Raw genomic sequence first — 72,089 nt, forward strand, 5'->3', positions numbered from 1 at the left:
AACATTTGTTTTATTATTATTATTATATTATATTATTTATAACGTCACCGAAATCAACTATCTGATTAATCATGACATTCCCTCTTTTGAGCATAACATGCTCAATTAATATTACAATGATTACCCTATTATAAATAGGACCTGGAAAACCCATAACTTTGTATTGAATAAATATAAATTCTCCGTGTACTCACAAGGCGTACAAAAATGTTGTGTGATATCGGGACCCCCTTGAAAACGAGACGGTGCATCTCAAGGGATTTATCCCAATAAATAACATTTATATATATGTATCATCTTCCGATGGTATAAATGCATATTTACTCAACTCTGCCATTAGCACAAAGAGTACTTTACATGTTGTTAGTTCAATAATGGCTTTTGTCATGTCATTATTTGTCATTGTTGCTGCGAAAAACAACACCCTTGGTGTTGCTAATGCGTCTAGCACTAGGACTAGAGGCTTGCTGACACTGCTGAGTGCAGCTGAACAAACATATCATGACAAAATAATATTTCTCTAAACTAGTGGGAAAATGCCAACTATTCTCACAGAGGGTTACATACAGAAGAACATGAAGGGCTGGTGCCCCTCACTTAAAATGAGATATATTGCCTTATTCACTACATCAGGGGTGCCCAAACGGAGATTCCCAGTCGATCGCGAGATGTGTCTAAAAATAGAACAACAATATTCTGTTTTATCGTTAATGTCCTATAACATAATCTTCCTGTGCCAGAATGTTACGTCCCCACAAGGGATGAGGAAGTGCAACACACACCAGTTGGAATTGGTAATAGTTATAAGGATTTATTATAGTTAAATAGTGGTGACAAAATAAAACTCGTGCCTCCTGGCATAAACAAAGTGCTAAAACTGATCGCTAACAATCAACAAAAGGAGGACACCAAAAGGGAGTTTGACAGATCGTACAGAGTAATAATTAGTACACAAAAAGGGAAACAAAACATCACGTTAAACGTGGTACATGTAACTGAAAAGGCTGTGCAAAAACACAGCTGCTGCTGATCGACAGGTGCTAACCGTTAAGCTACCCTGGAACCTATTTACACATGTACACGGTAATCTCTTATCACACACAGAAGCACTGGGTTTAACACGCTGCTAAACAGTAGAGCTTTAACACATAGAAGTCACTAAATCATCAAACAAACGAGTAAGTACAGCAAGAGGCTAGAAGCGTCTGTCCCACATCACATAGCCTCTAGAATGATGATTGTCCCCAGGCTTTGAAGTCATCTCCAGCAGGTGCGCGCCGGCTGTGCGCTGCGATTGGAGTGCGTCGGGCCCGGCGTGCTCCAATCACAATCCTCAGGGGGCGGACCAGGAGATGGCAGCCAATGACGTCAGGGCAACCGCACAGCTCATTTGCATATAACACAGCTTAACACAATCAAGACGACCAGGAAGGCAGCAGCCGTAACACAGAATAATGCACTTGAACGCATCAAAGCTTTGTGATTGGCCGGCGTGACCCCATGGGTCGGGGCGTGGCTGGTGGGCAGTGGGCACTATTTAGCTGACGTTGTCCGTGTCAACAAGAGTGACAGACACACAAGACCGCAATTATGGCAGAAGCAAAAAAAAACAAAATATATAATTTTCACTCCGAGTGGGAGGATGATTATTTTTGTATCTATTCCAATTCAAAGTCCATCTGTCTCATCTGCAATGCGTGCGTGGCTTTATCGAAGAAGGGTAATTTAGGAGCGGCATTTCAAAACAGTGCACAAACGCTACGAGACGGAATTCCCTCCTAATTCTGCCCTACGCTCCCAAAAGGGGAGGGGCCTGAAAGGACAGCTAAATGCACAGCAGTCCATTTTCACCAGGCCCAACAACAAGAGCAAGGCTGCTACCATAGCATCTTATCGTGTCAGTCACGTTCTTGCGAAACACATGAAGTCTTTCAAAGACGGCGAAGTTGTGAAAGAAGCATTCCTGGAGGCTGCCGACGCACTTTTTGGGGACAGTAAAAATAACAGTAGCATTTCAACAGGTTTTTGATATAATAAAAACTCAAGTTAGATATCGTTATTAATCAGCTGTAAGTTTTAATTTGTTTGAACTTATTCATTATAATTATTATACAAAATGGTATAAGAATGCAAACTTAAATTGATTATAGTCTATTATCAATTCAGGTTAAGAAACTAGTGTAGCTTGCATCCTATTTTTTTTAAAGGTATTTCCTTTTATACTCTACTAAAATGCAACAAAAAAAGGGTTTGATTCTATTAATGTTGTCTTTTTTATTGCACTTTGGCAGCAGATTCCTGTGTAGCTTCAGATCTGAGTTGTCTTATTAGTAAGCCTAATTTATACTTTTGTAGCAACACTATTTTTATATAATGGCAAAGAAAGGGTTCAGAGTATTTTCTTTTTTTCCTGTGTCATATGTGGCAGCACTGTTCAATGTTTCTTGAAAACATTACCCACTGTAGTATAACATAATAATAACATTCAACCTCTCCCTCCTGTGGTGACAGATATGGCTCTATATAGCTGGATTTTAAAATACCCTTCTGGGCTTCCTCATTGTTGTGGATGATACCTGGCTGTCAGTGGCATTTGATTCATGTTTGGAAATCCTGTTCCTCTTTGACATCCCTGAAACCCCCTGCCTCTGTTGTAGTCATGGAAACCTCCCCTGGGGTAACTGTGTGGAGGGCCGTTGTTTGGTGCTTCTTGCTGTGTGGGGCAATATTCTGGTACTTGTAGCATCCTGTGTTGAGGACAATCTCTGAACCAATGTGAGAACTGACCACATATGAAGCATCCTTCATCGTGGAAACCTTTTCCTGTTGATCGATTACTCCCTTGGAAATTTCCTCTTCCTCTGCCACTTTGTCTTCCTCGGAAACCTCCTCCACGTCTTTGTTGAGTCAGCATCTGAATCTCTGGCACTGCCTGAGTTTAAACTGTTGGAGGTGTCTGCCCTGTCTTCTCTGCTAGTATGGCCATCTCTATCTTAGCTGCCATCTGCTTTGTCGATGTCTTGTTTTTTTTAGCTTCGGTATCTTTCTCAGCTGTATCTTCAAACGTCTTAGTTTTAGTGCTTCCACTGCTTTTCCTTCTTCTATATTTGTTTTCTTGTGTTCGTTATCATGGTGCATGAGATATCCTCTCCATTCTTCAGTGGGTTTGGTATCTAATCCCACTTCGTCTTCCAGGCTATCCTGCACAGATGTCGGCAGGGCTTTGGTGACTGCATGCCTCCACAACATTGTAACAGCTGGAGAAAAATCATGGCGTTGTCCTGAGCTGTCCATCCATACTTCTTCACATCTTTTCAAGAAGGCATGCATTCCATCCTCCTTTCCTTTCTTCAGGCTGGGGAGGGCAGCCAAACTGAGTTTTGTCGGGTAGGTGAGACGGATGGCCGCCCAGTACTTTGTCCTATAATGGTTAAATGGTGTCATCTGGTGCGTCACTACATTGGGACTGGGCATCTAGCTGTCTGGCCTCTGGTCTTCCTTCTACACACGTTCAATCAGTGCCCTTAGATCTCCCAAGAATAGGTGGTCATGAGCAGTGTACTTCTCTATGTCACTTACCCACTTTTGACCCCCCCCCGGAGAGTGGGCGTAGCTTTGCCACTAGTGATTCCATGTCCATGTGATTCCATGGTTGGTATATAGATCCTTTTCTTCCAGCTGCTATCAATGGTAGCATTTTACTTTTCCATGCTATGATGTCTTCTTCTTCTGTGGAATCTGTTTTTTCGGGAGAGTAATTTGTTCGTGATCCTTTTCCATCTTGTTTCGTTCTTAGTCTTTTTTCTTCCAATTCTTTCCTTTGTCTTTCTTTTTCTCGTCGCCTTTCTTCTGTAATTAATATGTATGCTTATTCTTCTCTTCGTCTTTCTTCTGTAATGAATTTGTATGCTTCTTCTTCTCTTCGTCTATCTTCTGTAATTGATTTGTATGCTTCTTCTTCTCTTCGCCTTTCTTCTCTTCGTGTCTTGAGTTCTTCTTCCATTCTTCTACTGAGTTCTTCCATTCTTCTGTGGAGTTCCTCCTTCAGCTGGTTGACTTCACCAGATAGGAGTCTTACCTCATACTCCAATTATTTGACACGTCTAGCTGTGGGGAGACCGTCCAACTCCAATACTTCTCCTATAAATCCAACATTTGGGGCTTGGTGAAAAGGGTTGTTCTCTGATATGTCGGGAGGAGGCACTTTGGTCAGACTTTGGTTCTGCTTTGGAGTTTGGATAACTGGAGCCTCTTCTGTTATTTCTGCTGTGTCTTCCGTTACTGGCAGATCTGCTGCTTCTACCACATGTATGCTGTTTGTCAATCCTTGGCTGGCATTAGATGGAGTATTAGACTTGTAACTGTTGTTTTTCTTTTTTCAGCTTTGTTCATAGCGCTTTTTTCAGGTCCATACCAAGAGGGTCGTCCGGCTTTGATCCATGCTTCTTGCTGGTGTAGGTATCTTTCATTCTCATATTCACTTTCAGCTTTTCTATGGGCTTTCGTTGGTGCCGTTGATCATCTGCTGGAATCAATCCTCGTGTTTGCCACTGTTTCAACAATTCCTGTATTTGGTTCCATATCTTCTGTCAATCATTTGGATTTGTTGTAGCATCTGATCTGATGTTTACCCTCTCCTTAATATCTGCAGTTGAGCCTGGCACCGCGAGTGCTCTTAACTTAGTTTATTTTGGTGACATGTTTCTTAAATACTTGGATAAAATTAGTAAATTGTCAAAGATTAATTACTAATCCACTGAATAGTACCTTTGTGTTCTTTATAAAAGTACCCTATGTCATCTGAACGTAACTTTAAAATCTAGAAATCTGGTAATGTAAAAAACAGAAATTGGAAATCTAAATTGAAATTATGCAAATTTTAAAATCAAACATTTTAAAGTTAAAAGTCAAGAATGTATGGTTTAGACTTTAAAATATGAAAATATGAAGGTGGTAAAAATGCAAATAAGCTGTGTACAGTGTATACTCAAGTTTATGAAAGTATGCAAATGTCATAAACTGTGTTAACTTCAATACTTGTACTTCTACAGTGTAGGTTGAAAGAGGGTCAGTGTATGTTTTGTCAGCTAAATCGGTTTATCTATACATATTGTAGTTGGAGTTGTGTGTTTGTAAAGAAGGATTATTGTATTCTCTACTGTGCTGTGTGTTGTCATATATTGGATCTTAAGCTCTCCAAACTGATTGTTGAAATATTTGTGTTTGCAAATGTGTTTTGGCGTGTTTATGCTTTATTGTTTCCAATTTGTCAAGGGTGTTTAGACGTTTTAATCACTAGAAAAGTTGGACTGAACCATATTGTACATTTTCTTCCCATTTGAAAGATATTTTTAAGAAACAGAAGCTTATTCTTGTCACATAGAAGTCCATTTTACTACAGCAACCTCCGGTGGATGAAGCTGAAAATTACAACAGTGCACTCTGCTGGTTGTACTGAATTGTTGCACATTACATTAGTAAAAAAAAACGTATAGATAAGACACATAACACATTTTAGGCAGAATTACAATTATATGCTGAAGTTTAATTTCAAGTGTTATAAATGAACACATACTTCACCACACAAAAATAGAATTACATGTGGTTTCTAATTTTAAAACTTTGGTCACAAAACGTACACGGACCCACTTACAGTTTCTCGATTGCTAACACACATTTTTCTTTTTAAATAATTCACAAAACCACACCTCATTTCTCCTGCTAAGTGAAGAACTGCACTCAACACTACATAAACACTTACCAAATGCAAACTTTTGCACCAAATATAACACACTTCATCCATAATACTAGATTGTTTGACCACCCAACTACACACTGCTGAGCATAATCTAAAGCACTTTCATCTTGGGCTGTGCTCTGTACACAGAGGTTTCTGCAGAGAAAGATTGCTTGAGTTTACAGAAATACAGTAAATGAAGAAATACAAATGAGTTGTTGAAAGAAAATCACATTTTATTCAAAGATAACACTGTGCAACATGCATCTCAGCACATAGCTACTATGTTTCGGATCTCTCTGAGCGTGATGCATTGTTTGCCAAAACCCAGTTAGTAACTGCTGCTTCCTGTGCCTCATTGGAAACCCTTAGCCTTCCACCTGCGCCTCTTTTTCATCAGTCCTTCAGATAAACAATAAAGATATAGTGGTCGGTCAGTGTCTGTGTTGCATAAAAGTAAGTCTACAGTAAATTGTGTAGGATTTATGTAGTTATAGTATGCAACATGCTACCAATTCAATTACAGTAATGAAGTAAATACGTTTCACACAGCAGATATAAGCTCTGATATATCATGATTATGCAAAGCTAAAAAAACTGGTAACTAACCTGTTTTCAAGTCTAAGTGTCCGGATTACAGAGGTGACAGCAAATCGGCTTAGATTAGGCTGAACCCTCCGTCAAGCCTCTCTCATTGTCAAACCATGGTTGATAACATTTCATTTCATTAGAGTATTCTTCTTTGTCCACGTCCACTCCCTCCAGCTCTCCCTCTACCTCTTCTCACTCACCTCTTCCTCTTGCTTCCATGTTGGCTTCCATTGTTGCTGTAAGAAAGTTCTCACCTGTGGTCTTTTATAGTGCTAATATCCTGATTGATGAGCCAACAATGATGCTATCAGGTGTTTGGTCAGGTGGAACGTGCTTCTTGATCATTGGTCCATGTGTGAGGCATTTTGAATATCAGTGTTTTAAACCAGCTAACACGTGACTTTATGTCAGATTCCTGTGTCTTACGTGGAGAAACGTGTGCAGTGGTTTGCAGAAAGTGCCATGTTGATTTGCAAATTGTGTGAAAAGCTGAAAACGTGTTTAGAGTTTTGGAGATTTGAGCCGATGTTTTGCTCTTTGAGTCTCAGTTAAAATAATTGTGCTTTATGTAGAATTTTAGTGTGTTAGCAATCGAGAAAAACTGTAAGAGGTCTCGGACTGTGTTCACACCGACCCAAATGAACCGCACCAAGCGGCTAAACGCACCAGGGTTCGATTCAACCGGACTATACAAGGCAGGTGTGAACGCACCCTAATAAGCATTCATTCACAAACTAAATCAGGAGACCTTTAACGTTTTACGTCGGATTCGCTCCTTTTTTCCTCGCTGTACACAGCTCCAGTTTGGGCATTGGCCTGTCATCAGATTGTATTTGTTGTTGCTACTGTAGCGGAAGTTTAGTACAATTATTTTTGATTAAATACTCCAAATCTCCACCCTCCATAATTGCACTTGCTTCAGTTGCTTGGTACTTTCTAACGGCGGTGAGAGTGGTGCAGTGACTCTATCTATCGATTAGAATTATGATTCGAAAGTTATAAAAGTAGGGTCGACATGTGGATATTATCCGACTGAACAAAACGTGCATTTATCTAACAGGTTCGTTTTCCACTGACCTTATTTCGAGCTATTTTCTCACGGAAGACGGACAGCTTGGGTCTGCGCTTGTGTAGCAGTGGCCGCAGAATAAATATGTTAATTTAACAGTTTGGTTAAACCACTAAGTCCGACAACGCCACCCCGGGAATTTCACCCAGGGAAATGTGACAAGTTTTAAGTCACTAGGACACACAGGTTCGGTTACTCATGGAACAAGAGACGTGGTTCAATTATCAAAAATAGAACAGTTTATTTGTATACAATAGTAAAAATTAGGGCTGCCAAGTTAACGCATTAATAACACGTTAACGCAAAAAAAATTAACGCCACTAATTATTTTAACACGATTAACGCATGTGTATTTTTTTCCTCGGCCGCCCCGTAGTTTCAGAGCGCATCGAGTTTAAAATACCATCTACAAGCTGATGCTGACAGCCCCGCTCCTGCCGCCCGCTTGCTGCAGACCACACTTCCACGCTCACCGGCAGGCACCGACTGGCTATTGGGAGGACCGGGAGGGTGTGTGTATGTGTGGCACAAGCGAGCGAGAGAGAGACCTTACGTGCATTGTTGTTGTTAGCATCTGGTGCTAGCTAGCTGCGCTAATGGATAGAAGGAGCTGTTAAATGAAAATAGAGGAGCGACATTTCGCCACAACTGTGCACAAGACTTTATGCAGGAAGCCAGACAGTGGGACATTGTACGAAAAGTTAGCATATTTTAGTGTTGCTTACTTTAGTTAGCAATAAAAAAAATATTCCTCTAAGGTACATTTAGAACAGATCAAAAATGTGCGATTAATTTGGGATTAATCGCGATTAACTATGGACAATCATGCGATTAATCGCGATTAAATATTTTAATCGACTGACAGCCCTAGTAAAAATACAATTTATAAAAACAGTCACACAGGACTATATCCAAAAGGGAGAACGAACAAGGGGGCTGAGGCTTACCAGTGGGGGAGAGGGTCAACGAATGAGTAGAGGGATCCCACAAAAACAAACTTAAGTCACCCCGGTCACACGTGTTCCACACTCACACAATCACACGGAGAAAAGATCCAAAAACCCAGGGGAAGCACAGCACACGGAAAGGGGGAAGCCACCACCTCGGACACCAATACCACCACCTTCAGCTCTCAGTAACTAAAACAGGAAAACAAGGGAAAACACAATAAGTGGGGGACAAAAACACAGAATGACTCAAAATGAAATAAACCACAATAAGCCGCAATCATGCGGCATAAACAAAACTATGCAAAAAGCAAAGAAAGAAAACCTAAAGCAAAACCATTATCATATAAACAAACAATGATTTGACCAAAGATATATCGACACTAATTAAGTATAAAATAAGCCAAAAGAAAAGAAAGAAAATAACAAAAGAAAATAGGAATAAACAAAAATAAACTATTAATGAAAAGGAACAAAGTAAACAAAATAGTTGAAATTGGTGAAGGAAAGAATAACTAAACATAAGTAGTTAGCCCAGCAGTCCAGTCACTAAAATCCCACTAGGGGAGCGGACCTCTAGTACAGAGTAGGCCACGCTAAACCGGCCCAACCACAGTAGCCAAAAGCGAACAATCTAAGTAGTGTCCAGCAGCACAGGATCGGTAGGGCAGGTGATGATACTGCCGTAGGCAATGCCAAACCGGACCAGACACGATAGCCAGACGCAGACAATCAACTAGCACTTAGCAGCACACAGGATCAGCAGTACGGGTGATGACCCTGCGCCAGAAACCTGTCTCTTTTCGGTGCAGCAAAACAGCAGCGGTTCTTTAAAGCCTTAGCTTGGCCCGATCAGGCAGAGAGGAGAGAGTTTCATGCTCTCTATGTTACGGCTACTTGACGGGCATCGCCAGGAAGACCCTCCGCTACGCCGGTGGCGGAAGCAAAACACGGCAAGAACGGAAGTGGGTTGGTCTGGGCACCAGCGAACAAGAGGCCGCCAGCTAGAAGCCTCTGCTCCTTTATAGGGTGCCCCCTGGCGGTGATAGGCTAAAAATAATATGCCTTGCAACACTATTTACTGCTCATCCTGCCACACTTGGAAGACGTGATTTTCGGTGATGCAGGCGTTACTCTCCTGTGCGACGTCTCCACAGGCCTTGGAGGCGCTCCGTTTTTGAGGCGGTGCACGACCTGTCTCACCCCGGCGTTAAGCCTTCAGTGCGCTTGGTGGCCGCGAAGTTCATCTGGCAGGGGCTAAAAAAGGACGTGAGGACTTAGGCTGGTGAGTGCGTGGCTTGTCAGCGCGCTAAGGTGCACCGCCATGCGAAAGCCCCTTTGGAACGTTTCCTGGTGCCGGAGAGGAGGTTTGACCACGTCAACATCGACCTAGTGGGTCCATTGCACTCTGCTCAGGGTTTTTCCTACCTCCCTACCATGGTGGACAGGACGACCCGTTGGCCAGAGGCGGTTCCTCTCATGTCGACGTCGGCGGCTGACATAGCCCGGGCTTTCATAGCGACGTGGGTATGTCGGTTTGGCACCCCGTCGGACATTTCCTCAGACCGGGGTTCGCAGTTCACGTCAGAGCTCTGGAACGCCGTGGATTGCGGTTTGGGGGTTAAGCTTCGCAGGTCAACCGCTTATCACCCTAAAGCTAACGGCCTCTGTGAACGAAGGACCACGCCTAAGGAAGATCTGCAGTGTTCCACGGCTGAGATGGTCTACGGTCAGCCACTGAGGGTTCCAGGGGATATCCTCCCTAACGCGTCGGCTCCCTGGTCGGCGTCGGCGCAGCGGGTTTGCCTGCAGGACGCCACTGAGACTTTTGCTCCGATTCCCACTGCTCGACATGGTACTCAGGTGTCCCGGGTTCCTGCGGACCTCCGCTCGTGGTAAGGCCGAGCACGTCTCGGTGGACCGGTTGAAGGCGGCCCACCTGGATTTGGACCAGCCGGTGGTGCTGGTGCGACCTCCGCGACTTCCAGAGGCCGTCCATCCAGAGGTCGTTTTTCCGGCTCCCGTGCTCCGTTCAAAGTGAATGGAGTGACGTCACGCTATGCCAAACTGCATTGTGACAATCAAATCATATACCAGTACAAGCTCTAGCCAATCAAACCGCGTGCTTGTGTGTCCGGGGCGGGATATTCATGTGAGTGGTTGTTGGTCGAGCTTCAGACAAGCCGGCCGCCGTGTGTGTAGGGGCCGTAAGCATGCCACAGTTGCGCCGCTGCGAGGCTCCACTCGCACGCCCCCCCCCAGCGCGTCACAGTTTCTCCACTGTGAGGCTTACCAGATTGAAGAAGCCATATATCTGCCAGTTGCTTCAGTTTCCTTAAGAGAAAAAACATTGAAGGTTAGCTGGGTTGCAAAGTTTTCACAAAATGATCTGAGAAACACTATTTTCAAACCTAAAATGGCGACAGGCGGCGCGCTTTTCTTCTTTTTTGTTACAGCATGCATGTCTGTGCATGTTTTATTAACTTAGACTAGAGGCATAGAGGATTTACGTTAATTGTATCCACTAACGTTATACCATAACCGTGTGTTCTGCATGTTTGTAAAAGCAAGCTAACTTGAAACACTAGACTATTAATCTGTTAAATCCGGCAGCCGTCGGTACCGAGGGGTTCTTGTTCACGAAACTTTGTCTCAGGGCTTCTTAACATTTAAAAACCAAGATAAGATATCAGATTAAAGCTGAAATTCCACATATTATAGAAGTATTAGTATCATCACTGTGCGATCATTACCTTTGCTGAGTTATATGTATTTGAAAACGCTGGGGGGTATAAAGTACCTTGTACAATGAATAGTCTAGTGTTTCAAGTTAGCTTGCTTTTACAAACATGCAGAACGCACGGTTATGGTACATTGTAGTGGATCAAATGCCTCTAAGATAATAAAACATGCGGTAACAAAAAGAAGAAAGAAAACGCGCCGCCTGCCGCAATTTTAGGTTCGACTTTTCCAGAAAACTATTGCAACACAAACGTTCCACTTTGAGATATAACTTAAAACAATATAAAAAATACTGTCTTACACGTAAGTTAAATCATTTTTCAAGTGAGGCAGATATTAAATGTAGGCTAGCTAACAAGAGCTCAAATCAAACTAACACACCATGCAACACAAAGTGCATTAGATGCAGAAATGAATAACACATAATTTAAATACTGTGCAAAGGCAAGACGTAACTCACCAGAGTAGTGTGGCCAAAAAAGGATCACGATTCCGGCAGTGAGAGCACGGTGGGCAAAGTATTCTTAAAAGTCTGAGCCATTTCAACAGAGGCGAGGAGCTAATGGTGGGCGGACTCTGGTGAAGCATGTGGTGAAGGCATGTGTGATAGAACGTCAAGGCACGTCGGGGGCGGAGCACATACGTGATGACGTCAGACCAGTGTCAGACAGATTCAGTAAAAAATGTTGAGTACTATTACCAATATGACCCAAAGTGGTTGAACACTGTATACACAATAATAAATCAGTTCATAGTCATCAGAAAATTAGCGGTGAATTAACTTTTTTAAATGTTTGAGTTAAAACAATCAATTTTCTTTCAGAAGCTTGTAATGTTCGGTCTTACACAGTGTGCAAGAACACTGGTGATTCTGTGAAATCACTGGCTGATTAGTGGTTTTGCAAAATCACTGTTGTGGTTGTAGTGGTTTTTCAAAAGCACTTACTAGTGATTCAATAAGTTACAGAATTGTATAATTATATAAATATAGTGATAAAATATAGGTTACATACCTTGTGTTGTGAGAAATGACAAAAATATGGTTCCAGAATGATTCAGAAGTGGGAAAATGAATAAAGCAACCTCTGGGTTAAAAAATAACCCAGGCAGGTGTTCAACTGCAATTGAAGCCCTAATAACCCCTTTGACCCAGCATGAACAACCCAAATAACCCATAATTATGACCTAGCCAAATCAACCCAGCAATGTGTTTATAGAAATAACCCAGCATTTTTTAGAGTGTAGGTTCATAACGAGGGAGAAAATATGTTTCTAGAAGATATGTAGAAAATAAACGTATTTGAGATACGTTCATAACAAACGTAACGTGGGAGAAAATACATTTCTAGCTAAACGTAATTGAGAATGCAGTTTAGTTCTGTGGGAACGTAATTTTTAGGAGACAGCGTTGCAATAGCACTCGATAGCAGCGTCCATGGCAACCATCTTAGCAACCATGAAAACGTTGAATGTGTACAATTTCCTGTAGTAATCTTCGTAATAACTAGCAAACTAAAGACCATGTACATCCACTGCACAAATAATCTGAAATAACAACTCTAATTTCTCGCATCAAATGACATCAAAACGCATTTTAATGGCCAAACTAACCTTAAAATAGGCATTTTCCACCGAGAATAAAACGAAGGTCGGCCATGTTTTTTTTGTCTGCGGAGAGAAAGTTGATGATCACGTGACATAGACGCCAGTCATTGGAAATTAATGGTGAAAAAAAACGTAGGAATCCTACAATTTCAGAGGCGTTTTTGTAGAAATACTACGTCCCAAGTTGTGGACCAACGTAGTTATTACACATTTAGATGTGAGACTGGGTTGGGTGGCAAGGCTATTTTTTAGGGTGGCAGTTGCCACCCCATGCCACCCCGGTAGATCAGCCCCTGTTTCGGCTACAGAAACCATTTAAATATCAAAAATATTGAGCCTTTTCAGCACATGATGGGAAACTTACAACTTTTAAAAAATATTTTATACTTTTAAAAATATTCAACTCAATGGGAGGAACCTACAAATACTCTTTTACCTACACCGTGCGCCAAATGCTACTCCTTCCACATACTTTCAGCTAGAGACTTCATTCCAACTTTAAAATGATCACAAGATATTCAGCTATAAAACTTGTTCTTCAGATCTTTGATATTTCTTACACTTTGAGATATTTAACTTAGTTTGGAGCTTGATAAAGAGGCCTTCTTCAGATTGTAACATTAGTATGTATTACGCAGCTCGTTAAGGCTTAGAGTGCGTGATGTCACAGCTAGAGTGGAGGAGAGCTTGAAATTCACCTTATTTTTTAGTTTTTTAAACCTGCCATAATTCCCAAAACTCTACACTCCTTGGACATAATTGTTCATGAAAAACGTAGGAAAACTTCTCCTACGTTGAAAAAATAATAATTAAGCAAAAAAAATTAAACTAAACTAAGTGACAAAAAGTTGAAAGTTTCTCCATTAAGGCCCATTGTAAATTCAGCCTGATCTTTCCTCAGAGCAGCAGCTGCACACCCTTAGTAAATCTGCCAAAAATGCCACATTATTGATCCGAAAGTACACAAAAAGCACAGTGTCAGGGTCCTGACATGCTCCACGCGTTTAAATGTTACCGATAGCTGCTACTTTCAACAAAAGTTAGAAATCGAAGAGGTTTATTTCTCATTCAGAACACTGGAAAGGCTCTCTTTTCACTGATACGTTATCAAACACCTGTGTGTGAGCCCAGAGATCAAAGGTTTCAGTAGCACATCTCCATGGAAACCTTTGATCTCTGGGCTCACACACAGGTGTTTGATAACGGCGTCACCATGGTAACCTTTGATCTTTGGGCTCACACACAGGTGTTGGATAACGTTGTCACCTCAAACACAAACACACAGACTGGAGTTTACAGACTGTCTCAGCCTATTATTTTCTGTCTGATGGAGACTTCATACTGACTTGAACACGTTCCACATATTTTATACATTATTGGTTTTAGTTTAAACGTTTGCAGCTAAAATATTCTGCTGCTTTCCCAAGCCTTTTTACTTTCTTTTCTCTTCTTATTACACATTCATTCACCACTACTTACATTTAATATCTAACTCCTTCAGCCTACTTTCAGCAACATAAACCTTTCAACCATTACATTATTCAGCTATTTCTGGACGTTGAGGCTATACATTTTGTTGTTTATACCTTTTTTAAACCTTTTCTTTTAAATATTAAGCTTCTTCACTACTTTTCCTACTCTTCCAGATTAACATTTCACTTTCAAGTTTTCAACAGTCATTGCAATGCATTTGAGCTTTAATAATTTTTGATTCAAATCAATTCACTTTTCTGCATTTCTCCACTAAGTTCAGCAAAACACACTTACTTGGTTTCTGTAGCTAAAAGCAGCTACAGAGACCATTCAACTAATATAACATTCAGCTTTTTCTGCATTTTCAGCTAAATTCAGCAACAAATGTACACAGTTTACAGCATTCACACGAATCTGTTCAAGTGTCAACAAAGTATTCGTGTTCAGTGTGTGTTCAGTGTGTGTGCTCAGTGTGTGTGCTCAGTGTGTGTGTGTGTGTGTGTGTGTGTGTGTGTGTGTGGTGTTGTGTGTGTGTGTGACTGTTAGTGTGCTAGTGTGTGTGTGTGTAAGTGTGTTGTGTGTGTAGTGTGTGTGTGTGTGTGTGTGTGTGTGTGTGTGTGTGTGATGGTGTGTGTGTTAGTGTGGTGTGTGTGTGTGTGTGTGTGTGTGTGTGTGTGTGTGTGTGTGTGGTGTGTGCTGTGTGTGCTGTGTGTGTTGTGTGGTGTGTGTGTGTGTGTGTGTGTGTGTGTGTGTGTGTGTGTGTGTGTGTGTGTGTGTGTGTGTGTGTGTGTGTGTGTGTGTGTGTGTGTGTGTGTGTGTGTGTGTGTGTGTGTGTGTGTGTGTGTCAGGCAAGTGACAAACCAAACTGGGAACAGAGAGAGAACAAATGAGGTTTGAGCCCTGTGGAGAAACTCACAGGTGTCTCCACTCTCCACTAACGACCCTCCCTGACTGCTGCTGGCAGAGCGCAGCAGACACAAAGAGCAGAGAGGGAGGGGTCGTAACTAATTGTATAATACTAACATTACTAATACTAAAATGCTCTTACATATATAAAAATACGATGATATAATAACCATAATAATAAAATACTGTGAAAAGATCCATTCTGCATAACAAGTACTTTTACTTTTGTTACTTGAAGTACAATAAGTTGACTTATGTACTTTATATTAATCTGAAATGGTCCATTGTGCATTATGAGTACTTTTACTTGTTGTCCTTAATTATATTTTGATGCAAATACTTTTACTTTTAATTGAGTACAATTTTTGAAATAATAATAAATAAGGCTTTCACTTGTAGTGGAGTACTTTACTTTTACTTAACTTTTTTGGTAGGATTGGAGTACTTCTTCCAACAGTGCACTCTGATGATGAATGATGTTGATGTTCTGAGCTGGTTCTGAGCCTTTACCCTCAGGAGTGTTACCGTCAATGGCCACACGAGGGCGTCAGAGGATTAGTAGTGACACATCTCCGCTGATACACAACAGCATCTGTGTGTCCCACAACCTTCTAATATTTAATGTTGCCTGGCACAGGAACCCTGCCTTCATATGCAAATGTATGACTGACATGTTTTCCAGCATCTTCATTTATACTGCTGAATTGGCCTTTTGATTATGGGCTGGAAGAGTAACCAATCAGAATATAATTTCATCAAAAGTGTGTTCATTCATTGTAGGTATGGCATTGGATAGAGTAACAAACACATTGTAATATGATGTTTGTCTAATTTTGTGATCAGTGAGTTAATAATGTGAATGTCTGGGGAAATGCTTGGTGACTCAGGGTGAGTTAGTGTCAGTGACATAGCTACAACTGAGAACACAGATTTCACAAAATGTTATTGTTTTCAATTGAAATCCATATAATAAAGTCATTTTGTATTACTCCCAGCTGACTTCACATCCCAGCAGTGTCCTGAAGTCTTTGACAGGATTTAGGGAAGTGTTTAAAAAGTGACAATTAAACATATTTTATTCTGGACAGACTGTTCTGGTCAGCTATAATCCATAAACAGTAACACAATGGATATAATGTAGAGGATGAGTATTTACATGTCTGAGTTACACATATATTTACAGCAGTTTAGTTTAATGGAGGTACTTTGGCTTTATACAAACTTCACATCCGCAAAAAGTTAATGAAGCACCAAGGACATCTTTTATACGTCAAAATGAAATAAAATGGATGTTTTGATACAGCGGTAATTAGACATTACTAGAGTGAATCACTTTCCTTTGTTCAGCATGTATGAGAATGCTTTTACCTTTAGGTAAAGATGCACTGGTCTAAAGCATCATAACAATGTTTCAGTCTCACAGTCAACGCTTGTATCTGACTCTGGCTTCTTCTCATCTCTCTAAAGCTATTCCATTTTGTCCTGAGAAACTGGACGTAAATACAGGTCTTAAAGCCTGCTGAGGGACTGATGAAAACCGTGTGACAAAACAATTGAAAAAAATAAAACAGACCAGAGGTGGGAGAAGTAGATCTTGAACACACACACACACACACACACACACACACACACCAGTTTATTTTTAATTGAACATTTAACTGCTTTAAGAAATAGGTCCCAAAAAATGCACTCCCTCGCCTTTAAAAGGAAGGTAAATATGCATGTGACATATATAAATCAGTAGGAGCCCACCTGTTTGGAGCTGAGAGCCACAGCAAGAGTCAAGAAGAAATACAGTGTCTTTTTATGAGAATTGTTGACAAAAACAAAACAACAATTTGAATTTGCGAGTTTAGCATCTCACAACCTCCACACTTTTTCACTGATTAAACAGGTTTAAATGCAAATAATTTGGCCCAAATGACACACTATTTGTAATTCCTTTCTGCAGACATGCTGCTTTCTTAGTTTACTGTTCAACAGCTGTATGCAGCTTAATCACTCCAGCTCCCAGCAGGACTAATCTGCTGTAATTCTGCATCAGCCAATACAAATAAGATGAGGGTAAACGGAGAGTCGCGCAGCGTCACAGTCAGGCCTGCCATGTTTCCAAACACTCCCAAAAGATTTGCCCTGATAAAGAAAGAAAATCCATCTGCTCTGACAAATATTGGGCTGAGTGCTGAGAGAGGGGAAGAAAAAACGTGATTTATTTTCAAAGCTTTTATGATGCTTTCTATTGTTCCCCTCACGTTTTAGTCTTGATGCACACTATGACTGCCAATGGGGATGTAACTGTTGCAGAGACACAAAGGAACTGCTCAAATTACACCTGTGACAATTACTACAGCAAGGCGCTGTCTGAGGGACAAAAGAGTGTTATCTAAAACTACTCACAGAGAATGTACAGAACAAATCAATTACTGCAGAGGCTTTGTTGCAGGTTTTAGGCTGTCTGGTATGTCACACTTGAAATGTATTGCCGACAACAGATTAGTGTGTCATTACTGCTATATTTTCTGTCTTTAAAATTACATAATTACATTTAGTACCGTAAACACAAGTGACCTCTGAGTTTAACGGCATTTTTTCTATGTACATACATAAAATGTCTTTAGTCCAAATCATAGTAATAATTATAATAATAATAATAATAATAATAATAATAATAATAATAATAATAACAGGGTAGGACAATTTGCCAAGGCCTGATTGAGTTTCAGAAACATAATGAAAGCACTTTCAGAAAGCTGGGTGATGATGTTAGGCATTACAAACAAGGTGAACACTGCAGGTCCTGTCATGAGAGAAGTACTTTTCTGGAAAAGCTAAACAGTTCAGGGAATGGTATCAGGGAGGCAGAGCATCCTGAACATAACGTGTTGCAAAATGCATTGTGGGTAGTGGTCCTTAAACTGAATTTATTGACAATAACGCGATGAAAAAAACACCGGATGTAATCCTAAAGGCCTTTCACTTGCACTTTATTGTTCTTTTCAACATTGACATATTGTCTGTTTGCTCCAGTCTCTGCAGCCCTGATACAGCGTGTTGCTGCTGCAGCGTACTACCTGAGCAGATCACCTGGAAACCCTCAGTGCCGGCCAACACTGGCCTGAGAGCATACCCCTAGATTCCACCGGGTCCGTCTGCGTCACGTTACCCCTCGATTCCACCGGGTCCGTCTGCGTCACGTTACCCCTCGATTCCACCGGGTCCGTCTGCGTCACGTTACCCCTCGATTCCACCGGGTCCGTCCGCGTAGCGTTACGGCTGCGCCGCAGTTTTGGTCCGGCCTCCTCCGGCGTCATACCCTATTGGGCGCGTTTCAGAAGCATTTCAGAAGCGGAGCGTCTTGCCTGCCGGCGCAGTTTTTGTTGATTTGGGCATATTTCCTGCACAGGCTACTTTGTACAGACAAAGTTAATAATAATTGTAATATCCCAGCTATAAACGAAATGAATCAAAGATGTGTTGCTGTATTTTAGTGGTAAAAAAATGCATTCATCATCATAATTATTCCGCCGGCATTTCTCCTCCTACTTGAAAGACTACGGAGGGATAGGGTCTGCAAATTAGTTTGTGTGTGTGTATGTAGGCTAGGTATATATATATAGCCTATATATATATACGGCTGCCTCGCCTCAAAAATAGGATTCATCCTAATTTTAGAGGAGCCCTGCGCTGAGACCCTTCTGGGACGCTTCTGAGCCGTGTGGTGGAATAGCACCCATTGACTAGAGTGGCCGCGATCGGCGCAGCCGTAACACGACGGTATGCGACGCAGCCGTAAGGTAATGTCGGCCAGGCAGGAAGTGGAATGTTCAGAGCATATATATATATATATATATATATATATATATATATATATACACACACACAAACTAAATTTGCAGACCCTATCCCTCCGTAGTCTTTCAAGTAGGAGGAGAAATGCCAGCGTTCTCCTCCGGTTTACAGGCACTGTGTAAATTATATATATATAGAATAATTATGATGATGAACACATCTTTGATTCATGTCATTTATAACTGGAATACTATTATTATCATTAACGTTGTCTGTACAAAGTAGCCTGTCCAGGAAATATGCCCAAATCAACAAAAACTGCGAGCCGGCAGGCAAGACGCTCCGCTTCTGAAATGCTTCTGAAATGCTTCTGAAACACGCCCGGTGGTTTATGACGCTAGAGGAGGTCGGATCAAAACCGCGGCCCAGCCGTAACACGGCTCAGACGGACCCGGTGGAAACTAGGGGTTACGGCTGCGCCGCGGCGTCCGCCATGATCGCAGCCACTCTAGTCAATGGGTGCTATTCCACCAGACGCATTACGGCTCAGAAGCGTCCCAGAAGCGTCTCGCCGCTGGGCTCCGCTCGAAATAGGATTGAAGTCTATTTTTCCACGCGAGGCGTTGCAGAGGCGGCGGGCAGGAAGTGGACCGGTGACAGCATCCGGCCCATCCCCCAAATAAACTAATTTGCAGACCCTATCCCTCAGTAGTTTTTCAAGTAGGAGGAGAAATGCCAGCATTCTCCTCCGGTTTACAGGCACTGTGTAAATTATATAGAATAATTATGATGATAAATGCATTTTTTTACCATTAAAATACAGCAACACATCTTTGATCATGTCGTTTGTAACTGGGATATTACAATTATTATTAACGTTGTCTGTACAAAGTAGCCTGTGCAGGAAATATGCCCAAATCAACAAAAACTGCGAGCCGGCAGGCAAGACGCTCCGCTTCTGAAACGCGCACGGTAGGGTATGACGCCGGAGGAGGCCAGACCAAAACCGCGGCGCAGCCGTTACGCGACGCAGACGGACCCAGTGGGCTTTTACACCAGGAACCAACTCACATAGCAATTAAAGGTGGGGTAGGTAATTTTGGAGAAACCAGCTCGAGTGCTCTAGAATTTGAAAATACATACACGGAAAAAATGTGCCACTTCCTCACAGAGCCCCTCCTCCAACACACACGAACGCGCACATGACCAATGAGGGCACGAGATAAGTTTGTGCACAGATGGAAGGCTGACAGGCAGGTAGGCCATCCAGTTATTTTAGCCGGGCCGGCTCAGATGATTGGTTGTGCTTTTTACAGTACTACGGCTTCCACAGATGACATTTTTATATGGATTTTTTGTCAAAGCACTTCAGCTATCGGGATGTTAAGAGCATTCCATGGAATATAACAAAAAGTGTATCTCGAGCCGGTTTCTCAAACTTACCTACCCCACATTTAATCCCAATTATTAGCTTAGTTGTTAAAATATGTAACGTTCAACGGCCCAGATGTAGGTTAATTTGTATGATAGTTTGTTCACTAAACGCCATCAGTAACTACAACAGCCCCTTTTATCAGGCACCAAGGATTTTGAACTAGAGAATAAAGCAGGATAATATTCCGCGCTGTGAAAACCGTCACACTTTTTTCAGCTCAGCTGCCAGTGGAGCCCTCGGCATAGATGGAAAGAAGCTCTTTATCTAGAGGGTTCAAGAACAGTTTGCTCTCTTACTGTGGAACATAATCACCACATTTGTAAACGTAAAGCAGGGCTTTGAATGTAACCATTCATCTTCAGTTAGCATGTTGTCGTTCAGACATCAAGGCTCTCCAAGGCCTGTGCTCAACACGGCAACCTACCTTCTGTTAGAGAACCCAAAAGGCTCTGCCACAAAGTGCCAAGTAGTTCTGGGTCCTGATGACAGGGCAACAAAGAGCAGGCTTGCAGTTGGCATTAAAAGTTTCGAGGCATAGCAACAGTTGTTACTTCCGTTTGCCTTGACTGTGTTAACAGACTGCGTGCCACAGTCATAGCAGCAGAGAAGGCGTAATAAACAAACAAAAAATCCCATTTCCTCCTTTGAAAATTAAATCCCTTAATTTTGATTGTGTGTCTTGAGAATATGTATTGCTAACCAGACATCAAACGGGTTCACAGAACATATGTCATTTCCGATGTTGAAATAATCACGTTACAGTGCAGCGTTCAGCTCTGTGGAGACTGACACTGAGGACGAGTGTGTGTGTGTGTGTGTGTGTGTGTGTGTGTGTGTGTGTGTGTGTGTGTGTGTGTGTGTGTGTGTGTGTGTGTGTGTGTGTGTGTGTGTGTGTGTGTGTGTGTGTGTGTGTGTGTGTGTGTGTGTGTGTGTGTGTATTAGTCTTTTGAGACTGTAAGTAAGCAAGCGTACGAGTTTCATATGAATGTTGACTTCATTCAGGTCATTTAATAAAGTGGAAGGTTTGCTTCCTGCTGGCCGCAGCAGTCAGCTGACAGTGTGCTCCAGATTCTGCACAGCTCTTCCCTGTATTTCATACATTTCTCAGTCTGACTTGTCTAACAACATTAATTGTACGAAAACAAAACACAACGTATCATCAACCTAATTAGCATTTTCTGAACTCAGCGTTTCTATGGTTTCTCCAAAGACAGCTACTGAACACAATAAACAAGGACACACACACCTTATCTCTGAAACCTTTACAGCAGGTAATGCACGTTCAGCATAATTGCTGCTTATGGTGTTATCCAACAAATACGATGAGAGGAATTTCTACCTTTCAAATGACTAAATTAACATTAAAGGAAACCTATATCTACCAGTACAAACTCAGGAGAGTCTGTGTATCAATGTTCTTTTTCTTGTATTTCATGTTTCTCATAATTTATACGGGATTTGCACTACACTGAAACGTTGACTTTAATTACATGTATTACAGTAGGTTAGTTGAAAGCAATAATATCAAGTTTAAATAATAATATTAGGTCTATCTTGATATTATTGCTTTCAAATAACCTAATACAGTTATGGGAAATCTATTGACATCCATTTGATTAAAGTCAAGGTTTCAGTTTTTCCAGTGTGCAATGTCTCTGTTGGTCTGCATTGTTTACAAAGCTGATATCAGTAGGAATGGGCTCTTACATGTACAGATCTATCAATTGGAATCCCATAAAGCAATTTACCATTGGAAGATGATGTAAAATAGATAACACGCTGTAAACTATAGGCAATATTCTTCACACGTTGCGGCACTGAGTGTGTGATGTTTTTTGGGAATGTGGACACGGAACACATCAGTCTTTTCTCCTGCTCAGCCATTGTGTGTAGCTGAGAGGCCAAGACGCTGCGTCCTTGTTCTATTTAGGCTGGCTCTGCGCGCAGCCTGAAAAGCCCGGGTTCCCTTTAGTCGCTCCCTTTTTAGCCTCTTTTTTACCTTTCTCAAACAATGGATTCTGCCTCTCTTCAAGCAGCAGCCCCCAAACACTCAGTGAATAAAGTTAGTCCAACATGCGCCCTTAAACCCACCCCGAGACTGCTGCTGGGCAGCCACACTCGCAGAATTGTTTGTTAATAGTCCAATTAGATAATTGCCATCTTTCACTCCTTTTCCTCTCTGTTTCCCATAAAGGCATGAATGGCACTCGGGGAGGGGGGCAGATTGAAGAGGGCTTCTGGCCAGCTAAGGTGACAAGAAGGGCTAGAGAATGCTCCTTGCACTGGGCCACCGGTTTGAATTGAATCATTGTGGCCTAATCAATGGTCTTATTGGATTACTGGCCACTGCTGTGTTCAGAGATATTGTTGCACTGACAATAAAAATAGCTAAGAGTTGGTGGTTGGTTGGGTGGGTGGGTAGTGGGCTGGAAGCGAGTGGTGGAGAGAGGTAGGGGCCATTCCAGAGGTATGCGTGTGAGAGAGAGAGTGTAGGCAGCCTAAACACTAATGACAAGCTTTGTTCCCCTTTTTGTCTTTTCCAAATGTGCAGGTTAAGACTATGAGAGCTGAGGATGGCCTCCGGGGTGCAATCATTTGAATACTGAAGGATGTGGCGTTAGCGGCCAGGACCTCCATAGGTAGGCGCATAGTATTTGAATGAACACGTAAACTTTAACACAATCAGTGTTTTAACTGGCAGGGTCGTGGACGCCTTGATACTTTCTGATCGGCGAGGATTTGTTGGTTATCCTTTTCCGCTGTCTTTCTCTCTCTCCCAATCTCTGGCTCGCTCCCAGTGTCTCCTGCCTTCAAGAGCATAGTGGTGAGATCCACACATTGCAGAATTCCATTGATTAGTGAGAGAGTCAAAGGGAAAAACAGGATTAAAGTTTCCTGACATGCTGTGGCAATCAGGTGCGCTGTGAAAAGTCGGGGGGAAAATGTCTTGCTATGTTCAGTGGAAGGAAGGACGAAGCGCCCGGGAACTTTCTTTAGGTACGGAAGAGTCGTACCTCTGTGATTGTGTGCCTTCGTGTTGGGTTCACTGAGGCTTGGTTGCGAGGCAAGACCAATCATTTGTCTTTATTCTCTGGGCTGAGAGCAGGCAAACTGTAGGGGGACGGGACAAGCAAACTCCTCTATCAAGACCTGATCTATTTCCACAAATAATTCCGTGTATTCATGAGGTTATGCAAATTTTGATCCAGCAAAATTACCGTAATCAATTGAAACAGCGAGTGCGCATCCATGGCTCTGATTATTTGGCGATCATCTATCAGCCTGATGTCTATGTAACGAGGAAAGGGGCTCATTGAATAACTGTTGAGTTCCACTGAGAAGTCCATGATCATTGGGCAAGGGACTTTGCTCAGTGATAATAGGGCTCCTTGGTCGACAGACGGAAGTATTTCACCAGACATTAGATAGCTGTCTCTGCCCTGCTGAAAGGTGCTGTTTTGAAACTAAACCCCACACTGTCCAGACAATCTGGTGCACCGTGTTCTCCGTAATCTCCTATTTTTCACCTGACAAAAGGGAAAAAAGAGCCACAGGTCCAAGAGGATAAACTGAGCATGGAGGTCAGGTACAACCAAGAGACAGAAGGGAAGGGGCTGAAGAATGGACTACAGAAGGGGAAAGACGACAAGGACTCCCAAGGAAGCCTGTCCAAAAGCTTCCTGAAGGAGCAGCAGGACTCCTTTTCTCCCTCTGGGACTGTGGACAACTGCGAGAAGAGCAGGGGGAGCACGGGGGACCCGGACTACTGCCGGAGGATACTGGTCCGAGGTAAGGCTGGGGCTTTTCCTTTTTTTCTCCTTCAGAGATCATAAAGATTCCTCTGAAACATTGTTTAAACTTCTCTTACAAAAGATGCCTTTAAGAACCAGGAAATAAGAGTGTAGCTTCAGGGACTACATGATGAGGAGGAAGCATTTGTAGTTTCATTGTGGGAAAGTTGAGACTAAGGAGGACTTCACTTAATTTAAAGTTGATAGCAAAATAACCCCTTTCACATAAGCAGTTTACAATGGAGACTTTTTTACAATGGAGATTTTTTGTATTACAATTATATAAACATACTGTAAGAAAACACAATGATTTGTTATGAAAAAGAGCTTTTACATTTTTATCTAAGATATTTATCTTAAATGATAGGCCAAATAAACATCATGACCAAAAATTCTGCGCCTTCATTTTGGTCACGAGACTTTTTTTTTTGCACCATGACGGTCTCATTTTTTCTTTAGATTTCATACTTTGATAATACGTTTTAAAATCATGTTTATTGATAATTATTAGGATTTTATTATTATTATGATAAATGAACAATTCACATTTATTTCCCTGGGTACATTTAAATGTGTGAAAGGTCAGGCTTATAACAGAAACATTCCCACAGGGTTGATGTTGTATGTGCTGCATTACACTTTGTAGCTGATAAATAATAAGACTCAAAATTCACCAAACAAAAGAAGCAGGCGAGTTTGTCTTTACAGATATTTGAGGTTATAAATACTGTGCAGCATTTTCCCCCACAGAGCGATTTATGTAATTTCTCATGCAGGATCAACATCAACTATAAATATAATTTATAAAACACCAAAAACTGTGGATTCGCATGACAAAATCAAATTAAACATAGCAGCTCACTACTTAAAATATAGAGAAAGAGGTTTTTTGAAAATAAAATAATTATGAATTGATTGATTTCCGCCACATTTATTCAGCACATATTTAAAATTATAGTCAATTTAATAATATATTTGAAAGGAAATAACACATACTTTTTGCTTTCATCTTAAAGCCTCTTTTGTTGTAATTTCTCTCATGTTGTAACATGAGTATTTTACATCAGTGAACCGACGTGAAACACATTTATGTCATTCTGATTCAATGACTGTAATATGTACTTCTTATGTCTTCAAATTGGTAAACACTTTAATATATATAAATGTATATTAAGAAAGTCATCTTAATTAAATTGATGTCAGATGTTGGAGTTTCCCCATAAGATTTAATTTAGATTTTCCATAATAATTACAAACATAGGATGATGTTAACTCATAGATGTAAAGGATCATTCATCAATATGAATGATATATTCTCTATAAGTACGTCATGTTACATTAACTCCAAATGCACTTTATTTTACAATAAAATCTGAATTTGAGTCATATACATTCTCCAGACCTCCACTATGCTCCTACTATTACTTCAATATCTACTACTACTACAGCTTACAACAACAACAACAACAACAACAACAACAACAACAATAGTAATAATAATAACAATAATAACTATAATAACGTTAAAGCACATGACCAGTGTGCACCCTGAATGAAAGGCATGTCTCTGTTGTAATTGTCCCCTCTCTTTATTGCAGATGCTAAAGGCTCTATCCGAGAGATCATCCTTCCGAAGGGTCTGGATCTGGACCGGCCCAAGCGGACCCGCACCTCCTTCACAGCGGAGCAGCTGTACCGGCTGGAGATGGAGTTCCAGAGGTGTCAGTACGTGGTCGGGAGGGAGCGCACAGAGCTGGCCCGGCAGCTCAACCTGTCTGAAACTCAGGTATGAAAGCTGTTCACACTGGATGAAAAACATTGGAATGATTCAACTTGAATCTCAAATGCATGAGCCAGAACAGGTGCCTTTCTTTTCATTAATATAGTAATAATGCAAAGTGTAAATATATATATTTTTATGTTTTTTTAACAAATTACAATCATCTATTTTCAATTCAGATAATCCTATTACGATCACTTATTTGTCACAGAGAAAGGTGAATTTACACAAACAATTATTTTCACTTCACGTGTAATCAGTGACGTACATAATGAAAACCATTTTAGAAGATTGTTTGTATTATATCGTATTTTAAAGGTGCCATCATTTACCGTCCATATACCAAGCGGTATTCTCACACACATAATTACAGTTTGAGCAGAGATGGAAAAGGCCTGTTCTACCGGCACTACAGAAACAATAATGGCACCAATAATCAATACAGATCTGAAGTGTTGTTGTTGAGTGTTAGTATTCGAAGACTCACATGTCTATTCATTAAGTAGTGTTTGCTGTCTCCTATTCAGTGTTTTGAATACGCGATGCTGGATGCATTTAAAGATTTCACGCAGAATTATTTCTTATTGTTTGTACACTGAAACTGAAACATTGACTTTAATTAAATGTATTATGTTAACAGATTTCACATAACTGTATTAGGTTAGTTGAAAGCAATTAAATTGAGTTTAAATAAAAAAGTATTAGGTTTACCTTAATATTATTGCTTCCAACTCACCTCATAGTTATGTGAAATCTTTTGACATAATACATTTATTTAAAGTCAACGCTTCAGTTTTTTCAGTGTATACATTTAAAGTAAATATATTGGCGTTTTAAATAACGCTAGTGCGTGTCAGTATAGATTATGGAGTGTTTGACATAGTAACCTAAATCTGCTAAAATAACAGATAAAAGGCCGTAGAAGGCTGTCTCCTAATGTCCTGTCAGGGGTCAGCGATGGGTCGTAGGGTGCGTGTCGGCAGGTGTGTCATTCTGACTCCAGAGGACGTCAGCGTCTGTTTGTGGTCAGCTCGAGTCTCATTCATCTTTTTTGTTTTTAAATGTGCAAAGCGCCATGGGTTGGTGTGTGGTGCTAACTGTCGTAGCGCGGCGGCAGAGTTTGACCTTGAGTCTGCGAGAGGTCAACCTTTCTCACAAAGCCACAACTCTGATGATGATGATTTTATTTATTTTACTTACTTATTCCTTTTTTATATTTGAAATATTTACCTTTTTTATTGGACCAAAACAGCTGCTGATATTTATTTTTGATCCAATACAAGGTAACTAAGTGCCTGAAGATTGTATTTGCTCACATACAGATAAAATAGAAAATGACCTTTACTCCCTACAGGACAAATGCATGTCTCCCAGAGTCTGACTCATGTCCTTATGAAATGACTTTTAATGAGAACATGGTGAAATGTTGTTCCCTGGTACTCACGGGACGCTGCATTAAAGAGTGACAGCCATTTGCCGTGTGCACAGCTAATCATCTTTGTTTGGGCGACCAGCTTCACTTTGTTTTCTTTGCACTGAATGTCACCTCTGACATGAGCAAGATGTTTCTTGTGGGCAGTCTGTAGCAGCAAACACAAATGTTGGATCTTTTTTATGTGTGATGGTGTTTATCAGCTTGTGAAGAGTTCATCCGCCCACTGAAGAGAAGGGAACAATCCGATGTGATCACACTGTCGCTGGGATTAAGATGATGGCTTGCTGCTGAAGGCTTTCCACAGAACACATTTAGTTCAATGTTAAAACAATCAGGTGTGATAACAGAAATCATACAAATGCTTTGTTTTTTTATTTCGACATGTATTCAATGAAGATTATGTGAAACTGAATAATTAATAAATTAGAATAATTGAATGGATCAGTTGAGTGTGATGGATGACTTTAGCCTAATTGATAAATGATCACTAAGAGTGCATTCCTTTTTTAATTCTTCGATTGAGCTATAAGTATTTTTGACTCCTTTGCCCTTATTCAATATACTGTCTACGTACTTCATGCAAAATCTCAAAAATCAGAAAAACATTTGCAACATTTCTAGAACAGATGGAGTAGATCAAATCCTTCTCCAAAGAAGACATTTAGGATTTCTTAATTTTTTACGAAATTCTAGAAGCTGAATCCCCATGTTCAACATTTGAATTGTATCTTGAAATATCTTCTGTAGACCAACAATTTAAATTGTTTTTTTCATGTAAAATAATTCAAACAATTGTTTAGTCTTCTTAAAAAAAAAATTAAATAAAACAAATTATACTCAATGTTCAATAAACTGAAATGTTAAACACAGAAAGACGTAAAGCTTACACTTATTGATTGGAGGGTTTGGATTATTTAGCTTTATAACTGACCCAAACAACACACTTATTATAACTTCAGCGCTAAATAGATTGCACCATACACAATTCAGCCACACGATCACAACATCAAGCAATAAACACATCCACCATAGCATATTTCAATCTGTTCTTTAATTGGCAAATTTACGGAAGAGTATTAGTGCCACATGTGATTTTTTTTGGTTCTGACCAAAGTTGAGAAAAAAATGCGTTCTGCGATTTAAGTCAAAAGTCAGAGGTTTTTTTGCCAAAATTCTGACTTCAATCTCACATCCCAAAGATTTATTTCACTTGTAAGATTCAAGATGTGGCATTAATCCTGTTCCGTATTTGTCATGTTTGTTTCAAAGACAAAAGGACACATGAGAGCTGAGATCTGGATCTGAACTGTTTTTAGTGTAAAAGGACCAGAATTTAGCAGTGCTGAAGAATATCACTTCATGCTGACAGTGAGCCCTCTCCTCTGCACATTCAATCACTGCAGCTTCTGATCACTCACTGTGTGGTGTGTGTGTGTGTGTGTGTGTGGGTGTGTGTGTGTGTGTGTGTGTGTGTGTGTGTGTGTGTGTGTGGTGTGTGTGTGTGTGTGTGTGTGTGTGTGTGTGTGTGTGTGGGTGTGTGTGTGTGTGTGTGTGTGTGTGTGTGTGTGTGTGTGTGTGTGTGTGTGTGTGTGTGGTGTGTGTGTGTGTGTGTGTGTGTGTGTGTGTGTGTGTGTGTGTGTGTGTGTGTGTACTGAGACATTGACATTAATTCAATGTATTATGTCAACAGAATTCACATAACTGTATTAGGTTCGAGGAGTAAGTAAAGTTGAACCTAATATGTTTGTACTTAATATTATTGTTGACGATTAACTTAATACAGTTATGTGAAATATATCAGTATTACATATTACATATCATATTACACTTAACATTTAGTTAAAGTAAACGTTTCAGTTTTTTCAGTGTGTGTGTGTTGTGATTGAGTAGGGAGGGACAGGCATTTGCTTTATTTGTTTTAATTGTGAACAAACTGTTTGTGTAACAGAACATCATGCTCTGTGCAGTAACACATCATCAAAGCTCGCTGGAGATGACCTGTGAGATTTTTAGACAATAGTCCCCGTAAGGATTGCACCGACACTGTTGAAATTATCGGGCATTTGTTGTGAACACATAGCTAACACATAGCTACCAAGGCGCTATGGTTATCAGTGAATATGACTTGGTGCAAATGTTGTGATTACTACACCACCAACAGACATGTTTTGTTTTCAATTTGTCCGTATTATTTTCGAGACAAAGTTGAAACAGGGAGACCGATAGAATGACACGCAGCAAATGGTCCCGAGCAGAATTGGAACCCGGGTCCTGGGCGTGGGAACCAGACCCCAGAACACAGGCTCCCGCTCTGTGGCCCCAGAGACATGTTTGTTAATGCTGTATTTATGTTGATATTGAAATATTGTGTATCTTTTAAAGGCAATAACTTCTAAAGATGACCTGCAGTATGGTAACCTACATAGAACAAACACTCTCATCTGTGCTCCTTCCAGGTGAAGGTCTGGTTCCAGAACCGGCGCACTAAGCAGAAGAAGGACCAGGGGAAGGACTTGGAGCTGCGCTCGGTGGTCTCAGAGACCGCGGCCACCTGCAGTGTGCTCAGACTGCTGGAGCAGGGCAGGCGCTGACCCCCCCGGGCCTGACGGCATCCTGCCCCACTGCGGGCTCCGCCCTGCGTCCCCCCTCCATGGCCCTGGCCAGCAACAGCAGCAGCAGTGGGGGCAGCACGGGCACGGCGGGGGGCAGCCCCCCTCTGCCCGCCATCAGCAGCTCAGGGACAGTGGCCGGCCTCTTCTCCTTCCCCATGCCGTCCTTACTCAGCGGCGTGGCCAACCGCATGTCCTCTAACCCCCCTGTCCATGGCCGGCTCGCTGGCGGGTAACCTGCAGGAACTTTCCGCCCGCTACCTGAGCTCCTCTGCTTTTGAGCCTTAACTCGCGGACCAATGGCAAAGAATCCATGGACAAGAAGATTCTGGAATGATGCTTTGTTTTCACACAGACAGATTCCTGTTTCCTCTGGACACATTTTGGGTTTTTTCTAGCTTTCACTGTCTTTGTTTGGTTTTGCTCATTCTCTTCCATCTGTGTCTGTTATGTTCTGTAGCAGTTCATGTATTCCAGTTGCACATCTGGCATCTTACAAGCACAAGCTCATCTAACAAAGACAGGGGGGCGATGGAAAGATTTTGCACAAAATGTTAGGTCTGTGTTACAGAGGTTTAGAATGACTCTGATACTCTGGGGGATCTTTCAGGTAGTTGGCAAACATGTTTAGTCCTATCTATGAATCCCAAAATAAGAATACACACAGGCAGAGAATATGGCTGCTTCCTATACCACAAAAGCTCTATCGTTGAAAAAGAAGTGGTAAATACTGTAGAGCAGGAAGTATAGGATTGGTGACAGAAAGTGTAAAGCAACGATACCTTTCTGATCGTGTTTCAATCATTGAATTTGTTGGGTAGATATGTCACTAAAGTGAGTAGAAAGCGAGTTGTCAAACACAAGCAGCGGTTTGTTGGATCTAATCAGCAAATTAAAAGAAAGTTAATTTAAACTGCAGCATTATGAATAAACTAGCAAGGCCAATTTTTCATCACAGAATTGTGGGATAAAAAAAGACCCTCTTAATAAGGTCACTGCAAGGCCAGCGTAAGCACAGACCCAATGCATCTGACCTGTCAATGTAAAATGCTTACGAAGATACCTCGCAAAAATGAATCTTACAAAAATATCTTTTATATATCCATCTGTATTTGGACCAAACTAAAACGTAATCTATAGAAGGTGTTGTCATGCAGTTAATTGTCATGCAGTTAATTGTCCAGTGTTGTTTTCTCTATGGTTTGGTAAGGATTTTAACATTTTCCAACTAAATTCTTCACTTTGTGGCATTTTCGTCTTCAAGATGCAGTACCTGACTATTTTTGTGTGTGATTTTAATACCAATGTGAGTTTCAGAGTATTGGTGTACAGTTTCAATTCCATGCAGAAGCTCGGCAAGGGAATGAGTGTCTGAAAGGGAGCAGCTTTTCAGCATTAGTAAGCTGCTTGCTTTGTTCAACACTACAAGGTAACAGGATATTCAAACATTAGGACAATTCAATAACCGTTCCTTCCTGTGTGAACATTTCAAAATCCACAGCCTTCAACACTTTGGGCAGGCTGATGCATGTGGAGACGGAATGGAATTATTGTAGTATAAAAGTACTGGAAATGAGAAATGTACCTTCAAATTGTTATTTTATTGTAAATTATTAACTTCTGTATCTAATAGATTATTAGTATATCTGGAAAATAATGGATGAATGAATGTATTAGCGGGGTTGAGGAATCAATCAAAAGCTCTTTGGTGCTGTTGTTGTGAAATATCTTGAAATGTGTGAACCGTGTGGTACAATGTGCATATATATTATGTATGGCTACAGACAAAGACAAGTGTTTTTAATTTTCTTTCATACATGTTGCTGTGAATCAAGTTATGATAAAATTCATGACTGTTATACCTCATACACCAGGGCCTGATGTGTCTGAAGTCTTTTCTCCTATTTTTGGTACCTTTAATTACGATCATAACAACAGGGGAACATTATGTAGACCTTTTGGTTAAATGCCACACTTAAAAACAACAGCTTCACACATTGGATGTTAAAAAAAAAACATTTTAGCAGTTATTCCATTTTGAGGTAGCGAAGGTCTTATTATTTGCATTCACCAATCCTCAAATATCTTTTTTTCCTCAGAAGTTTTTAATATACAAATATCTCAGTTTTTAATATACAAATTTACAAATATCCGCAGACCTTCAAATGGGGTAAGTTGGAATCAGAGAACACTTTAAGATGACCCTGGATGAATCAATGACCAACATCTTTCCTAATCATTCTTTTTGATGATGGACCAATGAATTCATTATTATTTATATCACCTCCAGGTCTGATATTTGCCTGAAATGGCAAAGCGACTTGTGGAGCGTCAATATGTGACACAGTCATGACAGGATTCCCATGGGAACCAGAAATTGTTATTATTGTAAAAAAATTATGTCATCTTTATTTATTTATTTATAAAAAAAAGTGAAATGTGGTTCATATATATTTTTCTGCAAAACTAATGTTAATAGGTCAGTATACTGATCCTTATCCTTCAGCATCAGTTTGCACTGCACACGTTATCATGGAGCAGAGCTGAGCTGAGGGAATGAGAGGGGACACATCGGATGAGGGGGGTGCAGAGGCCGAGGTGTGCAGCAGGACAACTACTGCTCCCCTCTAAAAACACCCCGCCTGAAGGAGAATTTCACAAAACATACTGAATCTTAGGCCCGTCCACACGGAGACGATATCAGTTGAATCCGCTAACGTTCTCTATCGTAAAGACGGTTCGTCCACACCAGGCCGACACGGAAACGCGGATTCGGAGCCCGAATCCGATACATGTTGATGAATACACAAAGTGGGTAGGTCTGGGGACGAAACGCTTGCGGCTCCGTGTGTACGCCCTATAGTCTATACGATCATTCCCTGAAAATGATGACGCCATAGCCTCGCCTCTCCCCACCTCTCCTGCTCACCCCCGCGTCATTGCTGATGCGCTTCGCCAACAACAACAACAATGGCGGATCACAGGGTTGCGTTCGTGCTCCAGACGCTACTGACCATGATACAGATTTTAGTGCAAAATCTACAGCTCCTTTACCACAACCATCAGCAACAATAATAATATAATATAATAATAATCGTCATCGGTCTTATTCACTGCTTTTGGTGTATTTTGTGGCGGAAGTACAGCGCCACTTACAGGCCCGGCATATGTACTACAGCGTCTCCAGCGGGTCGAGCGGTCTCGTGTGGACGGACATGTTTATTGAGCCGATTCCGTGTTAACGGAAGACTTTTTTGATATCGAATTTGGTTCGTTTTGGTCTCCGTTTCGTCTCCGTGTGGACGGAGCCTTAAAGCCACTGGCTTTATTATGAATGTAGAGTAATTGAATCATTTACAGGAATACATTTGGAGCAACAGTCCTACTGGGGGGGTGAGGATGTAGACCAGGATAAACTGGAGTGTGTACCATGGTGTGTATCTGCTGTGAGCAGTGCTGGAAGAACAAGAGTTAAGCATCACTTTACTTTAATTCCACAACATTTTTGTTCAAGTTAATATTATTGCTTTCAACTAGATTCAAGATTTAAAGGTTTTAATGTCATATGCACATAAGTTACAGTGTAGAAATGGCATATGAATTGGTTCTTTTCATATTCAAATCTCATTTGGATTGATTGACAGAGACATGATACTGATAAGAAGAACCCTTTCTAACATTAAAGTGTTTCTTCTTTGGAGAAATAAAGATGACATCATTTATTGTAAATTAAACATGCAAAATCAACGTTTGTGTTCCCATGGGAATCCTGCCATGACTGTGTCACATATTGACCCTCCACAATAGGCTTTGCCATTTTAGGCAAATATCAGACCTGGAGGTGATATAAATAATAATGAATTAATTCGTCCATCATCAAAAATAATGATTAGGAAAGATTTTGGTCATTGATTCATCATTAAGGTCATCCTAAAGTGTTCTCTGATTCCAATGTATCCCATTTGAAGGTCTTTAACCTAATACAATTATGTGAAATGTGTTGAACGTATCAGTTTTTTCAGTGTACTTTTACTTACTGTAAGTACATCAAAGCACTGCTCCCCCTCTGGCTGTTGCTGAGGAAGAGAAAATGCATTTGAATTGTGGCACACAATGTTTTACAAATATTTTTTGCAAATATTCTAAGTTGAATCCTGTTTGTTTTTTCCTTTATTAGTTTAGTTGTGCTTCTTCCGGCAGAGAAATTACTGTAGAAAATCAGGGACCGTCCAGTTGTTCCTTGAAAACTGAAGCTCTTTTGTGAGCAGATCCAAAGAAACCAATCCTCCCCACTGTGTCTTGGGAATCTCCCTGAGGAAAAAAAAGGTCACATTTATGCCACCTCCCCCCTCTACACCCCCAGCAGCCACCCCAACCCATTCTCTCCCTTCACCCCAAGTCCAATTAGAAGGAAGGTCAGGGAGGTTTTGTAAGCGGGGGGTTTCGGGGGGAGTGTGTGTATGTCTGTGTGTGTATGCACGTGCAGGGCCGTCAGAGCAGCAGACCACCAACACATTTGCTTCCATCACATGTTCCGGTCTTTAAGCTCAGGTCTTAGCGGGTTAATGAAAGGCTACATCCTGTCTTGTTTTTAGTATCTGTTTTTTTGGCCTTTTGTTTGTGCGTACAGTGGATTAACACGCTAACAAATCTCAGTGAAGACGCGACCCTCTTTAAACAGACTAATCCAGCAGGTTGAAGCTCTACAGTTACGGATCTACAGGTTGTGAAAAACCTGCATAGTTTAGTCATTGTGCTTCTTCATAAAAAATAATGAATCCCATTAAGTAATGAGGGGGAGTGAGGGGAGCGGAAACCCCTCCAAAGCAAGGGTTCCACTTGTGTTTTCGGTAAAACACCTTGCATAAAGCCATGAAATAACTGTAATTACCATATGTGTTGAAATACTACAATTTGTAATTACATCTGCAGCACCCTTGCAACTGTATTGTATGGGCATGTAGTTAGCGGTTAAGAATACCAAGATATTTTCATGTCGCTTTTACAATTTCAACAATCCACTCAATGGCTATAGTGAACGATACACACATCCTGATATATGAAATAAACAGTAATATATTTATCAGTGGAAGTAAGAAAGTAGAATGAACAAAGTTATTATCAATTAGCCTTTTATATTCTAATTACTTATTTATTGATTGCTTAAAACCCTCCTGTTACATTCAGGGTCAAATTGACCCGTTTGAAAGTTTGAAAATCTACGAAAAATACTTTCAAGTATTTATTTTGTATGAAACTTCTTCTACTTTCCTTCATTAGTGTAATAAACAAGTAAAATGAAAATGGTTCATGTCATGCATTTGGAACCTCCCCCTACATGTCTATATCACAGAGATGGTATTCGGGTCAATTTGACCTGGCAGTGAAAGTGGAGGCTAAAATGGGTCAGACACAGACACACACACACACACACACACACACACACACACACACACACACACACACACACACACACACACACACACACACACACACACACACACACACACACACACACACACACACACACACACACACACACACACACACACACACACGTGAAAGTGGAGGCTAGAAGGGGTCAGAGGGTTCAAATGCGATATACAGTATATATATATATATATATATCGTAATTTTCCACAGACAGACAGACAGACACCCTGCACCTGGCAGTGAAAGTGGAGGCTAGAAGGGGTCAGAGGGTTCAGTAGTGATACATTGTTAATTTTTACTCTCACACAAACACACAAATACACACACAAATACACACAGCACCTGTTAGTGAAAGTGGGGGTCAGAGGGTTCAAGTCTCAAAAGTGTAATGGGTAAGCTCCTCCCACACTGGGATACATTATACTCTGCACTTAACGTACAGTATACTCACAATACTATCAGACAAAATGAGCAACGCAAGTGAAGAGAGGACAGCCCTGGGCTATATGGAATACATCCTTGAGGAGGATCACGACAGCGAGATAGAGGAGAACGTTTCCGAGGATGAAGACTACCTTGAGGTAAACGATGAAGATGAAGATTATGATTATGATCAATCAGATGAGGAAACTGATATTCGCCCAGATGAGACATTCAGGTCCAAAAATTGTGAAATTCAGTGGTCCTCATCCCCTAATGGACGCCAGGCAACACTATCGGCAGCAAACATAATGAAGGCAGTGCCAGGGCCCACCAGGATGGCAGTCTCTCGTGTCACAGACATCAAGTCTGCTTTTGAGCTGGTAATTTCGAACACAGTGCTGAAGATCGTTCTCGATCAACACGTTCTCACTCCCAACCCGTCACATGTTGACGCACGGTCAGGGCCCCTCCCCGTCACTTTATTACGTACAGGGTACCCCTTGCGCGTCAGTTGTCAACGGGCAGGGCGTCCCATAGACCTTCATAGACCTCCCATAGCGTTGATAATAGACGCCATGAGAACGCTCCCCGACGGTCGGTCGTTATTGTCAATATTAATAATAATTTATTTTTTAATAGTCACACTCGATTTCGCCGATTTTCTTGTTGCCCCAGCTGGTCGACACCTCTTTTAGCAGAAACAAGGCTACATTAATGTATTAAATCGATGTTAATCCATGTGTGTGGTTGTGGAATTAATGGACGTGCCGTTGTGCGATTGTGTTGCCAGGCAACGCAATCATTTACAAACTCTTCAACTACAACCCTAATTATGTTTAAAAACATTTTAGAAGGCCTCACGAAATACTTTAAAGGTCCCATGTCATGCTTTTCTGGTTATTACCCGTCCCCTTGCTTGTTATGAAGGTTTTTATGCATGTAAACGGTGTGCAGAGTCAAAACCCTCAAATTACACCATGTAGCGAGTAAAACTCTAAAACAGAAAATACCTCCCCAAAACGCCTCGTTGGAGATACGTCATTGTCCATTTGATTCTTCCGGGTACGCATGATGTCAACCGTACCCGGAACAAAATGGACCAATCCGTGGAGCCATTACGTTACGTCCGTGGAGCCGTTACGTTAAACCCCCGCTGATTGGTTCAAATTGACCAATCCACGGACTTCCTCACACACACACTCAGTGCAGGCAGCTCTGCTGATCTCTCCTCCCTGGCTGCAGGCTGATAACAGACAGTTGGGATCGTGGCAAAATTCTCTCTGCAGACCCATTCTCTCTGCAGACCCATTCTCACTGCAGACCCATTCTCTCTACAGACCCATTCTCTCTGCAGACCCATTCTCACAGCGTTTATCAACCTTTTTATTACTCAATATCAAGCCACACTTATTGTTTTTACTTCGGCTGTGACTTTGTGTGTGCTCAGGATGAGTGGATCAGAAATATATTAACAATTAAACAAAATCTTCAATTTATCTTCACAATATAAGTCTCCTTGCAGTATCAATACTAATTCGGCTGACTTTTATATTTGATCCAATCGGTATATTGGTATATGTACACCATAACGGTGCACAGCTGATAGAAAGGGACACCTGGTGGTTAAAGCACGTTATTGAAATGTGTTATTTTTATTATTAGATATTAATAGGAGACACAGACAGACAAACTAATAAGACTTTATTTAAACATTAAAGAATACTTTAGGTTAAGGTCTGATAGCTTTGTTCGTTATTCTCGCGTCCAGGAGAGAAGCTTTAAAAGTAGGAGACCAATGGAGTCTCTGAGAAGGTTCAAATGGGTACTTTAATTAAAATGGCGCGGTAATGTTACAAACAGAAGGTAGTGAGGAGAGAGGGATGTAAAAAGCTCCCTCTCTGTGGTCGGCCGAGCAGAAGAGAACCCACAAGCATTCGTCCTTCCCGCTTGCTGGCTGTTTGCTCCTCCTCTCTGGGGGCTGTGGTGACGTAGGAGCGGGCCCGGCACCACGAGGGGGCAAAAGGGGGCATTGCCCCTCAGTTGTATTCTTTGCCCCCTCACTTTGAGCATCATTCATCCATCAAAAAGTACAATAAATGTCACAATTATTAAATAACTTTCAATAATTATTTTCCCCAATACACATTACTATGTTTAGATCAGATATGTGGGCAGGCAGTCAAGCAACGTGTACAAAAGTCTCAACCCCAAGTGAGCTTGTAGTCTTATGTTAGCGTGTGTGCTAGCTGTAAACACAGTCGGATGGGTGACCAAAACGTCCCCGTTTTCCGGGCAGAGTCCCCGTTTTCGGTGGCCGGTACCCGGTTGAAACTCCCGAAAATGTTCCCGTTTTTGAACGTGCGTTAAAAAAAATAGAGCAAGGTGAAATCAAATGTTACATGTCAGTAAAAACAGAGTAGCAGTGTTGTGCCTGTTTGTAGCATTAGCGTATTTCTTCTTCTTCTACTACTTATTCTTCTTCTTCTTCTTCTTCTTCTTCTTCTTCTTCTTCTTCTTCGTTTGTCTTTAATGGCGAATCGCTTCCACTTGGAGCATATATCGCCACCTACTGTTGATTTATTAAATGTTTATATTAAATCCTTGTCCTCAGACCAGTGTTTTTGAGGAACTTGAAGATCAGCTTGTTTACTTCATTTCTTGATTTACTTTCGTATATTGACTTGAAATCCATGTTGTTTGACATCAACAAAAAATAAGACAGACAACTACAGATAGCACCACACATGATGGTTACTTGTTATTATTTAGGGCTGCCTGTATGGATCAGGTTTTTGCCAAAGCGAGCCCTTTTACTAGAATAATAATGTGTTATGTATTATATCAACCGTATTGGTACAATGAACGACATCTAGTGACGGATTGTGGAACATTGATTTGATTTTTCTCATGGCTGTTAGACGCTAGAGACAAACCAGGGGACTTTATTTTTATTTTTAATCTGTGTCTGTCCATTTGGTGTAGTATTTGATCTAATATTACATTTGGTTTATATATTAGTCACTTTCTTACGAAATGCCAGGTTGTATGCCTTGATTTGAACATTCAATCCTGAAAATAAAAAATCAACCAGATTAATGTTTCTTTAATCCTGTCCTGACTAGAGTAGATAGTAAGTAAGTAAATCTGTATAGGAAGACGAGTTAAGGGATAGAGGAGAAAAGGTTAAGGTATAATTACAGAGCCTGTCCATTTATAAATTGAGGAAATCAATGTTAGTCTGTTAACCAAAGTGCAGCCATCTATCTATCAACTATTTACTATCTGTTATTAAAGATCAGAGGAAAAGAACAGAACGAGAGGGGTAAATCCAGAATAAAAATAAAGAAGCAAAGAGATTGTAGAGCAGTGAGAAGGAAAAAAACTTGGTGTGTCAATTCATTACATTGCCAGTATTTTTCGTTGTTGTGAAAAAAAAAATCGCCCCCTCGGATTTTTTAACAGCCCCCTCAGTAATTTCATCCTGGAGCCGGGCCTGCATAGGATACTTCCCCCCCCTCGGTCTTCTGTGTCCGATATTGCGTTAAACGGAGGATTTAGATATTTGACATTCATTCCTTACTTCCACATGCCTTTTCTCCTCCTTATCTCTTTCATAACTTTATATGTAATACATGTTAACGGCGTCATCGGGGGAGAGCATTGCAAAACTGGCCCCGGTAATGGTACAAATCTCAACCTGTCGTTCAATGGACAGCTTCCCCCCCCCCATCTATGTATATACTCGCATTTTAGACTCTGTTACTAACTGTATATCTGTAGACTTGGTATGTCTTAAATGTCCGGTTAGGATGTATTAGAACGAAATCTAAAATGAAAATTGTAAATAAGCAATCTGTATGTAAAAAACCACCTGTATGTAAATTGTAAATAAGCCATCTGTATGTCAAATATGTCTTATATGTCTTAAATGACATGATGAATTGGAAATGGGGGACCCTGATGTAAACAAGACGAAAGTCTTTCTCTGGTCTGCATCCCCTTAACAATTGTATGTTTTGAGCTGTACTGTACTGTACCCAATATACAAGCTGTTAATAAACTTTTCAATCAATCAATCAATCAATCAATCAGTCAATAGCCACTTTAATGATACTAATGGACGGTAGTCCCGGATGTCGTCATGCAGGATTTTCAGAATAAAAACTTGGTATTGAGAACTTTCGGTTTTTTCCAGAATAAAATAGCATTTAAACTGACGGTATGTTTAAGCTGCATTATGCCATCAAAACATTGATTTTAATTTCTAACAGGTCTTATTTTGAATAAGAAAAAAGCTTTGGGGGTATACATATTAAGCCTGACAAAGTACTAATATATTGCTTTCCTGCAATGTTAACTACTGTATGTTTAAGCACTTATTTTAACTGATATTATACATATATATTATACTCTTATAAGATGTATGTAGATAGCATAAGAAATGTGCAGAATACGACAGTTTAATGGTGGAGGTGGTACACACATATTGATAGATGTCTTGTAATGCACTGTTGAGGAACCTGCGGCCCAAGTTGTTCATCTCCGACCTTGTCAGGTATTGAACATTCAATAAATAAAGAACACAGAATTATGAAATATAAAACACAGAATTTGTGTGATTATACTAAATGATTTACAAATAAACACCACTGCATATTTACAACTGTTACACATGCTGATGTAATGCAAATGTTTCCAACTTGGGATCAATAAAGTATATCTTATCTTAAGATGATCGATGGCTACTGCCATATTTGCAAAATGTGTGCATGTTTCAGGCTCATCAATTAACAACAGACATAAGACCAGCTGTTAAATAAAGCTCTTCTGACCTTAGCTGTCATGTGGGTATATAATGCTACCCATTATGGTTACAATTTTCACCCCATTTATTAATTATATGTTTTAAATTTGAGTGTTTCCTATCCCCTAAACCTCCAGGGATGTACACAGTTTAATACTGGCAACTTCTTATTATGGGAAATATGAAAACGTCTTTTAAAACTACAATTCCCAGTAGAGACGTGCCATAGAACATGTTGCGAAACACACAATAGTGTGTAGTTACTATACAGTTACTACATGCGTAGTTCTGGGGACGAGGTGGACCCGTTCAAATCCAGTTTTGGACAGTCTGCCGTGGTTCCATCCCATTTCAAAGTGCTGTTCGACACTCGGCGTAACACTCGGCGCACACTCGGCGCACACTCAAACATCCAATCAGAGCTTGAGGACTATCACGGGGTTTGTCAAGCGAAGCGGAGAGAATACTTACTTCCGGGTGTACAATTCTCTAAAGCAAATTAGCTGCTCCGACCCTCGGTCCTGACGGACTCCAACTTGTGTTTATTAATAAAAAACAAATAAATAAACACAAGGATATAATTATGTCTTATTGTTGAGTAAATAACAGTGTGTGGTTTAGAAAATAATACAAAATTAGAAGGAAAAAACGATGAAACAATACAGATTTCAGTATTCTGAGCCCTTACTCTCCCCATAACTGACGGCAACAAAAGTCCTACATTATTCAATTAAAATAAAGAAGTAAAAACAATAAGTGTGGCTTGATATTGAGTAAGAAAAAGGTTGATAAACGCTGTGAGAATGGATCTGCGGAGAGCATTTTACCGCGATCCCAACGTGTCTATTACCAACGTTCAGGGAGCTCTATGCAAGTCAATGGGACGCCCTGCCCGTTGAAAACTGACGTGCAAGGGGTACCCTGACCGTCCGTCAACATGTGACGGGTTGGGAGTGAGAACGTGTTGTCTGGATATGACCAATCTGGAAGGGAGACGTGTGTATGGGGAGGAGTGGAAGGAGCTGGACGAAATGCATTTATATTTTGCGTATTTGGGTCTCCTCATCCTGGCTGGGGTCTACAAATCCAAGGATGAATCGACAGCCAGCCTGTGGGACGCAGACAGGCAGGAATATATTTCGAGCCACAATGTCTCTGGGGACTTTCCACATTTTCTCAAGAGTGATCCGATTTGATAATCGTGACACAAGAGCTGGCAGACGTGAGAGAGACAAGCTGGCAGCTATAAGGACAGTGTGGGACAAGTGGGTAGAGCGGCTTCCACTTCTCTACAACCCAGGACTTAATGTCACAGTGGATGAAAGGCTGGTGGCATTCAGAGGTTGTTGCCCGTTCAAGCAATACATGCCTTTGAAACCGGCAAAATATGGCTTGAAAATATGGGCAGCATGTGATGCAAACTCCAGCTATGCACTAAACCTGCAGGTTTACACTGGAAAGCCAGTTGGAGGAGCCCCAGAGAGGAATCAGGGCATGAGGGTTGTGCTCGACATGGCACAGGGTCTCAGGGGTCACAACATAACTTGTGACAATTTCTTCACGTCCTACAACCTGGGTCAGGGGCTCCTGAAGAGAAAGCTAACAATGGTTGGAACTGTACGAAAGAACAGAACGGAACTCCCTGCCGAATGCTGGTGATCAAGAACAGGGTCCCTCAATCCTCCAAGTTTGTGTTCACAGACACCACAACCCTAGTGTCTTACTGCCCCAAAAAGGGAAAAAATGTGTTGCTCATGAGCACTCTCCATAAGAATGCTGAAGTCAGCATCAGAGAGGATCATAAGCCGAGCCTCATCCTGGACTACAATGCCACCAAAGGGGGGATGGACAACATGGACAAAGTCACAGGGACCTACAGCACCAAAAGGATGACGGCACGCTGGCCTTTAGTAATGTTCTATAACCTGATCGATATATCGGCCTACAATGCATTTATTATCTTCACGGAGATCTCCCCTGAGTGGAACAAGTCCAAGCTGTACAGGAGGTGCCTGTTCCTTGAGGAGCTGGGGAAGGCACTTGTCGTCCCTCATATTAAAAGGAGGCAGCACATGCCAAGGACCCCAGCCGCTGTGTGTGTGTGTGTGTGTGTGTGTGTGTGTGTGTGTGTGTGTGTGTGTGTGTGTGTGTGTGTGTGTGTGTGTGTGTGTGTGTGTGTGTAAACACTAACATGGAGATGGAGGAACGTTCTTTATTCATTGTGAGCAGTCCTTGTATTGGTAGCAAAGAATACAATTGTTCCTACATCTCCATGTTAGTGGTTCTTACTATGCCTTAACATCAGCAAAAACATCCTCATCCTCATCTGTCTAGGTTGCCACTGGGGGAAAGAGGAAGAGGAAAAGGTGCCAGGTGTGCAAGCCGTCTGATGACACCAAGACCAGCACGACATGTGTGCTTTGTGCAAAATACATTTGCGTAAAGCACACATTGACAACATGTTCCTCCTGTGCTGTATAATAATAATAATGCATTTTATTTATATAGCACTTTTCACAACTCAAAGACGCTTTACAGTATGAGGGGGGGGTAGACAAACAAGGACAGGCAAACAAGTAAGTACAAAATAAAAAGGCAGTCAAGAGGAAGTTGATTGAGAGGGGGGGGGGCTTATGGGTAGAAAGAGTTGAAAATATGTGTTTTGAGGCAGGACTGAAAGACTGTGAGGGACTCAGCGTCATGGAGATCTTGGGGGAGGGAGTTCCAGAGCCTAGGAGCTGCCACTGAGAAGGCTCTGTCCCCAAAGCTGCAGAGTGTGGATGTGGGAATGGATAGGAGTCCGACTGCGGTGAATCTGAGGGACCGTGGGGGTTGATAAGGAGTGAGAAGGTTTGTGAGATAAGGGGGGGCCAGATGGTGGAGTGCTTTGTAGGTGAGGACCAGAATTTTGTAGTTGATGCGATGGGAGACAGGAAGCCAGTGGAGGTCTTTGAGGACTGGGGTGATGTGATGCCATGATTTGGTATGCGTGAGGAGACGTGCAGCTGCATTTTGAACCCGTTGGAGTCTGTTGAGGGATGTAGTGCTGATGCCGTAAAGAAGTGAGTTGCAGTAGTCAAGGCGGGAGGAAATGAAGGCATGGATTAGTCGTTCGGCTGCGGGGCGGGTGATAGAGGGTAGGATTTTTGCAATATTGCGGAGGTGGAAAAATGAGGTTTTGACTGTTTGGCGGATGTGAGGTTCGAGGGAGAGGTCAAAGATTACGCCAAGGTTGCGTGCCTGATTGGAGGGGGAAACAATGGTGCCATCGATGGTGAGAGTTATGTTAGTGACCTTGCTGAGGGTGGATTTGGAGCCGATTAGGAGGAGTTCTGTTTTGTTGCTGTTCAGTTTGAGGAGGTTATGTTGCATCCAAGTTTTAATAGCTGTAAGACAGGAATCAATGTGGGTAAGGGGTGGGTTATGGAGGGATTTGGTGCTGAGGTAGATCTGAGTGTCATCAGCATAGCAGTGGAAGTCGAGGTTGAATTGGCGGAGTATCTGACCGAGGGGGAGGATGTAAATGATGAAGAGGAGGGGGCCAAGTACTGATCCTTGAGGAACGCCTTGGGTGACTGAAGCTGTGGCAGAGGAGTGGTTTGGGAGGGAGATGAAGTGGGATCTTTCAGTGAGGTAGGACTGGAGCCATCTGAGTGCAATACCTTCAATACCAATGTCCCTGAGTCGGCTGAGCAGGATGTTGTGGCTCACGGTATCGAAGGCTGCACTCAGGTCGAGGAGGATGAGAATATTGAGGGAACCAGTGTCAGCAGAGGTGAGGAGGTCATTGAGGACTTTGACGAGTGCAGTTTCTGTACTTTGGTGAGGACGAAATCCAGACTGAAGGGGTTCATAAAGCTGGTTGGTTTGGAGATGGCAGTGAATTTGTTTGGCTACAATGCGTTCAAGAGTTTTTGAGAGGAATGGTAGGTTGGAGATGGGGCGGTAATTAGTGAGGGAGGAGGGATCAAGACCAGGTTTTTTGAGGATTGGAGTAACGGCAGCTGTTTTGAAAGCAGAGGGGACAGTTCCATAGGACAGCGAGGAGTTGAAAAGGTTAGCAAGATAGGGGCAGAGGACGGGGAGGCAGGACTTCAGGAGAGGAGTGGGTAGAGGGTCAAGGGAGCAGGTTGTGGGATTTGAGGAACCGATCAGATGGAGTATTTCAAGTGGGGTAACCAGGTTGAACTGGGAGAGGCGGCGCTGGGGAGGAGGAGTTAGGAGGTCAAGGGAGATGGGGGGAGAAATGGTAGCGGTGGAGGTTGGTGGAGATGCTTGTATGTCAGATGGAGCTGAGAAGGAGTGGTTAATGGCGCTAATTTTGTCTGCGAAAAACTGGAGGAATGAGCTGCAAGTAGCGGAAGTAGATGTAGGGAGGTTATCAGCACGGGGTTTGAAGAGCTTGTTAACTGTGGAGAAGAGGGTCCTGGGGTTACGGGAGGGGTCAGTGAAGATGTTGGAGAGGTAGGCAGATTTAGCGGCAATAAGAGCATCTTTGTATGCATTGAGATGGAGTTTGTAGCTTATGTAGTGGACTGTGAGGGATGATTTCTTTGAAAGACGTTCAAGTTGGCGGCCTCACTGCTTCATTTTACGCAGTGCGGGTGTGAACCAGGGTGAGGAGGTCTTGAAAGTAACAGTTTTATTTTTGAGGGGGGCTAAAGTGTTGAGGGAGGTGAGTATAGGGTGGAGTTGAGGTGGTTGAACAGATCATCAGGTGAGCTGAGGGTTGCGTCCAGGGGGAGATTAGACGATAGCAGTTCGGAGAGATGGTTATGGTCAATGGAGTGTAGATTACTGAAGGTGATGTTTCTGGGTGGGCAGGGGTTTCGGGTGGGGGGGGGCAATGGTGAATTGTATGAGTTTGTGGTCGGAGAGGGGAAATGGGCAAGGGTGGAGGTCACCAAGTAGTAACAGACGTTGAGAGAGGGATGAGGCAAGTGTGAGGAATTCAGTGAAATCGGAGAGGAAGGAGGGATGAGGTTTAGGAGGCCGGTAGATGAGGATGACTGTCAGTGAGGGAGAGGCTTTGAAGGCAATGAATTCAAAGGATGATACTGAGGGGAGGGTTAGTTCTGTGATCTGGATGTTCTGATTGTGGATTACAGCAAGGCCGCCACCACGGCGGGAGGGGCGGGGTTTAGTGATGTATTTAAAGCCAGGGGGGGATGTTTGGTTGAGGGAGAAGAAGTCATCGGGCTGTTGCCAGGTTTTGGTGAGCAGAAGGAAATCAAGGGATTTTTCCAAGATTAGTTCATGGAGGATGAGGGCTTTCTTGTTGAGTGATCGGATGATAAGGAGGGAAATGTTAGTTGAGTGGGAGGGGCGTGGTGTGGTCACAGGCTGAAGAGGTAAGAGGTTGTCCAGGTTGACAGTGCGGGGAGGAATGTGAGATGGGGGGGGAGGAGCGGAGAGGAGGTGGAAGGAAGTGTGTTATTATCAGTTTTTGGTGGTTGAGGGCGGTGAAATCCACTCCAGGTATTTGGGCCAGCTCTGAGCTGAGGGCAGTGTAATCCACTCCAGGTATTTGGGCCAGCTCTGAGCAGAGGGCAGTGGATCCACTCCAGGAATTTGGACCAGCTCTGAGCAGAGGGCGGTGGAATCCACTCCAGGTATTTGGGCCAGCTCTGAGCAGAGGGCGGTGGAATCCACTCCAGGTATTTGGGCCAGCTCTGAGCAGAGGGCAGGAGAATCCACTCCAGGTATTTGGGCCAGCTCTGAGCAGAGGGCGGTGGAATCCACTCCAGGTATTTGGGCCAGCTCTGAGCAGAGGGCGGTGGAATCCACTCCAGGTATTTGGGCCAGCTCTGAGCAGAGGGCAGTAGAATCCACTCCAGGTATTTGGGCCAGCTCTGAGCAGAGGGCAGTGGGATCCACTCCAGGAATTTAGACCAGCTCTGAGAAGAGGGCAGTGGAATCCACTCCAGGTTTTCGGTACAGCTGGTATTGTAACGGACCTGTGGTGGGTGTATAATATGGAGTGGTGGGTGTATAATATGGAGTAATAAGTGCGCTCAGATGACATGACAGTTGTGGGACATGGCGGTTAGTCGACCAGATAGATGCTATGGATGATTTTCCGGACTGGGAGTAAAGACATCTGTGTTTGGAACCTCTATGGACATACCTCGGTCTGCGTAGAAGCCCGAGGCAATTGATTACAGACAAGCTTAGAGGAAGCGCAGAAAAGTTATTGAGATTAAAAAGTTGGGAGACAGAGTATCGTAACATCGTAGTGCCGCGGTAGGATGCTAGCGTTAGCACAGCGCTGGCTATGGTTGTAGACCAGCGGCGCTGAAAGTGGAGCTGTTGGCAGCTGTCAGACAGGATGAGAGGTCAGTTGCAGCAGGCTGTCCTTTACAGCAGATAGGGGGACCGGCAGGAGCGGGAGGTTTACAGAACCAGAGTCAGGGCCCACGGGGAGGGGCAGGACGAAGAATGGGGCTGGTTATTTGATGGATGGAGCAGCGTTAGCAGACGGCTACAATGGCAGGTGTAGTAGGGGTAGAAAACCAAAGCGTCCGTCAAAAATGGCAATCGGGTGTAACAAATATGTCCAGATCAGAACACAAAAGCCACAGAATAGTTAGAAAACTATAGCAGTAGAAAGTGGTCAGAAACTCTTAGATTAACACAAAGAAAGACGAGATTTTCGGACAGAGAAGCGGCGAACAGTCAGCGCCAGCGTCCTCTCACGCCGTGGAAAAAAGGTAGATGTATACACACACACACACACACACACACACACACACACACACACACACACACACACACACACACACACACACACACACACACACACACACACACACACACACACACTCAATTGCTGTTACAATAAAATACTTTCAATACAAATCCTTATGACTCATTTGGCTTGATTCTCAGTGAACGGGTCAATTTGACCCTGAACAGAAGAGGTGTCTCGTCTCTATTTATCAACATCAACCAATTGTAAAAAAAGTTGGAACATTTTAAAATTAATTTAAAAAATGTTATGTTATGCAAAACTAATGTATTGTAGTGCCAGGAAAAGGGAGTCGGAGGCAGTGTATTAAGAACAGAGTTCCAATCTTTATTAGCCATTAATAACAGAGAGGTTATCGCATGAACTGCTCTGCTTGACGAGCTAGCAGGAATGGAAGCTAACGCTACAGGTGTTCCCGCAGAGGTGCCCAGTACGTCAATGCTGGTAGATCGCGAGTCATTCTTAAAAAAAAAAATCCAGCTCCGTTAAAATAGACAAAACAGGTTTTGATCCCTCCTCCCTTGGCCTCCCTGCCACTTAATTCAGGAGTTTACTTGATTGACAGAAAAAGCGACCTATCGCTTTCCAGTCTGTTAACCCAGAATGCAAAGCGATACAAAATCAGTCAAGTGCCGGGAAAACTCAAATTAAGTTAAAGAGACAAACAAGAGACAAACAACAAAATGAGTGCGGGACCGAGCAAGAAGCTAAAGACAAACCACTTCCACCCAGAATGGGAGGAAGAATATTTGTTTGTGATGTCACATTCAAAGGTTATTTGCCTTATTTGTAAAGCAAGCGTCGCTCTGCCAAAGAAAGGTAACGTGGAGAGGCATTATCGGAGTGTTCACAGGCATATGACAGCGACTTCCCTCCGAGTAGCGAGTTGAGAAAGAGAAAGGTCTGTATTATTGCTACACAAACATTATCTTGCAGTCTTAGTGTCGCCAACTCGTTTCTAACATGCAAAAAGACAAACAAATGCGTCTATGGTCGGTGTATTTTCAATCTTTCCGATCCAGACGAGATCTCTCTCTCCCCCGTCTGTGCGCGAGGGGGCGGGGCAGTTTACACACACTCGGCTGCTACATGCAGAAACACACGGCGGGGATGGCGGAGAGAAGCGCTCCAAGGTGAGGTTACCAGTGCTTGAATTGGAATGAAAAAGGTGCCAGTACTCTAAAATCAGCAACTTTTTCAAGTCAATTTTATATATACAGCCCACAAACAAGAATTTGGCTACTATAATGCTGGTGGGTTTGTCTCTTTACTACTGTATATTTTAGAAAGGTTCACTGTACTTAACATTTTTTATGATAGGCAGCGGATATGGCTAAAGCTCAGTAAGGTCAATATTAACTGAAAATATAGCAATCAAAGTCTAGATCTTCTGCTGAAGACACATGAAGCAGAGACCTTTCAGGTGAGAGCCCCTCTGGTGGTGTTCAACATTAATGACAAGGAAACAAAGCTCTGGTCAGAAGCATTTTTTATAAAAAGCTTTAACAAAATTAAGTATTTCTGTACATTTTGAATGCAATCTAACTTTCCAACTCAAAAAACGAAAAACGAAAAAGTGCCAAAAGTCTTCTCACATGGCTGAGCTGCTTTGCAATATACTTCACCACTGAAGAATACAAATATGTATAAAGTAAACTATGATGCAATCTAACTTGCCAACTCAGAAAAATGATAAAGAGCATGAACAAAGAACATGTAAAAACAAATGCAAAATTTGCACAATCTAAAATGAGAAACTGTAACTGCAAGTAACAAAGTCTGAGCCATGGTAAAGAGTTACATTGAACACCAAGCTGATCAGATAACTCCCTGGTTGGTCTGAAGTCCTTCTATCTCCAGGATCTGTACAAATCGGCACATTATGCCAAAAGTCTTCTCACTGGGTGAGCTGCTTTGCAATATACTTCACATTGTTAGAAAAGGCTCCAGAAGGCCTTGGGGACATCAGTATCAGGGGCTGGAGCTGGACAGGCTCTTTCATCAGCACTTCTCCATCCCTTTGCCAGCCAGGACCTCACATACTGTTCCGGATTGAACTGTCCTAGTGATGGTCCATTACATTTAATGAAAACCAGGCTGGACAGTCGGCTGACAGAGAGAGCATTCCTTTTTGCAGTAAGGATATCGTTCATGCAGCTGAATGCCCGCGATGGTTCGGACTGCTTTCAGTAGAGGCTCCATGGCAGCAGGTGTACGGGATGCCCTGGTTTCCTTGTATTCGCGAAAGCCCTGAACAGTCTCTCTCCTGTCCACATTCAGCACTTCGCACAAACGTAGCACCTCTACGTCCCCATACTGTACGTCTAACTCCTCTTCAGGCCAACTTCCAGGATGGATAACTTTCATGTCCTGGATTAGCTGATTGTCCCGGGCCTCCCGGCCATGTAATGGGATTTCTCTTGTGCTGACATGAGAGGAGGTTGTGGAAGTCATTCTGTGTCTCAGATTCTCTACCATACTGCGGAAAAACTGACCTGCATGAATCTGTACAAGCCTGCCATTCTCACGCAGGGCAACACCCTTGAAGGACTTCTTAGCTAGAGCTGTATGAACTGTAGTCATGTGTGGGCCAGGCATGGTGACCATGGATTCAAAAACTCGTATTTCTCGAGTTAAGAGCCTATCTGCTGTAGGCAGTGTCATCTCTCTTTTTTGGAGTTGCCGAGAGAGGTCGCTGAGCTCTGTGAGCGCATCGTACATCAGTCCCAGATTGCTGACAAACGTTGCAGATGTGAGCACATCATCCAGGCCCTTGTACTTTGCTCTGTCTCTGGAATCCCTGCCCGTGTCGTTTGCAGCATTTGTGAAGTGATCATGAAGCACTCGGTAGTTTTCCCAGACTGCTCTGACGCTCCTTTCACTTGAAGCCACCCAGCGGATGGACAAAACACGCCCTATCACCAGGAGACGCTGTCCGACTGCTTGCGCACACTGCGCTAACTGCCTCTGATTTTTGGGGGAGGCATGGAACAAGGAATAGAGTTTGTCAAAAAAGATCTGGAAATGATTGAGCCCTGAGACCTCCTTGACCACATCCCCAACTGCCAGCTCTAGACGATGATTGGAGCAGTGCCACACAAACAGGCTTGGGAATTTACTACACAACTGGGTAGCAACGCCTGTTCTCTTCCCTAGCATGACTGAAGCCCCATCACATGCAAAAGAAACGAAACACTGACCTAAAAAGTCCTCGTTAAAATCTCTTCCAAGACACTCCATTAACGCCTTTGTGATGTCATCAGCCGTTGTTCCATCCAACTCGATCAGCTCCCAAAAAAACGTTTCGGGCTCAGCATCAGCTAATGCTGAGCGTAGACACACAACAAGCACCGTTTTACCACTAATAGTGGTAGATTCATCGACCAAAACACAGAGTTTTCTTTGGTTTTCTGTAATGTCTTTTGCCATTTATTTCTTCAGCTCATGAGCTATGTGGTCGATGATTTCGCCACAGATTTTATTGGAGTGCAAAACCCTGCCCACGTTCAGCCCATTCAGTTTCTGTACATTCAAATCAATTGGCATGTCTGTGAATGGCCGGCTATGTTTGCCAATTTTATATGCCGTTCGAAAAACTCTGATAGTGGTGTCTAATTCAGATTTATGCATAGACTGCACTTGATGTTGAATAGTTTCACGTGAAGCAGATGTAAGGATGTCAGCAGCTTTTACATGGGCTTGTGATTCTTTATGTTCTTTGATTTTTTTTTCTCAGGCTAGCTTGTTGTTTGCCCTTGTCAACACCGAAATGAGACACTGCACACTCACCCCATTCAGTTGACAGTTTCAGTCCTTGTCCAGTGTGTATTCCCAAAGACTTGACATCTCTGCATATCCGACATCCTAGCTTCTTATCTTTAAGAAGGAGCCATGCATTGGTCTTGCAAAAATATTGCACCTGGTCCGTTGTCCAGCAGTCAGGTGCATCGCTTTGCCCGGTGTTGGTGGTGGCAGTTGCGCCAGCAGCAGCTAACGTAAGAGGCTCTGGAGGAGGCGGCGGAGCTAGTGCTAATGCTAATGCACTAGAACTTGGAGCAGGAGGATCAACCAAAGAAAGCTCCCCATCAGACACAATTTCCAACACAGGCACAGCATTCTCTGTATTTGAAGTTTCTTCCGGCGACAACCGCTGTCTTTTTGCACTTTTATTAATCCACGCTAACATTTTAGAAATGCTAATTTGTGACGTGACTTGCTTTCCTTCTCTCGGGGGCGTGCCTGCTCTGTTCTATCACTCTACATAGCCACCCACTGGGTGGGAGTTGCACTGCATAAACACAACACACGTGCATCTAGGTATGTAAATTGTAAAGCATTAAAACATGGTTTTACTAACAGTTTTCAGTATGTTGTTACTTCGGCATTATTATTATTATTATTTTGAAACGTGTATTACTATTAAATCACGGTCAAATAGGTTAATTTTGACATAGTCGTTTCCACCACAGTATTTACATGGAGAAGATAAGCCCCGCCCCCTCTCCAGCACGTTCTGTTTGAATGACAGGAGTAAACAGCTGACAGCCGCTGTGAAACTCCAGCGGTTAGAGCGATGAGAATGTCCGTTCGGCACCTCATGACGCATCTACTGAGTACCGGGCGGCTGTATATATATATATGGATGTATAATAAGAACGGCGGGAGAGTGTTGAGTACTGGCACGGTGCATGAGTACCGGAGTACCGCCAGCATGCCGGTACTGAGCAAGAAGTGCCGGTACTCCATGGGTCAGAACCAGAAGTGCCGGTACTGCGTACCGGTGAGTACCGGCCCAATTCCAGCACTGGAGGTTACATGTTACCCGTCTTGAGGAGGACAATGCTCCTTGCCAAGAGAGTTCAGCATGTGAGGGCGGGAACACGAGCAATGTGTCGAAACATTTATCAAAAGCGCTCCACATCCAGACGGAGGAATGCACCGGGTTCAACTGTCTTTCTAGCAGCTCTGTAGCCCCGTCCACGAGTAACGTTTCCCCGTCAGGTGTTATGTATGCTAGCAGCAACACACGGAGTTAACTCAATGATACAAACATGGGTTAATGATTAGAGGAAACTGAGTTACTCTTTATTTTGTTAAAGTTTCAGCTATTCTGTTCACAGTTCTGTCATCAGATTATTTAATAGGATTTGTTAAAACATTGTTGTTTCTTTTGATGCGAAATATTATTTATTTTATTTAAATAAAAAGCAATGTTAGTTTTGTAAACAATTTGTTAATTTAATAATATATGTATTTTTGAATCAAGTATTCATCTTTATTGTCTTCATTGTTAGTTTCCACATGCCTAAAACAACCTCAAGCTACATCTAAAAGTTGATGGCTAAATAAGAGCGTTTGAGAAATTGTGCAAGGCATACAGTAATAGTCTGAATAGTCGATTAGTCGTTTCATTAATCGATAGATTAATCGATTATCAAATGAGTCGTTTGTTGCAGCCCTATTATCCCATGTATAAATAAAACGTGTTATTCAGCAACCCTTGCAATTTGGGATTTTATTTTTGGTTGGTAGACCTCGGTGAGCTGGTCATTTCAAAAGTAGCTCACCAGCCCAAAAAGTGTGGGCACCCCTGCACTAAAGGGTCCGTGTGGCAACACAATACGAGAGGTGAATTATGTCCAATAACGTGTCACCACACATGCCCCCCCTGAATTCACGTGTAAACAAAATCCGTATGGCGGGGAGGAACAATCCGCCTGCCCCCACGAGACCTGCGCACCGGAGTCGGTACAGCGACCTCCGCCCGTGCGGCCCCTGACAGAGGAGGGCCCGGAACAAACAGCGGCCGCATGATGTGTGCGGCCCGGGCGATGAAACGGTGGTAGAAAGTCACCATCCCCAGAAACTCACGGAGCGACCCGGCTGTGAGCGGGCGAGGAAAAGCCGCAACAGCCTCCACCTTCGCTGGCAGAGGTGTCGCACCGCCCTTGGTGACGCGGTGCCCCAGGAAATCGATGTCCGACACCCCGAACAGGCACTTTGCAGGATTGATGATTAATCCGTGTTCGTTGAGCCGTGTGAAAAGGGTTCGGAGGTGGGACAGGTGCTCTTGCACTGAAGCGCTGGCGACGAGTATGTCGTTGAGGTAGACAAACACAAACGGCAGGTCCCGCAGCACCGAATCCATCAGGCGCTGGAACGTCTGAGCGGCATTCTTGAGTCCAAAAGGCATCCGCAGGAACTCAAAAAGTCCAAAAGGCGTTATCACTGCTGTCTTGGGAATGTCCAGGGGGTGCATGGGCACCTGGTGGTATCCACGCACCAGGTCCACCTTGGAAAACATCCCCGTACCGGCCAGATGCGCCGAAAAGTCCTGAATGTGCGGCACCAGATAGCGGTCAGGCGTAGTGGTGTCGTTGAGTCGGCGGTAATCCCCGCACGGGCGGAACCCGCCGTTCGGTTTGGGAACGACGTGCAGGGGGGAAGCCCAAGGACTGTCGGAGCGGCGGACAATGCCCAGGCGCTGCATGGTTGCGAACTCCGCCCTCGCTACAGCCAGCTTAGAAGGGTTCAACCGCCGGGCCCTGGCGTAGACAGGAGGCCCCCCGGTAGTGACGTGGTGTTCCACGCCATGCTTGGTGGTAAGCGCAGAGAAGGTGGGTAGCGACAGGTCTGGAAACTCGGCCAACAGTCTGAAAAACGTGTCTGCCCCTGACAGCGAGCCTGACAGCCCGTCGTACGCTGCGCTGCCAAGTGTGCACACGAGGGAAGAAAACGTTAAGGCATCAACCAAACGCCTATTCTTAACGTCCACTAAGAGTCCATGAGCACACAAAAAATCCGCTCCGAGGAGGGGAAAAGAAATGTCCGCTGTCACGAAATCCCAGCTGAAACACTGTCCTCCGATGCACAGATACATAGGCCTCACGCCGTACGTGCGAATGGGACCGCCGTTAGCCGTCGTCAATCGCGGTCCGTGCCCCCCACGGGCGACGTCTTCACTCGACGCTGGAACTACGCTCCGTTGAGCGCCCGTGTCACACAGAAACAGGCTCCCCGAAACGCTGTCGCTGACGAAGAGGAGCCTGCACGTGCCGCCGACGCTCAGAGCCACTACTGAGCGCCGGCCCCTCCGTTTCCCGGGGGTTTGTAGCTGCACGGAGCGATGCATCTCTTCGCCCTTGTCCCGAAACGTGCGTGGTAAACGCACTCTCCGACGTCTCCACGCCGGCTCGCCACAGCCATGTCCGGCCTCCGCCACGCTTTCTTGACTGCAGGTGGGCCGCTGAGCGTCGCGGCTAACGTCTCTGCACCGGGCTGTTGCGTAGCCAGGAAAAAACGATCCGCTTCCTCAGCCAAAGCACGGGGCTCCGTGACAGGCGTGTTGGCCAACGCCGTCTGTACCCAGGGAGGCAAGTGACGCAGGAAAATCTCCGTGAATAAAATCCGGGGATCTTCCCCCCCTAGCAGATTTAGCATTTTCTCCATTAGCTGGGATGGCTTGCTGTCTCCTAGGCCTTGAATGTCAAGTATCTGGCGGGCCCTCTCCTTAGCAGATAAGCTAAATGTCTTAAGGAGAAGGGCCTTAATCGCCTCATATTTGCCATGATGTGGGGGGGCTGCGATGAATCCCACCAACCTGGACGACGCAGAGCTGCCCAGCGCTGCTACCACATGGTAGTATTTCAGGTTCCCATCACGGACCTGTCGGCAGGCGAAGTGCGCCTCCACATGTGCGAACCATGCCTCCGCGGCGTGCTCCCAGAATTCCGGCAGCTTTACGAACACATCGCGTTCAGCCATGCTCGTTAATTTCCCGGAAACTTTCTCGGAAAAGTCAAGGTCACCAGTGTAGTGCCAGGAAAAGGGAGTCGGAGGCAGTGTATTAAGAACAGAGTTCCAATCTTTATTAGCCATTAATAACAGAGAGGTTATCGCATGAACTGCTCTGCTTGACGAGCTAGCAGGAATGGAAGCTAACGCTACAGGTGTTCCCACTAAAGGGTCCGTGTGGCAACACAATACGAGAGGTGAATTATGTCCAATAACGTGTCACCACAGTATTTTATATCAAGGTTTTTCCAATTCTGGGGCTTCTGACCATTTTTGGATAATTAAACATGCACTGGGTCAAAGTGAACCACGAATATTATTGCTGTTACAAAAAACGAATATAACAGATTGACCTATAGTGATACAAGCGGCCGAGATGGGTTTTCTCCGCAGGGTGGCTGGTGTCTCCCTTAGGGATAAGGTGAGAAGTTCGGTCATCAGGGAGGGACTCGGAGTTGTGCCGCTCCTCCTTCGCGTCGAAAGGAGCCAGTTGAGGTGGTTCGGGCACCTAGTTAGGATGCCACCTGGGCGCCTCCCTAGGGAGGTGTTCCAGGCACGTCCAGCTGGGAAGAGACCAAGGGGTAGACCTAGGACCAATTATAGGTGTGTGTTTTCATTTTAACTATGTAATTTATCCTTGCTTAGAGGACAGCATAACTAAAAAATGGCTCAACTTACCCCACTCTCCTCTATATGTATAACTAGACTGCCTATACAGTATGAACAATGAAGTCACTGCTTTATTTATGCAGATAACTTTATGTTGAGTATTCATGGAGCAGCTACAATGTTAGCTGAGCCTAGGCCTAATTGGTCTGACTCCATTTAGAAAACAGGAATTTATTTATTTTGTTATTTCTGCATCCTTTTGACATTTATTCCAATTAAATCACAGCTAAATCTGTTTATAGTGAATGCATACCAACCTAGTGCACCAGATTATTTAAGCAGATGTGTGCTTTGTGAACAGTTTGGTGAAATTCACTGAATTTCCTTCTCGATACTTTTCATATGTACCGAACACAAAGGAATCATAGAAAACAAAAACCTCTGGTAATAAACCCTTTCTTCTTGATTTCTGGATGTATACATCAGTGAGCCCTTTAACAGCTCAACAGCAGACATACTGTACAAAATGAATGCATTTGACACCTATTTGCCTTGATGGGTGTATCTAAAGAGTTTGAGGGAAATCATATACTTTGAACTCATCAGAAAAGACTCAGGGGAAAAATTGTATTTTGAAAATGAGGGCACTGATCCTGTAGGCAGAAGCCCTTCAGTTGCATTAATTTGCTATTTTTTGCATGCGGCCTGAAACGTTTGGATGAGCTCTCTAGAGGTTGTCGTCAGCCTCACTATGGCAGTGCCTACCACTTCAGTCTGTAGTGCTTTTCCACCATCAGAGAGCTCTGCATGTCTGTATGTGTGACTGCCAGTGTGTTGGATTTGCAGGGAGCATGGTTCAAAATCATCTTCAAACAGTCGCTGACACGCTATTGTGCAGAACATGCTGCGTCAAATGAGAATGGATCAGAGCTTCAAAAGTGTGAAAGTATGGGAAAATATGGGCAATCATGTCATTTGACCTGTCAATCAACAGTGTACTCACCAGGACATTGTGTTGGTGAATGTGTATGTTTGTGTGTGTGTGTGTGTGTGTGTGTGTGTGTGTGTGTGTGTGTGTGTGTGTGTGTGTGTGTGTGTGTGCGTGTGTGTGTGTGTGTGTGTGTGTGCGTGCGTGCGTGTGTGTGTGTGTGTGTGTGTGTGTGTGTGTGTGAGACACATCCAGACACAGAAGAGGTTTCCAGTTCTTCAATCAGATTTACAAATACCTTATCATTTATGCAATTAGCTGCATACAAGTTTCAATAAGTGTCTTGGGGCCTTTGTTTACTTTACCTGCAAAGAGGACCAGTCATTTAATTATTGAAGTTTCTTCGGTAGCCTATATTTAGTCATATTCTAATGAGAAGACAGTTTAGTACCCTTTTAATATTTAAATGGATATGTTAATGTTCATAATATCTTCAAAAGGGAATGGATATTTGACATCATCAACGACAAGTTGTCTATCTTTGGAGAATATCAGTGACCTCCACCTATTGACTTCCTCTACAGAGGAACTTATATGTAACTTTTGCACTTACATTTTTTTAAACATGGTTGGGAGGCATGCTTTTATGTCACTGGCTGTAACATCCACTCCTATGCCCAACAAACAAAACAAAAAAAAAGACCATGGGAATACATTTTATTAATCTAAACTAACAGGGACACGAGCAAACATCAGCAAGAGACGCTAAATGTGTTGGATGAACAAGAGTAACACAAACGACTACACTGGGAATATGATTTAAAACCAACACATCCTCACTCCCAGGTCGGCCTATGTTGACGTGATGTCAAGTCCCCTGTGTCGGCTTTTTCCAACGCAAGGGGGGGGGGCCCTTAGCGTACATTTTCAACTTTCCGGGATGTCCATAGTCTTCTATATAGCTCCCTAAACGTATGTTGTAGACGACTTGAGATCGCAAGCGAATGCTACCCGCAGATCCATTCTCACAGCGTTTATCAACCTTTTTCTTACTCAATATCAAGCCACACTTATTGTTTTTACTTCTTCATTTTAATTGAATAATGTAGGACTTTTGTTGCCGTCAGTTATGGGGAGAGGAGGGGCTCAGAATACTGAAATCTGTATCTGCATTAATGGTCGTGCCGTTGTGCGATTAAGTGATTGCGCAACAATTTACAAACTCTTCAACTACAACCCTAATTATATTTTAAAACATTTTAGAAGGCCTCACGAAATATTTTAATGTAAATTCAAATGTAAATGTGAAGGGATGTGTGTAATGTGGTGATTGACATTATTCACCCACGGATCTATGGGTTGGGGTATTGTTGCGCACGGACATTTTAGTTAACCGGACTTCCTGTTGATGTGAAATACGAAAACATTTTTTAAAAATAAAATAATACTTTATTCCGAGTGTGCTTGCTTTTCTCTTAGGAGGTCATCATATAACGGAATTGTAATACACGGTTCGGCTGCATTAAATATTACATATCTGCCGTAGTTCGCTATTTATAGAACCCTGATGAGAAGACTTCTAGACAAACAGGAAGAAACTGAATATGTGACGTGGATCATAAATATATCAGCAATCAAACAACATCTTACATTTCTCTTCACACAATATGTGTCCTTGCAGTATCAATACTAATTCGACTGACTTTTATATTTGATCCAATCGGTATATTGGTATATTTACACCATAACGGACCACAGCTGATAGAAAGGGACACCTGGTGGTTAAAGCACGTTATTGAAATGTATTATTTTTATTATTAGATATTAATAGGAGACACAGACAGACACACTAATAAGGCTTTAACATTAAAGAATACTTTAGGTTAAGGTATTATTTTGAATAAGAAAAAAGCTTTGGGGGTATAAATATTAAGCCTGACAAAGTACTAATATATTGCTTTCCTGCAATGTTAACTACTGTATGTTTAAGCACTTATTTTAACTGATATTATACACATGTATTATACTCTTATAAGATGTATGTAGATAGTATAAGAAATGTACAGAATACGACAGTTTAATGGTGGAGGTATACACACAAATTGATAGATGTCTTGTAATGGACCCGTTGAAATCCAGTTTTGGACAGTCTGCCGTGGTTCCATCCCATTTCAAAGTGTTATTCGACGCTCGGTGTAACCCTCGGAGCACACTAGCCAATCACAGAGCTTGAGGACTATCACAGGGTTTGTCAAGCGAAGCGGAGAGAATACGTACTTCCGGGTGTAAAATTCTCTAAAGCAACTACTATGAGCTGCTCTGACCCTCGGTCCTGACGGACTCCAACTTGTGTTTATTAATCAAACAAATAAATAAACACAAGGATAATTAAAGCTGCAAGCAGCGTTGAGCGGGTCTTTGACGCTTCGCAGGCTGTTGTCCGCACGTCGACGTGTGTCTAGGTGTCTCGAGGAGTTGGCCGTTGGCAAACGTGGGAAGTTTCAGGCCGATAGGACAATGTCTTTGAGTTACAGCAGTAACACAAACGTTAGGACAATGTATTTGAAATACAGCAGTAACACAAACGTTGTGTTTGATGGCGGGTGATCTGTCGCCATGGCAACGGCATATGATGACATCCCATAATTGGCGTAGAGCTGTTGAGGGCCAGACCATTAGTCATCATCTGAAGTCTGGTGCCGTTTGGAAGTTTTTCCATTGAATTAGGACAACACCCTGTTTCATGGCGAGGGATCTGTCGCCATGGCAAAGGCATATGATGACATCCCATAATTGGCGTAGAGCTGTTGAGGGCCGGACCATTAATGATAGTCTGAAGTCTGGTGCTGTTTGGACGATTTTCCATTGAATTACAACAACACCAGGTTTTTTGGCGAGGGATCTGTCGCCATGGCAACGGCATATATATAGCATCGAGAAGGCTCTCTGGAGGAGCTCTAACCGAGGAGACACTGATGCATCCTCCACGGATGCATTTCCGGGAACGGTGGAGGCGTGACGCACGGCCGGACTTATCTCAGCCAATGACAGCTCTGCATGCATCCCTTGGATATTATATTAGTAACTGCTTTCATCGCAACGTGATGTTTACAGTGAGAACAGCTGTGAGGTCCGTGCAGAAAGCAGAGCAGTGTGTAAAATATATATCACTCAGTATAACAGGCCTACATTACTTTCTGTATTTGTATGCTGTAGTTTAGTCTATATCTAGCCTACAAACAAAGAGTCGATATTTTTCTAAGACCATTTAGTGCTTCACATAATAAAATACACAACGGCTGTAGCCTGATTATGCTTTAGGAGCAGTAGGTGTGTGTGGTACAGTGTGTAGGTGTGTGTGTGGTACAGTGTGTAGGTGTGTGTTGTACAGTGCGTAGATGCGGCGGACAGACGGGTCTCAGTTGTTTGGTGTCCTATGCTTACTTTTAATACTTGTACAACTTTTGGCCCGTAATTTCAATTCCCCATTTCAGCGACCAGAGAGAGGGGTGGGGGGGGGGGGGGGGTAAATCCAGTCTCTGATTGTGTTACGTTGTTATGAGAGAGCTCTCATACTTGTTTGATTCTGAAATTGTATATATCTATATACATATATGTTATATGTCCGCATCTGTAGCCTGTCATTGTCTCATTATACCGCACTGTGAATTAATCAAAGTAAATATATAAGTCATCATGAACACATCTGTCCATCAGACAGAGGGCTGCTGTGCCTCCTGTCATCATTAATGGAGGTCTCTTTAAAATGACCGCTAAGAGGAGAGGAGTTCTTATTTCTCTAACCGCCTGCTGCTTCCCCCCCTCTCTCCTCGGTTCCCCTCCTCAGTCCTCCGCTCGCATCTCCTGTGGGCGGCACCAAGTCTCGAGGAGGGGAGTCGAGGATAGGAGTCGAGGAGGGGAAATTTGAGTATTGAGAAACCTCTTGTGAAAAATATGCAACTAGAAAGACTACAAATCCCAGAATCCCGGTCCCACATGCTGGCTCTTACGGAACCGACTAACTCCCCTTGTGTGTATGTACAGCTCTCAACCGGGGGTGGAATGGCGTCTTTGAGTCCTGGAGAGGAGGATATGGAAAGTGCATCTGAAGGAGAAGGAGGATGGAATGAAGTAAGGAAAAAGACTTCAAGAAAGAAGATAGACATGTCAAGTGACAGTCTTAGTGAATCTGATTCACAGAATGAGTTGAAGAGAGTCAAGAAAAAGATTGAGAATGAAGAGTGGAAAGTGATTGTGGAGTTTGGTGAGCAATCCGCAGCTAAGCTACATCCAGTGGCCCTGACTAAAGCAATTCACAAAGAAATTGGATCGATAAAGCAAGCAAGATTTCTGAGCAAACGACGGATGTTGATTGAATTGATGAATGCAAAACAACAGGAAAAGTTACTGAAAATGAAGACCCTGAATGAAGTTCGAATTAAATGCCATGTTCCTGGAGCAAATCGGAAAATACTTGGAGTTATCAGTGGAGTTCCCATAGAAATCGGCATAGAAGAACTCAAGAAAGAAATTAAAGGGGGAAAAGTGTCTGTAGTTAAGCGTCTTCCTACTAGGTATCAGGGTAAGATAGTGGATAGTTTGTCTGTTCTTCTTCAGTTTGAAGAAACAATTCAACAGAAGATAATGATCGGTTGCATGAGCTTTCCAGTAAGAGAATTCATCCCTAAACCTCTGCGCTGCTTTAAATGCCAAAGGTTTGGGCATGTGGCAGACAAGTGCAAAGCAACTAAGCCCAGGTGTCCAACATGTGCGGGGGAACATGAATATGGTAGTTGTGCTGCAGGTGCTAAGGTGAAATGTTGTAACTGTGGTGGGGAACATAGTGCTGCGTATCAGGGCTGCGAAGTGCAGAGAAAGGCCAAGGAGGTGCAGAGATACAAAGTGCAAAATAAAGTCTCATATGCTGAAGCAACAGAAAAGGTTTCACTAAACATAGCTAGGAAATCCCAAGTAGCAACAAGTATATTCTCTTCAAAAGATTTTCCCAAACTCCCACAGGAAAAGGAAAGCTCCACAAAGTGTTCACATAAATGTGTGATAGGAGAGGATGCATTGATTGTTAATAAGTACACATGTGTGGCCTTTATTGAAAAAGTGGTGAATGTTGCTTTGCAACAAACAAAAAAGAGGTCAACAGTGGAAGCAGCAGGTGCATTTTTGGGGATAAAGGATATAACCGTTGAAATGATGCATGATATGCTAGCCCCCAATAATGATGATTCACAGATTAGTGAATAGATTAATGGTTTTTCTCATTCTGCAGTGGAATGCTAGAAGCCTTATTTCAAATGGACAATAATTCAAGACCTATATATATCAGTTAAAAGAAAAACCAGACGTTATTTGTATTGAAGAAACGTGGCTGAAGACTCATTTGGACTTCATAATTGAGGGATATACTGCTATAAGACAAGATAGAAATGATGGCCAGGGAGGGGGATGTGCAATCTTCATCAGAGAAGTAATGTCTTATAGTAGGCTAACATTTAAGAACAGTCATGATTTAGAAATAGTGGGTGTAGAAGTTTGGATTAATACAAGGAAAATTAGTGTCCTGAATTTCTATAATCCATGCAATAAACTCAAAATAGAGGAATTAGACAGTCTTTGCCAAGGAAATGAAATAATATGGTGTGGTGATTTTAATGCACATAATACAATGTGGGGAGGGAGATCAACAGATTACAACGGACAGGTGGTGCAGGACTTAATGGAGGCAAAGGAATTAGTTTGTTTAAATAATGGGCAAGGTACAAGACTCAATTTTAGAGATGGAACAGAGTCTGCGATCGACCTAACTCTTGTAACAAGTGAATTAGCTTCGGGTAGCAGTTGGGAAGTATTGGCAAATAACAGTATTGGGAGTGATCATCTTCCGATTATAATCAAGTTTGATGTAAGTAATGTGGTTGAGCTAGATGGTATCATGAGATGGACCTTTTCTAAAGCAAATTGGGAGATGTTTGCTAAATTGTGTGATAATGAATTTGATAAGATTGATATGGCAGGAAGTATTGATGAAATAAATGAACAATTTACTTCAAATATAATTAAAAGCGCTAATCAAACTATTGGGAATAAAACTGGTAAACTTAGTAGATGTGTTAAGATGGTACCGTGGTGGAACAAAGAATGTAATGATGCAATTCGAAAACAAAATCAGGCTGTTTGGAAAGCTAAGAAAGACACATTCATTACACAATTTATTAGAATATAAAAAGGCACAGGCTCAGGTAAGGAACATTGTTAAAAGAGCAAAAAGGGAGTGTTGGAGAGGATTCTGTTCAAGTATTGGGAGAACTACACCATTAGATAAAGTATGGGGAATGGTTAAGAAGATGAGGGGAATAAGACAGCAGAGTAACCTGCCAGTGTTAGAGAATGGAGGGGAAATTGCCACCGGTGCTATGGAGAAGGCAGAAATTCTAGCTAAGAATTTTGTCAAAGTTCATTCTTCGGAACATTTGACAGAAGAAGGTAAGATCAGGAGGCAGGAAGTGTTAGATGAACATCCTAATGTATATGAAGAAAGACATTCGTCGCAGAGTGTTGTAAATATACCTTTTTCTATTCAAGAGTTGAGAAGAGCATTAAGTAAGTGTAAAATGACTGCTCCTGGGAAAGATAATGTATGCTATATAATGTTGACCAAATTAAGTGATTTTGCATTAGGAAAGCTGCTGGAGATGTATAATAAGATTTGGGAGAAAGGGAAGCTGCCAATAATATGGAAAGAGTCTGTCATTATTCCTATTAGAAAACCTGGGAAAGATCCAACCAGTCCAGGCAGTTATAGACCTATAGCTCTGACATCGCACTTGTGTAAAGTTATGGAAAGAATGATAACAGAAAGGCTGACATACTACATTGAGAAAAATGAACTAATGACTCCTTATCAGAGTGGGTTTAGAAGAGGGCGGAGTACTTTAGATCCATTGCTGTGCCTGGAGTCTGAAGTCAGGAAAGCACAAGCGAATAAGGAGTGTGTTGTAGCTGTATTCTTTGATGTGGAAAAAGCTTACGATATGATGTGGAAGGAAGGATTATTAATAAAACTGGACATTATGGGTCTGGGAGGTAATGTATATAATTGGATTATGGATTTTTTGTTTGGCCGTGCCATCAGAGTCCGAGTTGGCAATTCATATTCTCGAAGGCATGAAGTTGAAAATGGAACCCCGCAGGGGAGTGTAATTAGTCCTCTTTTGTTTTCTATCATGATAAATGATATAGATACACAATAGGATCTGATATTGGTAAGTCACTTTTTGCAGATGATGGAGCTATTTGGAAAAGGGGAAGAAATGTAAAATATATTGTAGCTAAGATTCAGGAAGCCATTACGGAAATTGAAAGCTGGTCTCTGACATGGGGGTTTAGATTGTCGGTGGAAAAAACTGAAACTTTATTTTTTACGAGGAAAAGGATAAGTGAGGAGGTTAGGTTAAAACTTTATGGACAAGATCTAAGGAAAGTGAAGACATTTACATTTCTGGGAATATGGTTGGACGAGAGAGTCACATGGAGTACGCACATTGATAAAGTAGTGGATAAATGTAAAAGGGTTTTAAATGTTATGAGGTGCTTGGCAGGCACTAAGTGGGGGGCTGATAAAGCTGCTTTGAGGAACGTATACACAGCCTTAATAAGATCAGCCATAGAATACGGACTAATAGTGTATGGTTCAGCTGCATACTCTTCTCTTCAAAAATTAGATAGAGTCCAGGCACAAGCACTAAGGTTATGCTGTGGGGCAGTCAGATCTACACCAGTGTCGGCACTTCAGGTAGAGGTCGGAGAAATACCAATTTATTTGAGGAGAAAACAGTTAATTGTTCATTACTGGGCAAATCTTCAGGGCCATAAAGATGCTCACCCTACCAAACAAACTGTACAAACAAGTTGGGAAAGTAACAAAATAAAAAAAGAAAGTTTTTGTGTTTGTGTTTCAGAAATATGTAAGGAATTAAAAGTTAAAGAATGGAATATTAGTCCGACGGTGGTGTTATCAGCTGTTCCACTATGGTTGCTACCTCAACCTATAGAAGATTTATCACTATTGAAACGGTTACATTCAATGAAAAACAAAATCAATGTACAGGCTTATGTGAACACTGTTCTACATGAACAATATGGGCAGTTTATACAAATATTTACTGATGGATCCAAAAATCTAGAAAATGGTCAAACTAGTTGTGCATTTTATGTTCCTGAATTAAAAGTAAAAGTGAGAAAGCGTACGAGTGATCACATTGCAGTATATACAGTAGAGATGATGGCTATCTCACTAGCACTTCAGTGGGTAGAGGAAATACAGCCAATGCGAGTGGTCATTTGCTCTGACTCCAGCGCAGCTCTGGAGAGTATCAACAACTTCTCTTCAGAATGCCGTCAGGATATTTTACATGCAATTTTACACATCATGTTTAGGTTAATTCATCTGGGAATTGTTGTTCAATTTGTGTGGGTTCCAGCGCATGTGGGTATTAAAGGGAATTAAGTAGTGGATCAACTGGCAAAATGTGGTTTGAAAGCAAACCAGATTGATATTATGGTACCCATCAGTCGATCAGAAGTAAAATCTGTTACAAAAGTGGTTATCAAGCAACAATGGCAACAACTATGGGACAGTAACATCAAAGGAAGACATTTATACCAGATACAAAGGGAAGTAGGAACAGGAAGCACTTGGGGGAGTAGTAGAAGAGAACAGAACATTAACAGCAGGATAACATTGGGACACTCTGGATTAAACTCATCACTGCATCTGATTGGAAAACATCCAAATGGCAATTGTGATGGTAGCCAACAACCAGAGACAATACATCATGTATTTTTTAGCTGCCCGGAATATACAAGGCAAAGACTCATTCTGAAAACTGCACTGGAACAACTCAACGTCAAGGACATGGATTTCAAGTCAATATATGAAAGTAAATCAAGAAATGAAGCAAACAAGCTGATCTTCAAATTCCTCAAAAGCACTGGTCTGAGGACAAGGATTTAATATGAACATTTAATAACTCAACAGTAGGTGGCGATATATGCTCCAAGTGGAAGCGATTCGCCATTAAAGAGAAGAAGAAGAAGAAGCTCTCAACCGGGGTTGCGTTCCGATAATCCAAAAATCAGCCCCTAAATTCTAACCCTATCTCCTATTCCTTGACCTCTGAGTGAAACGTCACGGGGTTAAGGGATAGTGGATAGGAGAATTCAAAAGGACTTAGGAGAAGAGACTGCGGTACTTTAGAGCAGTGGTTCCCAAACTTTTTGTGCCCAAGGCACACCAAAGTACAAGTAAAAATCTCAAGGCACACCTATTGTGAAAAATAGCCCTTATAACACGTGTTATCACTCATATCATGTAAAATATCTGTAAATGTGCATAATTATTTACTAATGCCAAATAAAATGTGATAAAGACAACTATATTACTCATGAAATATTTATTAACGAAATATTTCAGAAATTAATTTGAAACTTTATCAAATTAGGCTTCATCAAAGCAGCAACACACTCATTTAAACCAGACAGGTCACAAAATAAAAAATGAGGCAAAGGAAACTCAGCAGAAATTCAGCACAGAGAAATGTCAATGCAAGGAAGCTGCATTGCATGGTCCTGAACTACAAAAAAAAAAATCATATTTTGAAAAAGTATTGATTTGAAAATAATATGATACAGTACTATTACGTCTGGGTCTCTGTGTTTCATTAAAGCTCGGCTCTGTGTGTGTGTGTGGAATGAGCCATTTTGTGTGTGTGCGCGAGCGAGAGAGAGAGATAGCGCACCGGTACCGGAGATCGTTGATGTTAGCTTCTGGTGCTAGCGAGCTACGCTAACGGATATAAGGAGTTTTTTTTAACAACAAAGTGGAGGAGAGTCCTCTCCTGTCAGACTGAGAGACTCAGTGAGCTAAAGGACTCTGTGTTATCTCAGTGGGTCTCAAACGTTTTGGTCACCATTAATGTAAACAATTATTTCCGAGGCACACATATGATCATTATAGTTATAAAAAAATAAGAGAATAAATTAAAAACAGGTATGAAATACTATATGACATTAAAAAATGAATAAAGTTTAAAAGGGGAGTGATTTGTAAAATATCCATAAAGAAATAGTAAATCTGTTTACAGTTCTGTGTTGAGAGATGTATCCATAGATCTCTTCATTTTGCTCTCAAAGTGCACCAGATTGATGCTTTTAACTTCAATATTTAAAAATCTTCTCGGAGGAGCTTGCCCCCGGACCCCCCTTTGTGAGGTTCACACACCACCTATAAAAATAGCACTTTACCCATGCTTACAAACCTATATGCCGTGAGCTGATTATCGAGCCTTCATTGTAACAGTCGCGGGAACATTGTGTATTTGCGTGGGGAGTGTTGCAGTAGAAAATTCCACTGTAGCACCCGGTACATTAATGGGAAACCCTAAATGTTTGAGCACCCTCTATAAAACGTCAAGCTACCCCACAGCACCCCCAAAATAAATCTCTGGCGCCGCCACTAAGCCTGACTATTTGTGTTGGGGGGCCCGACTTTTTTTTTTCTCCAAAGGGGGGGCCTGACAGAAAAAGTTTGAGAACCACTGCCTTAGCATGTGTTCTTTGCAGGTGTTTGTTGAGGTTTAACGTGGTGTTTACAGCAGTGGATAACAGCTTCTGGCCTGGACACAGTTTGCACCTCACCGTCACATTCCTGTCTATTCTTCGGACGAACTCAAAATAATGGACATACCTCCACCTCTCGAAAGTTATCGCTGACTCAGCCATGTTTATGCAGCACTGCACATGGAGATGTGGACGCACAAAGTAGGCCTACTGATATAGTAAATTAAAAAATAATTATTTTTGTGTAGTTGTATATTGCAATAATAACGTATGGTTGTCACAAAATCCCACGGCACACCCGGACTTGCCTCACGGCACACCAGTGTGCCGCGGCACACCGTTTGGGAACCACTGCTTTAGAGAATCCGAATGCACTTTCACTATCCGACGTGTTTATGATGCGCCAGCGGACGTCATGAATGTGCGTCTGCTGCTGTGGGGAAACTATGGAAACTACAGTTTTCTATACAGCGGACTACAACATGGATGTTTAATAAGAACGAGGGACTACTGTAAACTCATCTAGAGACTCTGCACCGTGCTCTGATGCTGTTGCTTTATGCTTTATGAACGTGGACAACAGAGAAACATATTCTTCATGACCAAAGTTGGAATTGAAATAAAAAAGGAAAGTGAAACTTATGCTCGTCACCCTCTCCCTCCGGTCCACATTAATACAAATGATCCCAATACGTATGATTGTATGAAAATATCTTAAAATCAATACAAATGTATTTATTATAAACGTTAGTCTTTACTATCTATCATTACATTACATTGCATTTAGCTGAGTATCACTGTGTATATCACCATTCAAACATCTTTTAAAAGTTGAACAAACCCCACACAGTCAGTAAAGACTGTGAGATGTTGACTTTATTTGATAATTTCAGTAAAAACTAACGTTCATATTTCTCTTTTTGATTATAATACTGATGAACGTTCAGAAAAAAGCACTTTGGCAATTTACCACATACCGGTCATAATCGGTTGTTTCCGTGAACGGCCGACTGTTGAGTGACGGCAAATGCTGCGGCTGCAATGCATTGTGGGGCAGCATTTTCTCCTCTCCTTTCGGTTAGGGAGGTCCAGTGGTTCCTAAGCTAAAGGCTTCGTATTATACATCCATGCTCTCAACATGCCCAGACTTGTAGTGATTTTCACCTCTTTTAATACTTTTCGCCTCATTCTGAAAGAAAGAAGTGAAATGTGCCAACGTGACGGCCGTCTTGGTGTGTGGTGCGGGACAGGAGATGTATCATTGAGCGGTTTCACACAAACAAAAGTGTTACTTCACAGTTTTACGACACATTTGCAAAATTATCTTTTAAATTGACAAACATCATATGTGTAATTCGTGGCACAATTCAAACGGGATTGAAAGATAATCTTTCTCTCCCCATTGACTTCAATAGGCCTACATAATTTTTCCGAAATAAGGTCCCATGGAGGTCCCCCGGAAAGGGAGGGACATAGGGCCTAAGCCATTGTAAAAATAAAACATGATAATGAATGGAAAAGTCCAAAATGTTCACTGGGAAAAGGCCCGTCACCTTTGAAATGCAGCAAGCAAAGTAAATAAACTAGGAAAGAAACTCAATAATACCTCATCATATTTCCCCAAACCCATGCTTTCATTTTTAACGCAGCAGGTCTAATAGTGTACATCCATGCAGATGCTTATTATCTTATGTATTGGTATAATGTCAAATGTTCTACCAACAATACCAATAATTCAGAGAATGACTAAAAACCTCTTCACCCATATTTGCGCATGCGCGTCAGTCGGTCGGATCCATCTTCACTCCATCACACATCCGGGTCCTCAGTGTCATATGACCAGTGCTGTCATTTAAGTAATTCAGCTGCAGCTAAAAAAAGCACATCGACCAACGTTAGCTTTCTGAGGTTTCCTGTTCTTTATCCAACGATGGCAACATTGGTGGCAAACAGAGCGATGGACATCAACAGCTTGTCAGCAGCTGCAAGGACACACACCCAGGCTGTGACGAGAAATTACATCTCCCAACCTCGGCTAAGTATGTAGCGTTAGCAGGCTGCGGGAGCTAGCTGCAGCTGTAGCTAGTAGCTAGCAAGGTTGTTGTGCTGCATTCAAAGACAGGGGAACGATGAGGAATGTAAACTCCTCAGTATACTCAGTGTATCTCAAGCTTTTATTTGTAAACTACACCAACAAACCTAATTCATTTGACAGTTTGCATGAAAACATTTTAGCTTTCATTCAGGACAGTAATGGGTTGTATTAATATGTAGTTATTAGGGTCCTGGAAAAGGGAAATAGTCGTTGGATGACCCAATTGGATTTTAATGAATTCCTGAATTGTAAATCTCGGAATAATCTGTTTCCAGAAATAAAACCATTTAATTTCAGTCACGGGACTGTTGGTTTTGAAATGTAGCCTAAATATGAACTTGGTGTAATAATGATGAAGATGATGCTTTTTCATTGAAGGCTGTGTATTCCCAGTAAACTTCAATGCAGCATATGTTGGTTAGCTATAAATTGTGGATCACGACTGTAAACAAGCTAATGTTTGCCATTTTTACCATGGCAATTCAATCCGTATTGATGTTGCTTATAGTAGTATAGCCGATTTCACAATTAGCTATACATGCCGTTTTTCTTTTCTATGTGCTACATGTACGTCAGTCAGTCGTGTGAAATGGCAAACCAGCTTAGCTAGCATGCTAGCTGTAGAGTGGCTAGTCATGCGCAGAGTCTTCGTTAACCAATTTCGCACACTTAAAACTGTGCTCATTTATTTTACCAAGCATAGTATGATTTAAAATCGTACGTTACAACATATCGGGAAAATCCCATTATTGTCACTAGTGATTACTGCGTACAAGCTCAGCGTTTCTACAACCCGATACCGCTAACGTTAGCTTAATGTCACTACACAGGATTGGCAAACACTGCAGACAGTCAGCTGACTGATGGTAGCCACAAGAATAAATGACCCAGCGTGCTATGTGTTTTAATCTATTGACTTGTTATTGAAACATGTAGTGCAAGCTAAACTGCCTTACTGTTACTGTGTGGTGCTATAACAATTCATTTTTAACATTTGTTTAGATGTGTTAAGAGCAGACTGATGACAGATTGGATGATCTGTCATGTGACATGAGCGTGCAGCCTGCAGTGTCGTTGACGCAACAAAACCTTCAGTTTCGGGCCTGATGGAAAGACAATGCTTTTTTATTCATTATAGCTACAGTTGTTGAAAAGGTTTAGTAAAGCTCACATATTGAATAATAAAGCAACACAAATTAAGCCACACAACTATTGGTTTACTGTACAGTGACCCATAGTTGAATATTTGGATTATTGTGTCAAATATGTATCCATGGAACATTGTAGCCATCTTTTGAGGATAGCATCAATAGCAATGGCAGGAGACTTAATCCCTATTGGCTTTCACCAGTCATCTTTCAGCTTTTTTCATTCGATACAAGTTAAATACAATTGCCCTCACCAACAGAAGCTTACGACAGATGAGTGTTGTTTTACTGAGTTTACTTTTATATTAATGGTCCCCTATTATACTGTTTTACATCAATATATTATAGGTCTCAGATATACAAAACATGTCTCTGAAGTGTTTGGCTCGAAAGACCAAACCGATCATTGTAGCATCCCATAAACCCCTCTGTTTCAGCCCTTCAAAAGTGCTGATTCTCTGTCTGTCACTTTACAGGGATGCAAACTTGTCCCCTTTCTGCATCCAAAATAGGTCGTTAGTTTGATTCATGCAGATCTGCAATAACAATATTTTTGGGGTATGGGGGAGGGGGGGGTCTGGGACCCGGAGTAATCTGCGGCCGCGAGCTGTTATGTGCCATCATGGTGTTATTTTTTTATATATTATAACGGCCCGTACACACAGCAGCTTTTGGCGATTTGTCCACCGCTTCAAGCGCGTCTCCGCCCATTGACTTTGAATGGGGATGACGTCACTTTCCCTCGCTTGTCGCCGAACTGCATTGTGGGGGGGGCGAGGCGAAGATTTCCAGGATGTTCAGGATTCCAAAGTTGAACAATGTTCAACTTTTGAGGCTGAGCTGGAAGCGACAGCCAATCAGATCCGTTTATGCAAATCTGACAGTTCAAGCGCTAGCCAATCAAACCGCGTGCAAGCTGGGAGAACGAGACCCGCAGTTCATTTCTATATTCCACAAAAATGGAGAAGTTAGTTATTGCGGTAGCAAATCACCCGGTTCTTTATGACCAGTCCCTATTTACTTACCGGGATACAAACCGGAGGAACCAGGCATGGAGGGAGGTGGCAGAGGCAGTGGGTGAAACTGGTAGGTTTTCGCTTGTTTGGGGATTTTATATCCAGTTTACTTCGTTGCTAGTTTACTTCGTTGCTAACAAGCATAGACAGTATCATTAGCCAGCATGGAATGTAGCATAAAATAGCACCATAAACATTAATCTCATAAATGTTCAAAATGTTAAAAAAATAAATGTTCATCATAGCCCTTCCTATTTGACAATAGTGTAGAAGAACCGGGTTTTTTTGCTTTGTATGTCGGGGGCGGGATATTCATGTGATATTCATGTGATTGGTTGTTGGTCGCGAAATCCCCAAGCTGTCAGACACGCCCAGCTCCAGGATTTTCAAGATTTGGTCAAAGCTGCTGTGTGGACGGCCCGTAATGAAGCAGTGAAGCCCAAAATGGCTTCACCGGACTGGCAGTATTTGAAGGTGTCCGAAAAAGACAATAAAATAGCGGTATGCAACGTGTGTGAAGCAGAAATCCTGCAGCTCCGCCCGCTGTGAC

The 72,089-nt window shown here is 42.2% G+C and overlaps 2 protein-coding genes and 1 pseudogene across 2 annotated transcripts in view; all 3 read left to right on the forward strand.

Moving 5' to 3' along the window:
• Positions 1-22,884: 22,884 nt before the first annotated feature.
• Positions 22,885-31,739, forward strand: vax1 (ventral anterior homeobox 1). The gene is given in 6 exon segments (XM_034215015.1): positions 22,885-24,083; positions 25,684-25,871; positions 29,757-29,883; positions 29,886-30,109; positions 30,111-30,194; positions 30,196-31,739. Coding segments are annotated over 6 exon segments (888 nt in total). The 5' UTR covers positions 22,885-23,869; the 3' UTR covers positions 30,247-31,739.
• A 4,070-nt stretch (positions 31,740-35,809) lies between these two features.
• Positions 35,810-42,959, forward strand: LOC117545301 (annotated as a pseudogene).
• Positions 42,960-69,087: 26,128 nt separating this feature from the next.
• The window catches only part of atp6v1ba (ATPase, H+ transporting, lysosomal, V1 subunit B, member a), a gene marked incomplete in the record, with an annotated part of 46,438 nt that continues 43,436 nt past the window's right edge, over positions 69,088-72,089 (forward strand). The window contains 1 exon segment of the mRNA XM_034214999.1: positions 69,088-69,319. Within this exon segment, the coding sequence (XP_034070890.1) occupies positions 69,211-69,319 (109 nt within the window).

The sequence above is a fragment of the Gymnodraco acuticeps genome, unplaced genomic scaffold (genome assembly GCF_902827175.1).
Source record: "Gymnodraco acuticeps unplaced genomic scaffold, fGymAcu1.1, whole genome shotgun sequence".
Taxonomy (NCBI): domain Eukaryota; kingdom Metazoa; phylum Chordata; class Actinopteri; order Perciformes; family Bathydraconidae; genus Gymnodraco; species Gymnodraco acuticeps.